Source organism: Ceratotherium simum, unplaced genomic scaffold (assembly GCF_057802395.1).
Source record: "Ceratotherium simum simum isolate JZ-2026a unplaced genomic scaffold, ASM5780239v1 HiC_scaffold_48, whole genome shotgun sequence".
Classification (NCBI taxonomy): Eukaryota; Metazoa; Chordata; class Mammalia; order Perissodactyla; family Rhinocerotidae; genus Ceratotherium; species Ceratotherium simum.
The window spans coordinates 100,761-172,849 of NW_028261264.1; the positions used below are offsets into that span (position 1 = coordinate 100,761).

Consider the following 72,089-nt stretch of genomic DNA (forward strand, 5'->3'; position numbering starts at 1 on the left):
ATAAATACGAAGACAGATTTGGGAGACCGCAGAGAGCTGCATTTGCCAGGAGGCCTTGCCAGGCCCACCTGTCTACCAATTCTTGCTTGACTGCATCTCCACGGACACCTGGAGCATGAGCCATCCTGCAGCATCATGGCTCCTTATCCACAACGGGGCTGTTGAAGTAGTTGTGCTACCACAGGCCAAACCAGCAGGTTGTGATGAAGCAGAGAGCAGAGCAGCAGATGTTGGGGTTATTCTCTGTGGGGTCCATGGGGCATGACGTCAGACCTGGTCTGTGTGGGCTGTTTTCTGAAGAGTGCCTCAGGAGGCAGCCCGTGGTCGGAGCCTACCGGGCCATGGTGGCCAGCTGCCCCATCTTTGTCCCCATATTTCTCGGCACATCTATACTTTGCATGCTGATTGCAAAGCTCTTTTTGTTCACCACTGTTCCCCTAGAAGAATGCCTGCTACAGAGTAGGTGCTTCGTAATATTTGTTGAATGAATGACTATAAACCGTCCAATATTTTATATTACCGTATCCATCTGTACCTCAACATAAAATCTTTACTTTGTCTTTGTATGTCTAAAAAACTGACTGACATTCATATCAGCGCTATTCACCATAGCCAAAAGTGGGAAACAACCCAAATGTCCATTGAAGGATGAATGGATTATCACATGTGCTATATCCATACAATGGAATATCATTCAGCCTTAAAAAGGAATGAAATTCTGACACAACCAGGATGAATCTTAAAGACATTATGCTTAGTGAAATAAGCCAGACACAAAAAGAAAGATATTGTATGATTCTACTTATACGAGATACTAAGAGTAGTCAAATTTATAGAGATAGAAAGCAGAATAGTGTTTACCAGGGGTTGGGGAGAGGGGGTAATGTGGAGTTATTGTTTGAAGGGTGCTGCGTTTCAATTTGGAATGATGAAAAAATAATTCTGGAGGTAGATGGTGGTGATGTTTGGGTGAATGTGAATGTACTTAATGTCACTAAGCTGTACACTCAAAAATAGCTAAACTGGTAAATTTTATGTTATGTTTACTTTACCATGATTTTTTTAAAAAGCTGACTGTCAGGATTTGTATAGAATAAGGGAATATGTTCCACTTCAAAGAAGTATCCAGGTCTGTATCTTAAAAAAAAAAAAAAAGAAGAGAACTTCAAAATGTTTTGAAAATGGCTTCTTATGACTTTCATCCTTGAAAGTAAAAGCAGATGGAATGATGAACTATTGACACAATAATTTCCCTCCAACGAACATTTAAGGCTAGTGACTTGTCACATTATGTCCTTTATAAAGCAATATTTTTCAGCTATTACCAATCTCAACCAAGTTTCTGTAAAATCATGAAAATATTATTTTTTTCCTCTTGTTAAGAAATCAAAATAAAATGTTATATACATGTGTAAAAGCACTACACAGGAAAGAAAGAATAAAAAAAAAAAGAAAGAAAAAAATAAATCACCTAACTTAGTAGCAGTTATGTTTGTGTGGTGAGACCACACACGACTTTAAAAAAATTTCTCTCTACATTTCTGTATTGTTCAGTTTTTCTATAACCAGTATACTTTTAAAAACATCTACTGAAAAAGGACCCTGGAATTCTCTTCAGAAAGTCCAAAATGTCTTTTTCAAGGATAGTAACTCTCCTCTTATTTATTTTTAATTGAGGCTGGGATTTTAGAACAAGCCTGTTTCAACCTATTTATTATTTATTACCAGTCAATAACACTGTTTTAAGCATTGCCTTGCCAGCGTATAGACATCAAATATTTAATTTACTGTTTGCTGGAATAAAAAATGCATTCACCACTCCTGTCCCCTATCTTCATTTGCCTGGTTTTAACCCTGAGGCTCTGTGCCACAGATTTTGTCCCTGATGAGGTGATTCTACAGGCTCTTAGGAGGTTCTGGGTCTGTGGACCCTCTGGTGGGGAAGACTATGTCAGGGAGGAGACAGAAGGAGCAGAATGGCAGAATCGAGAAGGGGGCTGAGGAAGTTAATGCTTATAATTTTTACTTAATTTTGTTTTGTAAAATTGAGATCCAACGAATACTCTGGCAAATACGTAAATAGCTACGTGGGAAGCCCAGGTGCATAAGGGCCATCGACAACATTGACAAAGGACCACTGATCTTGTCCACATAAAATTAAGAAAAAGTGGACTGGGAAGATCACTGGATATGAAGTCAAAGAGCAGAGTTTTATTTATTTATTTTTTTAGTTTTTATGATTATTATTTTTTTGTGAGGAAGATTAGCCCTGAGCTACCATACAATGCCAATTCCCCTCTTTTTGCTGAGGAAGACTGGCCCTGGGCTAACATCCGTGCCCATCTTCCTCTACGTTATATGGGACGCCCCCACAGCATGGCTTGACAAGCGGTGCGTAGGCCCGGTGCCGGGATCCGAACCTGTGAACCCCAGGCCGCTGCAGCGGAGTGTGTGACCTTAACTGCTATGCCACTGGGCCAGCCCCAGGAGCAGAGTTTTAGACTTAACTTTGTCACTAACTTTCTTTGTGATCTCCAGAAGCTACCTTGCTTCTAGGAAGGCCTTATTTACAAAATAGAAGTATAATCATTTGTGAGCAATGAAATAAGGGTTATTTATCAAAGTTAAAATAGTATACAAATTTGTTGGCATTTATTGCTATTACTCAAAATAACCAGAAAGATATGATCACTATCCTTAGGAAATTTCCAATCTAATAAAGCATAGCTAATGTAAAAATGACTAAAATGTATGACAGAATATAATAGCCATAAGAAGCAAAAACACGGTTTGGTGGAGACTCATAGGAAATAAGGAAAGAAGGAAAGAAAGAAAGAAGCTTCATATTGGATTAGGGCAGTGAATGGTTTCGTGGAGGAGGTGATCCTTGAGATTGGCAGTGAAGGTAGGACTTGGACATCTAGCAATGGTGAGAAGCATACCAGGTAGAGAGAATGGCACAGGAAGAGCATGACGATGTGACAAACAAGTGGTCTGATTTAGCTGGGATTACAGGAATTATGAAGTAAAGTGGTGGGAGATATGGATAGAAAAATCGATGGAGTCAGATTACGGCCTGTTTAGTTTGGGGAGTTGGGGCATTATTCTTTCTGTAGGAAGAGGCCACCATTTATAACATGTAGGGCTACCCAGCTGGAGAGGTGGCTTCGTGTAGGATGGTCAGGGATGAAGAGCGACAAGAGGTGAGGGGACCTGGTAGGAGCTGGTGCAACAGCCTGGGTGAGAATGACAGTGATGACTAAACAATAATGACAATTAATATGTATTGAGTTCTTATTATGTTCCAGGCACATTATGTGCATTATCTCATTTAATTCCCCACTGCAGGTACTATTATTTAACATGCTGTTGCATTTGAAATAATTGAAACTAGAGTTTTAATAACTTGCTCAGGATTAAGAGCTGGTGTTCAAACCTAGAAATGTCTTTGTGCAAGACACACGTTCTTCAACAGAGCAAAGATTTGAATTACAGCCTTTCTTACAGCTTCCGATTTTTATAAATTAATTTAATCTCTTGGGTTTGCCAGTTTTTGCTGAATTGGAATACATTTTTGTTTTTTTTTTGTTTTGTTTTCTTTTGTAGGGCAAGGGATCAAACCCCAAGAAGACAGGATAGCATCCAATGAACAGATAATGCTAAAAAGTGGGCCTCCTGTCTTACATCAATGTACAAAGGCATTGTCCATCCCGAGGGTCAGTCCTTTGCTTCCTGACCTGGATCAGGCCCTAGGAGCTAACTTTCAGAGCTGAACACTAATTATCACCCAGGAAGTTTTGTTATTTTAAATGGCCTTGATTAATTAGTGCCTCTGAAATTGTTTAGGAATGAGGCTAATAATTTCTTTCAAGTTTAGTAATTGCCCGTCTCTGTGCACTGAATCGATCTTAATGATGCTCAAGGTGTCTTGTTAGAAAGGGGATCAGTAACCATATTGGGCCTTGGAGCCTCAGTCTCACACTGGCAAGAATAGTTTGTCAGCATTTTGCTGCAATGGTTTCTCTGAAGAATTAACTACTCATTATTCAGGCTGCAAACTCCTATATAGTTTTTTGAGTCACAGAAATGTTAGAAGTGAAAACTACCTTACAGATAGCCTGGGCTGAGCCCTGTCTTTGTCTGGTGAGGGAGCTAATAATCGGAGTGAGGAACTGATCTGTTCAAGGTCATAGAGTTAGAAGCACAATCATATTAAGAACCTGATCCTCCTGATATTTAGGGTAATTACTCCTTCGAGGGCACCATGGTACCTGTTCATAAAAAAAGGAAGGAAAGAAAAGAGGGACGGAAATGAAGGAAGAAAGGAAATCTCAAATAGCTATCACACTAAAAGGGAAATTTAACATTTTATGATTAACTCATAACTATTCCCAAAGAAACTTCCATTAAAAAAAAATAAAGATGATTACGTTCTTGAGGGATTTTAGAAATTTGCGGTAGAGAAGTACAAGAGAATTTTTTTGCAAAGAGAGTCAGTGCTTCTTGGTACTTTCTGATGAAGACAACAAGGGGAAGGAAATAGTTTTGACCACTCAAATAATGATCAACATTGCACAGGGAAATAATTAAACTTGCTCCCCTTTTCCTTTACTCTGTTCTCTCTTCTACTCCCATTTTTTTTTAATTGGATCTTTCCTCTGAGAGATGTTTGATTGATATAATCTTCTGAATGTATATAGCTATGCTATACACACACACACACAAAATAGAGCAAATATATGACAGAGAAAACATTGCACTAGCTTGGGGGGAGGCCCTGAAATACTGAAAGGATAAGTTTAAAAAGTTAGATATTACAATGTTAAGATTTGAGATAAAAATAAGAGGATTGCAATAAAATGTCATGTGGAATTATGCAAAAGAGTGATAGGGGACCCCAGTCTTACAGCATACACAGTAATAAACTCAAAATGGGTTAAAGACTTAAATATAAGACCTGAAACCGTAAAAACTCCTAGAATAAAACACAGGGGACAAGATTCTTGACATTGATCTTGGCAACGATTTTTTGTATACGGCACCAAAAGCACAGAAAACAAAAACCAAGATAAACAAGCAGAACTACATCAAATTACAAAGTTTCTTCAGGGGGCTGGCCCAGTGGCGCAAGTGGCTAAGTGCGCGCACTCCCCTGCTGTGTGCCAGGGCCCAGGGTTCGCCAGTTCGCATCCCGGGCGCACATCGACACACCGCTTGTCAAGCCATGCTGTGGCGGCGTCCCATATAAAGAAGAGGAAGATGGGCACGGATGTTAGCCCGGGGCTGATCTTCCTCAGCAAAAAAAGAGGAGGATTGGCAGATGTTAGCTCAGGGCCAATCTTCTTCACAAAAATAAAAATAAAATAAAATAAAAAACTAAAAATCTTCTTCAGGGGTCGGCCCCATGGCGTAGTGGTTAAGTGCACGCACTCCACTGCTGGCAGCCCAGGTTTGGATCCCGGGCGTGCACCGATGCACCGCTTGTCAGGCCATGCTGTGGGGGCATCCCATATAAAGTGGAGGAAGATGGGCATGGATGTTAGCCCAGGGCCCGTCTTCCTTAGCAAAAAAAGAGGAGGATTAGCATGGATGTTAGCTCAGGGCTGAGCTTCCACACACACACACACAAAAAAGCTTCTTCACAGCAAAGGAAACAATCAACATAATGAAAAGGCAACCTACGTATTGGGAGAAAATATTTGCAAATCATAAATCTGATAAGGAGTTAGTATCCAAAATATATAAGGAACTCAAACAACTCAATAGCAAGAAAAAAAGACCTAATTAAAAAGTGGGCAGAGAACCTGAATGTTTTTCCAAAGAAGATATACAAATGGCTAATAGGTATATAAAAAGATGTTCAACATCACTAATCATCAGGGAAATGCAAATCAAACCACAGTGAGATATCACCTCACAACTGTCGAGATGACTATTATCAAAAAGACAAAAGGTAACAAGTGTTGTCAAGGATGTGGAGAAGAGGACTCATGCATTTTTGGTGGGAATATAAATCGTTACATGTATTATGGAAAACAATGTGGAGGTTCCTCTAAAAATAGAACTACCATATGACCCAGCTATGCCCACTTCTGAGTATATATCCAAAGAAAGTGTAATCAGTACCTTGAAGAGATATCTGAGCTCCCATGTTCATTGCAACATTATTCACAATAGCCAAGATATGGAAATAATCAATGTCCATCAATAGATGAATGGATAAAGAAATTGCGAGATGTATATCATATATATATATCACCAAATATATATATAACTTGCTTTAAAAATGAAGGAGACCCTGTATTTTATGACAACATGGATGAATCCGGAGGATATTATGATAAGTGAGATAAGCCAGACTGAGGAAGAAAAATACCGCGTGATCTAACCTACACGTAGAATCTAAAAAAGTCAAATTCATAGAAGTAGAGAGTAGATCAGTGGTTACCAGGGGCAGGGAGGTGGGGCAAATGGGGTGATGTTGGTCAACGGATAGAAAGTTTCAGTTATGTAAGATAAATAAGTTCTAAAAACTAATGTATAGCATGGTGACGATAGTTAATAGCATTTTATTTTATACTGGAAATTTGCTAAGAAAGTAGATCTTAAGTGCTCTCACCATACACACAAAAATGATAATGATGTGAGGAGATGCCTATGCTAATTAGCTTGACTGTAGTAATGATTTCACTATGTATATGTAAACCAAAACATGATATCGTGCACCTTAAATATATACAACTTTTTTGTGTGTGTGTGAGGAAGATCAGCCCTGAGCTAACATCCATGCCAATCCTCCTCTTTATGCTGAGGAAGACGCCCTGAACTAACATCCATACGGATCTTCCTCCACTTTATGTGGGACGCCGCCACAACATGGCCTGACAAGCGGTGCGTTGGTGCGCGCCCGGTTTCCCAACCCCGGCCACCAGCAGCGGAGCGCGAGCACTTAACCGCTAAGCCACGGGGCCGGCCCCTATATACAATTTTTATTAATAAAATAAAATTTAGAAAAGACGTGGAAGTCTATTTTCTCCCTTTTATATAATGAAAAATACAAGTAATTTGCTGTCTATATTGGGTAATAGTTATACTATTTATTTTTTGGTTTATGTATTTATATTGAAAAATAATATATGTTCATGGTAAACATTCCAATAAGATATGCAAATGAGTACACAATAAGAAGTGATCATCACAGCCCAGACCTCCAACTTCCTTCTCTAACATGGATCAGTATTAATAGTTCCTATCATTCCTTCCAGAAAGTTTTATCAATTTACAAGAATTTACATGAATATATCTTTGCACACACAGGCAAATGGGAAGATATTGTACACACTGTTCTGTCCATTGCTTTTTTTAATTTCAAAAATAACCCAAAGATGATTAAGTTTCAGCACATTAACTAATCAATTAACTAACTCAGCAAATATTTACCAAGTGCTTCTGTGCTAAGTGCTATGCAAGGGACTATGCTAGGGAGGGGATATAATACATTGGTGAGCAAAAACAGATATGGACCCAGCTTTCTTAGGGTTTACAGTTTAGGGAAGAGACAGGAAATATATGACCGCAAATACACATAAATTCTTCAGCATAATTAAGTGCTACAAAGTCGGAATTCTTACTCACAGATATTTTGAAGGGTATGGATTCTACAAAAGCATTTAGTGCAACAGAGCCTGGCTAGTAGAAGATGCCTCTTTGAGCAAATGTATGGATATATTAAATGTGTGATATTACTTTTACACACCACAAGGTGGCAAAAATTCTCCAAGAAAGATGTCTTTTCCCTGTTAAGCTAAAGTTGGAACGTATTTTTTGCCTCTTCATGTACGGATAAACAGTTACATAAAAAGGCAAAAGTTTTAAATATGTCATTTATAAGCAATGTCATTAATTATATTTAATATATTTATAAAGATAGGCAAACCATTTTTAATTCTTTTTTATTTCTATTATATAGGTTACATTAACACATGCCTGTTACTAAAAAAAAGTCAAAAACTGTAAAGAATATAGAGGAAAAATGAAAACCTCCTTCAATCTTCCCCTTCATCTTTGGACCCCTTCAAACTCAACACTCTTCTCATGAGATAACAACCACCTCCTCCCACCGTTTTTAATAAACTATGTTTTTTTAGAGAAGTTATAGTTTCACAGTAAAATTTATTGGAAAGTACAGACAATAATTGCTTTTTAACAATCTTTTTTCCCCTTTCAATTTGCCTCTAAACAATGTTGTAATATATATCTGCTAGCAATTACATTTTCCACAATTAAATTATCTTCCCTAAAGGTAGGGGTTACATTTTTGTTTGTTTTTGATTTTTAACAATTGCAATGCCTGTTTAGTTGCTGGGTTTTTAATATACATTTTTTTGATTTTTAAATGAGTGACCAATTTTAATTGGGATGGGCTAGACTATATTCCATTTCAAGTTCTGGGACGTGTCATCTTTCTGCTAATTGGTGACTTGGAGAGCCAGTTTTCTTCCTTCTTTCGGCATCACCGTCACCGAACATGGCCGCTGGGATTTGGCAGAAGGGGAAGAGAGGATGGATGATGTGGATGATTGTGTATGGGGTTTTATTGTGTATTTATATTTCCAGAAATAGAAATGGTGTACCTCATTTTTGTCAAATCCCATTGGCCAGAATGTAGTCACATGGTCCTTGCTTAAGTATAAAGTTGACAGGGGAATGTGATCTTCCTCTGTGTCTAGAAGAGTAGATGGGCTTGGTGAACATCTAGCCTGTCTATATTTAGTAAAAGGTAAGCTCCTTGAGAACAGGGGCACTTTTTTCCCTTTAAGATAAAATTAAATGGAAGGACAAACCATTACCCTACAAATGTTTGCTTACATTGATGCTGTTATTCACACTTAAGATTCGTAATCACTTTGCTTTGATTTGAAATTCTTTCATATGAAAACCAGTAATTGTTCATTTAGGATGTCTTCTCTCTCTCTCTCTTTTTTTTTTTTTTATCACAACAGCAATATAAAATATCAGTATACCCTTACTTACTTCCTCTTCTTGGCAGTGTTTTCATAAGATATACCTAGGTTTGTTCTTCTGGATATGTTCAAAATGATAAAATGAGACTTGACTTTAATGTTTGGCTGACAACTGTCTTCAGCAGTCAAATCTAGAAGGTTAGAGTTCTAAGGTACTCTAAAGGAAATTTCATCTAGTTTACTCTTTCTTGCCCAAATTCCTTTGGTAAAATCCATTTCAGGAAGTGTCTACATCACTCTAGAAGGCCTTCATTTTGAGGGATGCAAATCTGAAACCTGTAGCCCAATGGCTCTGAACCATGGACCCCACCGAAAATCTAACAGGCCCTCTTGAACACATAAGCATGCAAACAAGATTTCTCCTGAACATTTTCAGGGGCGAATCTTGTACCCTTTGAAGCCCATCTATGTTTTTCCTAGTGAACAATGGACCCAAATTTAGACCTCCTGCTCCAGAAGATGTAGAGAAAACCATTTGGGTGAAAAAAGGGGATAGAGGACTAAGTTTTGGAGCATCTAAGACATGCAAAGTGTGTTGCTAGGAGTTCCGATTATGCTGGCTCTGCCATGAACTCTCTTCATGGTCTTGGGCAAGTCTTGCAACTTCTCACAATCACACTAAGCAATTGCTTTGCTCTGTAGTCATGGCAACCTCAACTATGAGCAGCACAAGGACTCTTTCTACGTTGTTCAGTTGTTCCCTGTTAGATCTGTAGTGATTAGCACCTAATTGGATAAATTGTCCATAGTCACTGTTCAATAAATATTTGGGCTGTGGGCTAAACGGGGCCTGAAATATTTCTATTTCATTCTATTTCTGATTTTATCTAAAGTCAGCATCATGAAAATAAAAAAAGGAAAATTGGCCAAAAATAATTTCATTTATTCAGTCACTCATCTATGAACACTGAGCGAGTCTTCTTCTACTATCATTAGAATGGAGCTGAGGAAGGAGCTCCTGGAAAAGGGCATTATCAGGGCACAGGTATTTAGAAATGTGGCCTTGGTCACACATATCTGGTTCATGGTACACTGTGGGGTAAATGGACAAGAGAGATACAGACTCTCTATAAAGGATAGAAGGGGTTTTGTCACTTGTCACACTCTCTCTTCAGCTTCCTCCCCTGAGAAATAAAGCTATTTCATAAGTGCAAAGTGCAGAAGAGGAGTTAACCATTCACAAATACAGAAGGTCTTTATTATCTGAGGAAGACAGATATGAGGAAAATGTCTATTGATGTGAATACACTAACATGGGAAACAGAACCAACATTTTCTAGCATATTATAATAAAGCGTTTCACTGGAATAGATCTTGGAAAATAAAACAAAGATCTTGAAATGCTACACAGAATTTCAACTATGGACCAGTTCATACACCTAGATAGTAAGAAATTAAGTATTGAAAGGGACATAACATTTTCAACACCTCATTATGGTTATTCATGGCTCATTCACAAAGAGTGGTATTTTCACAAAATCCGTTGGAGAACTTCCTCAGTTTTCTCAAAGGTTTCTCTTAACTTGTGTATCTCAATTCCCTTTGAAGCTCTATTAAAATGTAATCCATATTGGTTTTTCTTCAACTGTTAAACAGCCACATGTCAGATCTTCAGAGCTCAACAGATATATCTGCAATTTGAACATTTTTCTAACATGACAGTTTCATTGTCATCAATTTTCATTATGTCTGTGTTGTATTTTCAGAAGATAACATTAAGAAGTGAACAAAATTCTGACCTTCAAATAAGTTGGCTTCTTTGTTGATTAGGTTATCTATTGTGAAGCCAAGAGGTATGTTTGAGTGTCCGGCATTTTCTAAGTTTTCATTTCTTTGAACACTTTTTGTGTTTTTATGTGTTTCTCAGCTTAACCACACAGTAATTAGGATTTGGATCATAAATACACATTACAGAATCTCTATTTTACTCCGTTTCCTCACTCCTCCAGGCTGGAGGTCTCTTGCATTTGGGAATATCAGAACAGAGCCCCCTTTTTTGGTGGGTGGCTGAATGTTATTGCCAATTTTTCTCTCCGCTCTCCCATCTCTCATACTCTATTGATAGTACCAATGGGTGGAGATTTGTGAATAATGAGAGAGTGATTTTGCTTACCATAAAAGCTGCAGTTCCTGAAATTTTAGTGCCCTGTCTCCCCAAAAAAGATACAAAAACACATCAGGGTTCAAAGTAGAGAAATTAAATGAAAGCATTCATATTAATTCTAAATTTATATATTGATTATTACATATTTTAAACAAGGTTCTAAACTTTACATGTATTAACTTATTTACCAAACTATTCAGAGAATGCTTAAACACAGTTGCTGTGCATTTTCTGTTTTTTAAAACAATTTCATTTTTGTGTGTGTGTGTGTGAGGAGATCAGCCCTGTGCTAACATCTGCCAATCGTCCTCTTTTTTTGCTGAGGAAGACTGGCCCTGGGGTAACATCCGTGCCCATCTTCCTCCACTTTATATGGGACGCCGCCACAGTGTGGCTTGAAAGCAGTGTGTCGGCGCACGCCCGGGATCCGAACCCGTGAAGCCCGGGCCGCCACAGCGGAGTGCGCGCACTTAACCGCTTGCACCACCGGGCTGGCCCCCCAATTTCATTTCTTAAAGAAGTATTATCTCATACATTTTTCATTTTTCTCAATTGTATTATGTTTAGGAAATTTCCCCACTGCTCTAGACAGGTTTTATCTCTTTGAACTGTTTGAAGTTTGAAGGAGATAACAGCCGTAACATGCTCAACCCTGTGCCGGGCATTTAGCAAGCACTTAGAATTGTAACTACTCCTTTGTTAGGATCTGAGAGTGGGGGACAAGTGTGGAGGGAACCCTGAATTCTTGGTGTTAACTGTGCTCTGTACAGAGTGTACTGCATTGGGGATCACCTGGTGCAAAGTGGGGGAAGTGACTAATTCTGTTTGTGCAGGGGTGCGGGGAATGTAAAATGTTTTAGGTTAACTCTTGACTTGAATTGTGTGGCATGAATAGAAGCAAGCCAGATGGAGTAGTGTGCAAGAGCACTGCAAGCACAAGGAACAGCATGTAGATATCTAAAGAGAGGTGGTCATGGTGGAGGCTTTTCTAGATGACAGCACAAAAGTTCTGAGGGTCTGTGCCATCAACAGCATGGTGGTGGGGAATACCAAAAGATGTGGCTGGAGAGGAAGGCTATAAATTATGAGACTTTTGTGTCTTGTAAAGGAGCTTGACCCATTGTCTTGTCAAGTTGCCATATTGGTCTTAGGTTGTTGAGAGGGGCAGGTGATTTATAACAGGGCCACAAACAACAACAATAACATTTTTACCTCTTTTAGTTTCTACTTGTAGAAATGAAAACAACAAAGCCTCAATCTGTCTAGTCATTTTGTTTTGAATCTCCCCTATTACGCAAGAGTCTCTAGTAAATTGAAGAACACAGTCAGTGAGTATGAATCTGTTTCCTCTTCCCATCCTTCCAAAAACTGGCCTCTGGCCCCTGGTGCCTGACACAGTTGACCCAGGTGCTGAGATCAAAAGATGTGAGAACTGCAGGTTTAGGAGATGGTTAAGTAGGTTGCACATGATTGATCTACACCAACATACGTGTCTCTCTAATTTTTTTGACTCCTTCCTTTGCAAAGAATGTAAGGGATGGTCTTGCATCTCATTTGTATTGAGTATAGGCCTCTGCTGATGTTATTTCTTGGTTTATCTTCCTTTATTCAATTTCCTGAGTACCCATTCCCCACAAGCTCCTCGGACCCTGACAATCAGCACAATCCCACATCAGATGTATACACATGTCCTCCAAGAGCTGTCCTTCCACTCCACATCTGAATTATGCTAGACTCTAATTCTCTCTTGGACCTGGAAGCAAAGAGGGATGTTGAGCGTAGGAACAGAGAAGATATTGACATTTCCTGCAAGACAACTGTCCCTACAATGTCATTAAAAGATTTTTTCCCCTGAGAGAGAGGAAAGTGGCTGTTTTCAAAGACAAGGAAATTTAAGAGATATTTGTGTGTTAAAGGTTTCATCACCAACTCCTATATGTATATTACTTCCCAATTATCTCTCAGATATGACTATTTTTCACAAAATTGTTTACTATCACCCAGTCCAAGTACTATCAGCTATTGCATGGGTTTCCAAAATAGTCATCTGAACCTCTCTGCCTTCACACTTCTATTTTTCATGTTGTAAAGAGAGTTTTATTTGAATTTTATTTGACCACAGCATGCATCTGATTAAACTCATCAGTGGCTTCCCAGTGCACTTAGAATATACTCTGAATCATTAACATGGATGCCCAGTCCCTATGCTGTCTGACCTTGCCCACCTCTCCTGCCTAGTTCAGTGCAGCTGTATTTATCTTTCCAAGGTCCAGCCACTATGAACTTCCTTCCCTTCCTAGAATCCATGGTGCTTTTTCTCAAGTGGGATCCTTGCATTTCCTGTGACCTCACAAGACTACTCTCCCTACCCTCCCTGCAGCTGCCACCCCTACCATCATCACTCACTATGACTGGTGACCTCCTATTATTGTCATTCAGTTCTCAGTTTAATATAACCTCCTCAGACAAATCTTCCCTAAAGTCCCACACTATGTCAGATACTGTAGTAAAATCTTATGACACCTTAATATTATGACTGCAATACTAGTCATAATTGATAATTATAAATGTATTTAATTATTTGATTAACTCCCCCATGATGCCATAACTTCCACAAGGGCAGGCACTGTATCTCCCTCTCTTTATTTTATTTTTATTTTTACTTTTGCTTGTTTTTTGATTTTTTTCACTGATATTTATTAAAACCTTTATATGTGTTATCTCATTCAATCTTCACAACAACTTTATGAGGAAGACACGTTATTTCCACTTTATAGATAGTAAAACTGAGGCTTGGTGAGTTTAAGTGCACTGCTCTTGGTCACACAACTAATGAGTTGTAGACCTGAGGTTCACTCTTAGACAGTCTCTGTCCTGAATTGTCTCTTGGCAATAACTAAGCCCACCTAAGACATTACCTTGCCTCCCAGATGTATCTCCCCCAGCTTCTCCCTCAGCGCTGTGTACCTAGGTGTTGCATAATAAATATGTTTTGAATCAATGAGTGTAATCATGTTCTGATGTAGAGATGAAGCTTCCTCTAACCGTATGACTTTGGATCTGTCTCTCAAATTCAATTTCTCAAGTCCTGTCACTCAATTCATTGATTGTAAAATGGGCTCTTTTTATTAAATGATCGTCAACATGTCTCAGCACTAAAATTCTGTGGCCTTTTCATTATCATTATTGTTATCACTGTGGATTGCAAATGATTCTTGAGTATCTACTGTGTGCTGACATTTCTGTTGGCTGTTCCATTTTGCAGGTTCCTCTTTCATCTAAAATGCGTGAATGAAACTCACAAAGCAAAGGGCTTTACAGACTAATTGGACCAATTATATTCATTTTGAATGATTTCTCCCTGCTGCATTCCAGAAAGATAGCTGAGCATTATAATTGGTCACTTAGTACTAGAATAGCACGTGAGGATCCTCTTTGCTTCTAGCAGCATATCCCAAAGGGGTGCTCAGGCTTGTATACTCTCCAGTGTTGTTACTATTGGAAATTGGATTCCTGTGACATGAATAGAAAGCACTTTTTATTTAAGATAATGTGAGAAATTCTAGACTTGAGTTGAAATTCAAATGACGTGTCTCCTTTTCTTCACGAAGTATTGCGTTAAAATAACCAGAGGAAAATGTTAGGAAATCACAACAGCGACGAAAGACAAAACAATTCTTAATGTAATCAAACCGTAACATAATTCTACATTGTGAGATAGAATAAAGTTTTCTTTCTTATAATTATATTTGATGAAGGAAGCAGAAATGTCTCCAAATATATTTTCCTCCAGGCTTATCTTCTCTTTCAATGAAACAAGCAATGAGATGTGTACTTGATGGATGTTTTCATTCTCATAAATCCTCTGTAGCTGTATGTGGCCCACTATTGCCTCTTCTGTTATCTTGCAGGAAATTTATTAGTCCTTAGATTAGGACAAGTATAGAAAAATTAAAATGGGTTCATATTATCATGAGTTTAAAATGTTTATTATTCTATGTTAGGCATTGCACGGTACACGAACTCCTTAAGAGATGGAGTGCAAATATAATATAAATCTTTGGGATTATACTGTAGACTTATAATTAATATGTAACTCAAGAAGCATCTGATTAACATATCAAACTGAATGACAGAAATGGCAAGTTCATTATGCCTGGAGAGGACTGAGAGATCCCTGAGAGTTCAGCTCCTTCTGAGTGACCACTCCCAGAGGCATCTATCTTTTAAAAATGCCTCTTGGTAAAGAAAGATGTGTGGCAGATGGGGAGGAGAAATATTTTGTGGGGAGAAGGGTCTGAGTGTCTCCTCCAATCTAAGAAAGCATGTAGCCAGGTTTAAGTCTGCAAATTACTGGCAAGTAAATGCAGCTCAAAAAAACTCTGTTGTGCGTCTACACATGTAATAGCATTCAATATATTATGCCTTATATTTCAAAACTCATTGTCTTTACAAGAAATCTTGGGAGAAATAATTTCAAATTAGTATCAATAATGATAATATATTGCCCAACCTTTTGGTTGGTTTGCTTGTCTTTTGGATGCTACTGATTGTATATATGGGCTGCTAGAAAGTTTTGATCGGATCTGTGGTCTGCACAGAGTAGTGGATTGGACTGGTTGCTGTGCAACAGGTTTATCCTTGCTTCCATTTTAGGTCCAGGGCTTGTTTTTCCTTTTCACATTTTCTTAATTTATATTATTACCTGCATCTTATGTCTTACACCAAGATAACTTCAACCCATGTTTTTTGTGAAAGCGTTGATATACATATTCACATACATAGACATTCACACTTAAGTTTACTTAATTTTTTAATAACTGTAGAGGACAAAAAGATATTAGGTAGGAAAATTCTCTTGAAATTTTCATTCCCTGTTGTAATTCTGCAAACAAGCCCAGCAATTGCTCAACTTGTGTAAAAGCCACATATTAAAGAAGAAGAAGTTTCTGCATAAGAACACATGAAACTCTATGGAGTCAATAGCATGGGTAATCGGAAATTCTTGGGAAATAAAATAAATATATCTGAAGGGTAGACTACAGAGATGAAGAAAACATAGAGAAGGCAATATATAGTTTTAACTTCTGGTTTTCACAGTGTTTAATCACATCTGTGATCTCATAATGTCTCACTGAACTAAGAAAACTAGGTGAGAAAATAGAGTTTGGGAGGTTATAATTTTATTTGAATTTGGCAGCAGTCAACTAAGGTCAAACCCAAATTTCTTGGTACTTAGTCTTAAGCTGCTTTGTTAAAAATGACTTAGCATCTGACAGCCTTGAAATTCTAAGGGAATTCAAAGGTAACCTATTCCAAGCCTCTTTTGGTTATTATGAAGAATTTCTGCTTTGACAATAAGTATAGCATTAATGTTTATTTTACAGTTAAAAATTATAGATTTTTACTATCAAACAGATACAGTTGTGAAAGAGCAATTCTTCATTTTTATAGCTCAGTTTTAAGTCCATAGCCAAGCATGTGACTAAGATTAAGGTTTTTATTTTTTTTTGTCCCCCAGCAGAAGAGATTCTAAAGCCTTGGATCTAATAGCAGAAATATCACACCCCCTGTCAATTCAGAACAATGACAATCATCATTCAGGCCTTTTTTGATTTTGGTGTGTTATAATAGGGGCCCCCTGGGTTGTAACATAATAAGCAAAAGGAGTGCTTCCTTTAATGCTGGCAATAATTCAGTCTCCTATCTTTAAGGAAAAGAAGATTGTTAGAGGTTGAGTTCCATAACTTCCTTCATTAACAAATTACCAAAAACGTGGCTGCTTAAAACAACAGAAATGTATTCCCTCATAGTTTTAGAGGTTAAAAGTCCAAACTCAATGTCACTGAACCAAAACCAAGGTGTTGGCAAGACCACACTCCAACCAGAGGCTGCAGTGGTGAATCTATTTCTTGCCTTCTCTGTCTTCTTGAGTTGTATCACTCCAATCTCTGCCTCTGAGTTTCCATTGCCTTGTTCTCTTGTGTCTGTAGTCAAATCTTCCTCTGCCTCCCTCATATAAGAATATTTGGGGTTGCATTTAGGGCTCATCCTGGCAATTTACCCATCTCAAGGTTCTTAATTTAATAACTCTTTTTCCATATAAAGTAACATTCTCAGGTTTCAGGAATTAGAACATAGATATCTATAGAGGCCATTATTCAGCCTACCATCCATCCCAAAATCATTCAGTTTGGACAGTTTAGTTTTTTGGTTCCTTTATTTTTCTAAAATCTTGGTTCTGTAGGAAATTCAATCACATTATGAACACAGTTATCCATTAATTAATATAATTACTTCTTTATAGGTTATATTGAGTGTCATACAGGTAGCTATTATCTCAAATTCCTATTATCTAAGTAAATCTATTCTTTTATTCAACTTACACATTTTCAACTTTATGCAAAGCTGTGTTCTTGGTTTTGTGGGTAAAAAGTTGAAGAAAATATAACTATTGCTTTTGAAGAAATTACAGTAAAATGCACTTCTAAAGATATTCCAATATATAGTTAAAATAATATAGGTGTGCTTCTATATGTAACTCTGTGGAAAAAGACAAAAGGATTAAAAGACCCAAAGAGAAGTCAATGCGTCTTTTCAAATTCAGTTCTTCATATCTTCCACATGGTTCCCAATCACCCTAAGTGCAAATGGAAGAGAAGATACACAAATTACTCCCTCCAAAAAGTAGGAAAAACTAGTTTAAAAATATAAGGTGACACACTATATTATGTACATAGTAACTGATCTCTCAAGGCAGCAAAGAAAGATTTCCCATTTATCCAACAACAATGATACCAGTTCAGCATAAACATGTCTCACAATTTACAAGGTCAATACATCAGTTGGGTTTTTCAATCATCTTAAATGGCAAATGATGGGGAAGCTGATATACTGATATCTTAAATCATGACATATTCATTAATCTTTTCACAGAAAGGGACCAGAGAAACCCCGAACCAATGGATGAGCAAAATGTCACCAGAGTGAAAGTGTTCATACTTTTGGGGTTCACAGCAGACATGCAGTTACAGAGAGTGCTCTTTTTCATCTTCCTCATCATTTATGTCTTCAGTCTCTCAGTGAACATCACCCTGATTTCTCTGATCTGTGCTGATTCTCGGCTATACACACCAATGTATTTCTTCATTGGAAACCTGTCATTCCTGGATCTCTGGTTTTCTTCTGCCAATGTGCCCAAAATCCTGATGACCTGCATCTCTGATGACAAAAGCATCTCCTTTGCTGGCTGCCTAGCTCAGTTCTTCTTCTCAGCTGGACTGGCTGAGAGTGAATCTTACCTGTTGGCTGCCATGGCTTATGATCGCTATGTGGCCGTCTCTAACCCGTTGCTTTATTCCCAGGCTATGTCTGCAAGGTTATGTTCCAGTCTTGTTGCAACCTCATACATTGCTGGCTTTCTTAATTCAACCATCATCACCAGCGAGACATTTACCCTGAGTTTTTGTGGCAACAACCTCATTGATGATTTTTTTCTGTGATCTGCCTCCCCTTGTAAAGTTGGCCTGTGATGTGAAGAAGGGCTACCAGGCTGTGCTCTATTTCATACTTGCCTCCAATGTCAGCACCCCTGCCATGCTTATTCTTGCCTCCGACCTCTTCATTATTGCTGCCATCTTGAAGATCCACTCCACCCAAGGCCACCTCAAGGCCTTCTCCACTTGTGCTCTCACTTGACAGCTGTCACCTTGTACTGTGGTTCAATTCTCTTCATTTACTCCCGACCAAGTACTAGCTATGCACTAGAAAGGGGTAAAGTTGTGTCAGTGTTCCATACTGTGGTGATTCCAATGTTGAATCCCTTCATCTATGGCTTGAGAAATAAAGATGTTAAAAATGCCCTGAAGAAAATGTTAGATAGACCAAAGTTTTATTAAGTGAAAATATTTGGTGAACAATGGCTATATTTTATTTCACAGATTATCTCCCTGTCATTGTTATCAGCCTGTCCTCTCAGAAATACATAAAATAAGAAAACAAAAAAATCTTTGGATATTGTTGAAACACTAGTCTGCATTTGTTTTTTCAAGTTGGCTCTAATGTACATGAATGTGTTTTGAAAGTAAATGAGGCTGGGGCATTTGGAAAAACTGCTCTGCCAGCTGGCTTGAAATAAAGTCTATAAAATTACTGGGATTCTAGAAGGATGAAAGAGAGCAGCTTTTTCTCCTTCTAATTTTCACTTGACAGTTTATAAGTTCCTTGTATGTATAATATTGTAATCTATAAACAAGAATAATAAAATTGGTGATGGAAACTTAGCCTCATTTAGATGGATTAAATGACTTCCTTCAAATCATGTAGTTCATAGGTGAGAAAATAGGAGTGCAGACCCAGAACTTCTGACACCAAAGGTTCTCACCCCAATTGTTGGCAGACAGAGTCAGTTAGGAGGTCATAAGTAAAATGTCTACTGTAAAATGCCATTGGAAATAAACTTATTTTTTCTTTCTGACTCTTATTTCTTGGCTTACTGTGATAACAAAGATTTCCCTGGCAATAGATAGAGGAAGGAACAAATATCTTTACTCGAGTCATTGTGAGCTTTTCAATAAAAGAGTATGTTTCCCCCAAAATTAAGGAATTAAGGGTAAAAGTATAGCAGCTGTATGAAACAGACAAAAATGGACCTATAGATAGACATAGACAGATAACTAGAGAAATCAAGAAAGAAATTTCAAAAAGCTTTGCATCCACAAAAAGATTCAAAGTGAAAATATCTCCTAGGTGAAGCAATGACTGATAACAATTAAGGGTCTATGAGCATTTATATTTCTTTGGTTGGTCAGTGTTGTGTATGTATTAATGAAAAATTGGAGAATATTTCATTATGACGCATCACATTTCCTAATTTAATAGTGTTTCTACCTGTAAAACACGGGATTGCACCAACATAAAAAAGCCCTAGTGTTGATAAGCAAGTACATTAGTTTGCTAGGGCTCCCACAAAAAAATACCATAGACTAGGTCATGTTAACAACAGAAATTTATTTTCTCACAGTTCTGGAGGCTAAAAGGCCAATAAGAAGATGCCATCAGAGTTGATTTCTTCTGAGGCCGTTTTCCTTGGTTTGCATATGGCCACCCTCTTGCCATGTCCTCAAATAGTCTTTTTTATGTTTACATCTATCCTTGGTGTCTTTTTGGGTGTTCAAATTTCCATTTCTTATTTTTTACAAAGACACCAGTCTGGTCGGTTTAGTGCTCACCTTAATCAACTCATTTTAACTTTAATCACCTCTATTAAGGCCCTATCTCCAAATATAGCCGCATTCTGAGTTACTGGGCATTAGGACTTCAACACATGAATGGTTGTGGGGTAAACTCAACCAGTAACACCAGGGATAGACAAGAGTTTCTTGATGAATGAGACAAGAAGGGGTAGCCTAGAAGAGAGAGAAGAGCATATGGCAAGAAAAAATTATCACCAATATGATACATTCTAGAAAACTTTAATTAGTACAATTTGGAGAGTTTCTATGATCAGACACATTTAATAATTGTATTGTGACTTAGATCCAATAAGAGAGTCAACATTTAATGAAACACCCTTTATTTCACCATATCCTAATAAAGATGTCATCCTCACACTCCAAATGAACTCTAATTTGTCTTTGGAGACCGAGGTACATATTTCTAGGCTTGTGAGGAAGGTATCCCAAAGGGCTGTTGAGAAAATAGATATATCAGGCCCCAAAAGAGCAAGACAAAGTGTGACAAGAGAGGGAAAAGTGTATCACTTCCAGGACTGTCCTTCCTGATCAAGGGTAAGCAACTGGAATCAGGGGCAGCTGGCTGGTTTGACCTCTCTATGATCTCAGCTACTGCAATTTGAAGGTGGATAGAGTCTGGCCTGGCTCTCATAAGATCATTGTTGTGCCAATCACACACACACACACACACACACACACACACACACACAGACACTATCCTAAATAAGATTTCAACCAAATATATGTAACTCTTATCTAGAGTTTGAAATTCAGTGTGATAGATATGCTGGGTCATCATACATTCACTTACAGAGTAGAGAGATCAAGAGGACAAAAAAAGGTGACATGCTTTTTGCCTCTAGTAGTTGTGGCACTCTGAGATATCCAAAATACTAACGTATGATATTTTTATTTCTTGGTACTCATTTTTAGGTGCTAGAGGGACACCTTCATCCACAGAATTTTAAGTCCTCCAGGGAAGGGAGCAGGGAACAGAGTTTCTACAGGGGAACACACCTCTTTAGAAGCCATTCTATATGGGATGCATTAGCATAACTGGCTCTGATATTTTGTCTTTTATTTCACAGTCACATTTTAATTGTAGTTTATTTCAAATTCAAGATGGATTTGAGATGTGGTTACGTGTCCTCTCTTTATTTACTCTTCCTTCTTATTAGTGATACAGTACACTAGGCAAAGAAAGTCCCTGTGAGGGCAGATAAGTCCTGAATAGTTTGAGTTAGGTTAGAAGTAGATGATACTTTGTGAAAAACAGCTTCAAGGTATAAAGGTGATTACCCATTTATTTGTTCTAGAAATATATATTAAGTGCCAGTTAGTTACTAGGAACTATTATGTATGCTGGGATACAGTAGTAAACTAAGTGGAGAAATCTTTCTGCCCCACAGTTAACGCATTATGGTGGGGAAAATGGACAATAAACTTAATAAACAGGAGTTAGAAGGTGACAGTAGGTCTGGGGGAAAATAGAGCAGAGTCTGAGCAGAATAAGAAGGATGGGGATTGCTGGTGGGAAGAGGGCGTGGAATTTAAAATAGTGATAAGGATGAGCCTTAGTCAGAAAATGATATTTGAATGGGACTTACAGGAGATGAGAGCGTCAGCCTGGCAAATATCTGAGGAATAGTGTTTCGAGCAGAGAAATAGACAGTTCAGAAATCTTTGGTGTTAGAGAAGGGCTGGTGTTTCTTTGTGAAACAGTGAGAAAGTTAGCAAAGCTGGAGCAGAATGAAGGCGGGGGTGAGTCTTAGGAGATATGGACCTGTAGGTAATGGAGGGTAGGCTCTTGGAAGACCTTTAAGCCATTGTATGGAATTTGACTTTAACTTAGAAAAAATTGGGAGTATTTTAGGGTCATTTTTCATTTTAGCTCATTTTTCAGGTCTCATTTAAATACCTCTTCTTCTGGGAAGACTCTGAATTTAGAGCAGAATATGTATTTTATGAGTTATTTGCGTCTTTAGAGGGTAATAGTAGAAGAGTAACAATTAGATCTGGCCAGAAATTTCCATTTTTCCCCAAATTATATTATATTAAAAATGTGCTCAATAACGCCCAGATATGTTGCCTTATATAGACACATGATATCATAGCAGGGAAAGTTCAAAGTAACTACTGAGATGGTGGCTATCCCCCACCACTTTTACATTACCAATATAACAAACATACATTCCCGTCAAGTATTTATACTCAAGCTTGAGTAAATTCTGAAAAAAAAATATAGCATACGCATGAATAATAGCATAGAAATATAACTGTGAAGCTCCCAGGATGTGTGAGATTATTCTGGGGACATGAATCATAGAGGAACTTAGTTTGGTTGACGTCCTAAATTGATGAAGAGAAGTGGTGAGAGAGGTTTATAAAGGTAAGTTAGAACTAGCTTATGGAACGTTGAGTGTAGGGCTGAAGCATCTGTGCTTTGTGTGCAAATAAGAAAAGATCTATTATGCAGTAGTAAAGAAACGAACGGTCTTCAGGACTTGGAGCTGCTGTCACCACAGCATCATCAATGCAGTTATGACCTATCATAACATCATCAGCTACGGTTGAGAGATTTGGCCACCATCCCTCTCTCCCTAGCGAGCAGAAGCCCCAGAACTCCAGGGAGAAGACTCGAGTTTGCGGTCTAGTTACAACACTGCCCCTGGCTTAGCCCATACGTAAATGTTTTCAACATCAGAATAAATTACAATTCTCTCTTGGTTTTAGCTTTCTTTCACCAACTTTATAGTTAGAGGGATATCAGCTCTAAAGCTATTGGGGCATCAGCCCTAATTATGTCATGTTTTAAATTCGATACCTCCTTGTAGCTTCTCTCTGCTAGCTTTGGAGCTTCAAGGTAGGAACTTTGAAGGATTCATGGTTTCTCAATGAATCTTGGACACCAAAAATTGGTTTCTTTCCAATGTTCAGAATCCACTATATATAAAAAAAATTTCTCACCTATGTATATAAATCTTACATCTAGTAGCGGAAAGTGGAAAAGAATGCATTCTTTTAAAAAAGTGATTTTTTAAAGGTCTTTTTAATAGGCGAAGATATTCAAGTTGTCATAGAATTACAAGGTTGCCTTAGCTAGAAAAACAAGGGAAAAAATAATTCATCTATAAAAGACATAAAAACTTAACAATTGAAAGCATATACCCTTGATAAAAGAAATTCTGTGTTCAAAAACCAGTTCTGCTATTGAATAATTCTGTGACCTTGGAAATGTTTCTTAAACTACATGAGCATCATAAAGACCTACCTTGTAAAGTTGTGGTAAGGATTAAGTGTGTTAAGATTAGGACTCAGAATACTAACTGGCACATAGTGAGTAACATATCTATTTATTTATTCATTTACTTATTCTATTTGTACTAAGAGTCGAAGGAATAGGACAATATATTGGTTTTTGTATAATTATCGGGATGATGCTTGACACATAAGTCTTAATAATATATGAAGTATACTAAAATTTTTTGAGTGCTCACTATGTACCAAGCATGAGGCCGGGTGTTTTGATGCATATCTTCTTTATTCAATCAGACAACCTGTCAGGGGTCATCATTTTGTTCATCTTTTTGGTGAGAATTAGGGACTGGCCTAGCATTAAACAATTACTAAGTGAGAGCCATAATTTCAAAATCAGATCCTACTCCAATTCCAGTTGTTCCTAAGTATCAGACTGAAATTACACCATTCTAGATAGTAAGGGATAAAAGTCCATAAGCCTCTAGTAATTACTGACTTAATTGATACCTTTGTTTCTTTCTTTCAGCAGTAAAATCACTGAATTTTTTTTTTCTTGTAATCTTTATTAGGCTTTCTTCTGTCTGGACATGGAAGTTGGAAATCGCACTATCCTGACTGAATTCATCTTGATGGGCTTATCAGCAGACCCCAGGTGGCAGCTGATTCTATTTGCAATATTTCTGATGCTCTACTTGATTACCATGTCAGGGAACATGACCATGGTCATCTTAATATGTATTGATTCCCGCCTGCACACACCTATGTACTTTTTCATTAGTAATCTGTCTTTTCTGGATTTCTGGTATCCTTCTGTGTATATTCCCAAAATTCTGGCCATATGTGTCTCAGAAAATAAACCTATTTCCTTGGCTGGATGTGGAGCACAGCTGTTCTTTTCTTGTCTTGCCACCTACACTGAGTGCTATCTGCTAGCAGCCATGGCCTATGACCGCCTAGTGGCCATCTGTAAGCCATTAGTTTATTCAAGTACAATGTCCAGTTCTCTCTGTACCGGACTCGTTGCAGGCTCCTACATCAGAGGGTTCTTGAATTCTATTGCTCATATTGCTAACACTTTCCGCCTGAGTTTCTGTGGTAAAAATATCATTGACCACTATTTCTGCGACGTAACACCACTGGTAAAAATGTCTTGTACAGACACCCAGGTCTATGAAAAAATCCTCCGGGGTCTGGTGGGCTTCACGGTCCTCTCCAACATTCTTGCCATCCTGATTTCTTATTTCAACATCCTTCTGTCTATCTTGAGGATCCGCTCAGCCTCAGGAAGGCACAAGGCCTTCTCCACCTGTGCGTCTCACCTTATCTCTGTCATGTTCTTCTATGGATCCTTACTCTTCATGTATTCAAGGCCAAGTTCCACCTACTCTGTGGGGAGAGACAAAGTGGCTTCTCTGTTCTACACCCTGTTCAACCCATTGCTTAATCCTCTCATCTACAGCCTGAGAAACAAAGACGTCAAAGCAGCCTTCCGGAAAGCAGTTCAGAGCATAAGGCCGCAGAGGTGAAGGTTATCTTTTTGCAGAATACCCTTATCGTATTTTCCAAATTATTGCCTTATAGACAATTTGTAACACTGTAATATTTCAAGTATATTCAATGAGTTATATGTAAAACAATGACACACTGATCAAACCATTTTTAACTCTTTATTATTATTTTATTGTGATTAATAATATTAACTTCTAATATTGAGTTATTTGATGGTTGGATGGTTTTCATGCACATAGTTTGAATTTGAAGCTTAGCGAGAAAACTTTATTTGTTGAGAATAAGATTTGGAATGGTGTAACTGTTGGAAATTTACAAGCATTTATTTTTAATAAGTAGTTCCCTCCGAATATTTTCATAAAGTTCTAATTGAGCATATAGAATACATCTCTGTAAACATTGTGTCTTCTACATCAATTTAATATTAGGCAAATTTTTGAGTTGTTTCTATTACAAGAAAATAAAAAAGAAAACACCCAAAACACCTTTCTGAATCCGTGGGGAAAGAAGTGTATTTAGGGTTGTATAACTCCATAAAAGAGTGATCTCTTCCACAGAGAATGAGTAGTCTGTCATACTCTCCCTCATTCCATACCACTATATACTTCCTATCGAGGAAAATAACGACATCCAGGGGAACACACTGAAACAACAAACCAACAAACAAAATCTACTGTATTCTAGATTCAATGCTTGTTTTTTTCCCCACTAGAATTTTTCAATTTTAAGAAACTTACAGCTCAATATTCAGTATGTGGCAGGTTTAGTTGACTTTTTCTCCATACTCTTTACAATAAAATTGCAGATTAAGGATTATTAGTCACATTTGACAAATGAGTAGCTTGAGCATAAAAAAGAATTTGTTATTGAAAGATTATAGTTATTGTTGTAATGAGCACATTTATAAACTGCATTTAAATTAAAATTTTAGAACAAATAGCCATAGCCACCTCACCATTTATATTAGCTCTGACTTTTGTGATCTTTCTTTTCATCTACGTGTATTATCTAACACATCACTGCCCTCTCTTTTTTAATCACAAAATTCTTAACATTCCTTATTCTTCCATTACCACGGAAGTTCTGTGTGTACTGGGCAATAAGGATTTGGGATATATTCCACAAATCAAGTATCCATATAACATTTTCTTCACATTTCCATAATGCCTGCTATAGGGAGAAAAAACAAGGGTCAATCTCAGGGTAAATAGTGAAATAAAGTGTAATCCTTTCATCCCAAAGTAACATATATTCTTCTATTTTGCATTAATCCCTAATGTTGCTTTTCAAAAACTGTACTAATATTAAATTGAATCCATATTCTATAGTATAAATTTTATTTTGATCACAAAAGAAAAACAAACACAAAGAAATAAGTCTTTTTCACTGGATTTCTTTGAATAGAAAAAATGTTTATTTATTTATTTTTTAATTGACTTCTCCAAGCTTACCCTGAAGAACTTCATTTTGCACTTAGCACTCATTTAAGAAATTTATGTCAATTTAGACTCCTGATTGTGTCAAGCTGAAAAATTTTTTCAGAGCTTCTTTCACATCTTCATTTCTCAAACTGTAGATCATGGGGTTCAACATGGGGAATACCACAGTATAAAATGTGGAAACCATTTTGTCCCTCTCAAGGGAATAGCTGGAACTTGGGCGAGAGTAGATGTAGAGAATGGAGCCACCGTACAAAGTGACAGAGATCAGGTGGGAGCAGCATGTGGAGAAGGCTTTGAGGCGGCCCTGGGTGGAGCGGATCCTCAAGATGGCGGCGATGATGAAGAGGTAGGAGGCCAGTATGAGCACAGCGGGCGTAATGACATTGGAGGCCAGGAGGAAGTACAGCATGGCCTGGTAGCTGTCTTTCACATCACATGCCAACTTCACTAGGGGCGGGACATCACAGAAAAAGTCATCAATGACATTGTCGCCACAAAAATCCATTGTGAATGTGTTGCTGGTGAGTATTATTGCATTGACAAAACCTGCAGTATAGGAATATATAACTAAACAGATGCACAATTTCCTTGACATGGCCTGAATGTAAAGCAGGGGTTTGGAAATGGCCACATAGCGATCATAAGCCATGACAGCCAACAGGTAGCACTCACTGTATGCCAGCCCAGCAGAGAAGAACTGAGATGCACAGCCAGCAAAAGAGATGCTTTTGTCTTCAGAGATGCAGGTCACCAAGATCTTTGGGATGTAGACAGAGGAATACCAGAGATCCAGAAAAGACAGATTCCCAATGAAAAAATACATGGGCGTGTGCAGCCGGGAGTCATTACAGATCAACACTACGAGGGTGGTATTTCCTACCACAGTCACGGAGTACACACAAAGGAACACCATAAACAGGACCAGCTGCATCACGGGGTCTGTTGTGAAGCCTAACAGGACGAACTCTGTCACTGTGTGATTGCTCCTCTTCATGGCTTAAAGAGATCTCACCTACAAATGGAAGAGTGACGAGTTTAATTCCCCCAACCAATACCAAAGGAGGGCTTTCTCTGTTCCAGTCTATAGATTTTAGAGTAAGTGAGATCTGAGTAGGAATCTTGCCTGACTTGGACAGGTAATAGGAGTTTTCTGAGCCTCAATAGATTCCTTTCAGTAAAATTATTTTAATAATAATAAAGCCTTAGTGCTGCTGGTGGTTTATTCATTTTTTCAGAATATATTTCTTTGCTCTAGGTGTTATCTAGGCATTGGGATACAGCAGTGAGGGTGATATGGCTGACACTTATTCTGTGTAGCTTTTATTTAGAAGGAAGAAACATACAATAAATAAATAAGTATAGAAATACTTTCACTTAATTTTAGATGATATTAAGAAAATAATACTGGATGATGGGTGCAAACTGACAGAAGAGGTAATTAAATTTTGACACTGAGAGAAGAACCCCCTTTCTAATTTCTCATCCAGAAATGGACGAGATATTCAAACCCATGATAATTGAGAAAGTTCTTGTGGTGTGGAAGGTGGTGACATCTGAAAGGTGATAGAATACATCACTCCAAAATATGCTGCTTTGGCATAAGTATTATTTTGAGCTAATGGCATTTGAAATATCTGCAGATACAAAAGGGACACTCTGATCTCCCCCTTTCCTTCTGAAAACAGGAGATGAAACTCTCGTGTGAGAGCTGTCTTACTTTTACCAGCAGCAATAAGAAACATCCTTATTATCAAGGACAGAAGTTGAGACCAAAAGAATTCTGCACAGACTTTGTTAAAATGATTCCTTTTTTTTTCTTTTTCATCTATGTTTTAGCATATATAATTACTTTATTCCTTTTATTGTGAGTAATAGTCTTTTAAATGGTTGGACCGTAGTGGGTTACCTATTCACCAGTTGATGGACACAGTGTTGCTTCTACTTCTTGGCAGCTGCTATGAACATTCTTGTATAAGTTCTGTATGGACATATGTTTTCATTTACATGTGTAGATATGTAAGATAGAATTGCTGAGTCACATATTGAATCTATATTTAACATCTTGAGGAACAGCCAAACTGTCTTCCAAATTAGCTGTAACATTTTTCAATTCCAACAGCAAGGTACGAGGGTTCAAATTTTTCCTTATCCTCACCAAAACAAGTTATTTTCTGTCTTCTTGATTGTAACAATCCTATTGGGTATGAAGAGGCATAATATTGTGGTTTTGATTTACATTTTCCTAATGACTAATGATGTTGAGCGTCTTTTCATGTACTTATTGGCTATTTGTTTATCTTCATTAGAGAAATATCTAGTCAAATTTTTGAATCACCTTTTAATTAGGTTTTTTGTCTTCTTATTGTTGAAGTGTAAGGATTCTTATATATTATGTATACAAGCCTTTATTAGATATCACTTGAAATATTTTCTCCCATCATCTGGGTGATCTTTTTCCTTTCTTCATAGTCTTTACTGATGTATGAAAGCTTTTAATTTTGATAAAGTCCAATGTGTCTATTTTTTCTTTTCTTGCTTGCTCTTGTGTCTCATCTAAGAAACCATTGCCTAACACAAGGTCACAAAGATTTGCTCTGTTTACTTCTAAGATTTTTATAGTTTTAACTTTTACAGTTAGGTCTATGATCCATTTTCAGTTAATTTTTGTATATGGTGTGAGGTAGGGGTCCAGCTTTATTCTTTTGTATATGAATATCCAGTTGTCCCAACACCACTTGTTGAAAAGGCTATTCTTTCCCCATTCAATTATCTTGGCATCCTTGACAAAAACTAGTTGAGCATTGTTTTAGTTTCCTGTTGCCCCTATTACAAATTACCTCATGCTTAGCGGCTTAAAACAACACAAATATATTGTCTTACAGTTCTGTAGATTAGAAGTCCAACATGGGTCCTCCTGGGCTGAAATTATGATGTTGGCCTCGCTATTTTCCTTTCTCAGGGCTGTAAAGAAGAATATATTTCCTTGCTTCCAGAGGTTGCCCACATTCCTTAGTTCATGGTCCCTCTTTTTCATCCTCAAAGTCAGCACCATTGTATCTCTATGACAATTCTTCCATAATCATGTCTCCCTCTGACTCTGAACTCTTCTGCCTCTATTTTAAATTTTAAGGATTCTTGTGATTACATTGGGTGTAAGAGATAATCCGGGATAATCTATTTTAAAGTCAGCTGAATAGCAACCATAACATCCACTTTCCATGTAACCTAACGTAATCACAGTTTCCAGGGATTAGAACATAGACATTTCGGGGAGGCATTATCCCTACCTACCAAATCCATAAATGTAAGGGTTTATTTCTGGACTCTCCATTCTATTCCATTGGTCTTTATGTCTATCCATAGGCCAATGTCATAATTGTTTCAATTACTATAGTTTTGTAGTATGTTTTACAATTGGGAAGCGTGAGTCCTTCAACTTTGCTCTTCTCTTTAAAATAATTCTCATCTTCCTTTAGCCTCTCCATATATTTTAGTTACTTTTCTACTATTGCTTCTCTTTCTTCAACCTATTATAAAAACATTTATGTTTTGCCACATCTTTGAGGCTCTGTTTCCTTATGAGGGCTCCCAGGTCACGTAATACTTATGCTAAATCAATTTGTATGCTTTACTCCTATTAATCTGTTTTATGTAAATTTACTTTTCAGGCCCAGTAGAAAACTCTAAGGTAAAATATTATCTCTCCTACACAGTTTTATTCCATAGTCACAGAGAAAGTTTTCCTCTCAGTACTGTGCAGGGGCTTTTGGCATATTTGTCATAAATCTCAGGGAGAAAAGCAAATTGAGAATCAGGGTGAAATTTCAGAATGGAGACAAAAGAAATTAGTCCATCTGATTATGCTAAGTAGAAATAAAATGGAATGTCATTGTAGGTCTTTTGGGGTCTAAAAACGTGAAAAAGCATTTTTTCCAGTTTTTATAACTAGCCATGTACACTTCTTAAAAAGACACTTAGCCCAATTTGATATCATTTGTAGTAATAGTACTCAATTTTATCACATTCAAAAATTTCCACTTCATAACAAACACTTTTAATGCTTCCTTCATAGTCCTAAGATGAAATGTGTTGTTAATATAATGTACCTACAAACATACGTATGCATAGGTAAATAAAATATTCTAAGTCTAATGTAAAAGTGATAAAAAAAGAAAAGTAGTCGATAATACAATTATTATATAGTAATAATTATAGGATCTATTATAAAATAATGTGATTTTCAATATGTCAATGCTGGAACACAGTGTAATGAATACATATCTATGTAGAATCATCACGAATCTATTGGTGACTCAAATACCCAGAGTGACACTTACACTCCGTGATAAGATTTTTTGACAAGGTGAATAATTCTTGATAAAGTTCCAAACAAAACAAATCACAACCTTTGCTCAATTTTCAGTTCCTAGGCAAGTTGATGTATAGCAAACACTTGTAAAATATACTTTGCGTTTTTTCATAAAGTGGAGTAAATTTCAAACTCACATAATTATGATTTTTTTCAATGCACCATTGTCCATCAAGACATTGGATGTAGAGGGTGGGACATTTTTCTTTGGATGGGACTTGCTCATGGTTGCAAACGATTTTCATCCTTGTCTGCTACATACTAAATGGCCAGGAGTGTCCCTGATCTTTGTGACAGTCGAAAATCCACCACACATTTCAAAAATGTTTTTTAAAGGATGTTATGACTCTATTAAGAAACTCTACTCCACAGCTTTGTATTTTACTCAGTGACTCTTTATAGGATTCTTCTAGGCATTATATGAAGGGATAGAAAATTAGTAGAGAGTATCATTGAGTGGGAAAATTACCTGTGGTTATATAGCACTCTGTCTAGATCTTCATGAGTCTACTGGGTGAGTGAGGTCAAGCAGAGATAGAAGGCCACTAGAATGTAAACTCCATGACTGCAGGATTTTTTGTCTATTTCATTATTTTTATATGCCCAGTGCTTAGAATAGTACCTAGCATATAATACACATACAATAAATATTTAATGAATAAATGAGTGAATGAATGAATGGTTAGCCTTGAATTGCAAGAGAACCAAGTCAATAGAATCAATTTTCTGGGAGGTATCTAATGATGTCATTTACTCTTAAAACGTCAGCAGAACTGTCTGATATCTCACATGCATTTCCTGTCACCAGTAATCCCTCGACCATTCCTGCAGACAGGAATAGGAAGAAACAAATCTGCCTATGAAATAACTTTACCCAATACTTGTTTGCCCAAATAGAGTGGGTCTTTGAAGAAGGTGTTTTTTATGTCAGCAACAGATTTTCTGTCATTGTATATGATGGATATATGATGGATAGGAAGCATGGCTTAGAAATCAGAGCTGACTGCTCAAACCAGAGAGAGCCTGGGCATCATACAAAAAGCATTTGACTTTCAGGCAGTTAACAGGTGTTCAAATTCTCCATCATTAGTCAACATTGTAAAGCCTCAATTTCTTCATGTGTAAGACGGGGATAACTTGTATCTCCTTAGGGTTGTTGTAAAGCAGAAAATTCAAATAAGGACTAAGCACAGTGCCTGGCACATCATACACACTCCAGTAACCAGTGGTTCTGGAATTCAGCACACACAAGGATTTAGCAGTCTGTGTGTGGGGCCCAGGAACCTGCTTTCATTTAAGTAGCCCAAGTCTCGTAAAACAGGTTGCTTGTAATCACATCTTTGAAATGTTGATATAAATATCAGTTGTATTCTTACTCTTATTCTTTATTCCAGGAGTCCTGCCTGCATTACAATGTGGGGAAGACTCAAAGAGTTAACAAAAGTAAAGATGTGTTGCTTAATGTTATACAATTAAAAAGATGAGCTATAAACAGATCTACTTGGAATCCTAATGCCAACACAAAAACAAGATAAGGCACACAATTCCTTGGGTAGAGACTGGTTGAAGAATTGAGTTCTGTAGCTGGTAATCAGAACAAGATGACTATGGTAATCTAGCTTTGTTTGCTAAGAAACTAACACATTATTCTCCATAACAAAAGTGTTTTTGTATAAACTAAACAATGCATTTTCCATCAAAATTATTAAAATATAAATTTTTGTGTCTAGAGATAAGCATCTCTTGTCTGGAATTCTCCTCAAAAATATTATATGCCTTTGTGCTTTCTTAAAGAATATCAAACTGAAATAAATTTAAACTTTTCTTGATATCTTTTAGCCTTCAGACTAGTAATCTTTAGTAATCTTTGCTACTTCATTCGGTTGCCTCAGTTGCTCTTGAGATATTGACAATCATGTTTCTTTTGTAAGTGGTTCCTGATGATTGCTTGTTTGTTTGTGTATTTAGTTTCTTTTTCTCCCTTGTCCTTTTATGTAATGTTAATTTTTTTTGTCTGTAATAATGAGAAATGCTACTTCTCCTTGTGAACTCTCAGCAGTCTCAGAAACTGCAATAGGAAGATGGTGAAGATATTTCAAAAGGCCCTTTTTTTAGCACTTATTGTATCTTAAGATGTAAGTGACCTTTGGACTGGTTGTGAGGAACAAGTAAAATTTTCCATCTATCTGTAACATCTGAATTAGGGAACTTACCTAAAATTCCCAGCCACACCATCACCTCAACAGAATTCAAATCTGCCTGTTCCAGAATTGTTTTTATCAGTTTCTGGTTCCCCAGGGTGGTAGATTCCTGCAACCCCTCAGGATTTCATAGCTTGGGAAATAACTAACAAGACAATTAAACAAGACTGTATGTTGACGAATTGGGTATTATTTTATGAGGCAGAAACATTTTTTGTGACTACAATTTCCTGGTGAAAATGTAATAAGTCTGAATTTTCATCCTCATTCTCTCTTGAATTACGTAGAAGCTAAACTGAACATATGTGTGCACATATATTACATATACTATATATATTCACATGCATACGTCACACATTAAAGCACATATGTTCAATGATACTGATATTTTTGTTATATGTTGAAACTTTTCTTTTGTCCTTCCAAATTCATTCTCCACATTTTGAACCTCCCCTTTGCTCCAGGATGCTCAGCTGTGTTAACTCCATCAGTGGGCTTCTTTGATCTCTATCTACTTAATGGATTTAGCCAGTGGTTGTCACTGGCAGGGAAGAGAGTGAGGTCAGAGTAATTTTCCCCAGGCTCCTTGCTTGCCCACATGTCACAGCTGGCTGCATCCCTGGGCCTAGACCACAGCTCCTTCCAGGTGACCCTCCTTCAAAGCTCTCGCTCCAGCGCTCACCATGTCTCTCTCTTCTTGCACCTTCAGGGATAGAGGAAGAACAGCTCTCAGAAGTTAGTGGTCCTAGGATTATTACCCTTTTCCTTGGGAATTCTCCACACCACACACATTCCTTTGTAATAATCCCTTTATTAATCCCTTCCCAAATTAACCAGTTTAACTAGCAATCTGCTACCTGCCAGGTTCATAATTGATACTCATCCTAGAAGTAGTCTCGGAAGATAAACATTCAAATGGTATTGGATTATTCACATATTTAAAGATTAGATTTATAAACCCATTGAAGTGGGAAATGGGACCCTGGAAATCTATGGTATTTAGTGACATCCAACTTAACTGATCACCAATGGCATCATGGAATGAAGGAGGGGTGAAGGGAAGACATTGAGAGATCAGCTTTCTGTGGCACAGAGGCATGAGCAAACAGAGCTTATAAATAGCATGTGGTGAGTTGGCTTCTGCTGAAATTTAAACCTGTGTAAAAACAAACAGGCAGCCAAAAAGCCGATTGCACTGCATATGTCAGAGATGAGATGCAAACAATTACCCATATACACCACAAACTCTAGACGCTAACCAAGTATTTTGTTGTCCAGACATTTGTGGCAACATCTCTTGGATTAGGTGGTTCCTAATGATGAAGTAGATGGGAAACCAACCAACGTGCTATTTTTCTTATAAACAAAAACCATTTTTACTTGGACAAAACTAGCTCAAGATGTTCTAGTAGGGAAATACAGCCTCTTACATAATTCTCTGACCTAAGTTAGTTTACAGCCACTGAAGCCATAGACTGATGGGGAGGCATGGTCCCTTTAAGGAAGAATCCTGAAACTAGGCCAATGTGTACACTGTGTATCTTCCTCCAAGCCCTCTTGTGGATGGCTTGTAGCCATTTATGAGGGTAATCCTACACTGGGAAAGGAGAAGTACTCAAGTCTTCTGAGGGTTATTAGATACTGGCTCTGAAGTGACACTAATCTCCAGACATGGAAAAACACCAGAGGTACACACTCACCAGTGGATCTCATGGAAACAATGTGAAAGATAATTTTGGCCTGAGTGCATCTCGTGGTATAGGCAATGGGACCAGATATATAGCTGATGGTTATTTACCCAGATCCAGAAATCACATAGGGCATAGACATACAGAATAAAACAGAATCCTCATTCTAGTTCCTCCTCCTTGACCCTTGGAATGAGCATTATTACTGTTGGAAGGCTCAAGTAGAAGTCCCTGAGATTGCTCCCCTTAGACATCCTCTGCTAAGATAGTAAACAAAATGCAATATCACATCCCTGGGGGAAGTGCAGAGATTAGTGTTTTCATCAAAGACTTGAAAGATGCAAGGGTGAGGATCCCAATCGATCACCTTTAACTCATCTCTTTCTCTGAGAGCAAAGGAATTGAGGATCTGCAAGGTGGAGGTCATGAGTGAACGAGTTTTACAGGTAGACAAGTTGGAGAAAGGATGCGGGAATAGTAACTTTTGTCTTGGGAAAAAAAATGGACGGAATCAGTTTGGAGTAAACACAAATGTCTAGCCTCAAAAACTGTATAGTTGCACAGGCTCACATTAGCCCTAAGCACTTGTAGGCTTTGAGGGATAAACGATGCATTTTGAGGTCACTGGGTTTGTGGAGGAGGCTGAGAGACTGTCATATTTTATTGAACCTTCAAAGTCATAGAATTTCTTTAGAAGATGTCCTAAACCCTTTATGTTCACACATATGTACACAATTATATCCAAACATGCATATATTGGGAGGCTCTCACTAGTCAGGTGGGTGAGGTGACACAGTCTGTGAATGTTAGTCAGCCTCCCTCCCCACACACGACAGTTCGTGTTCAATGGGCCCTCATATCAAGTGGCCACAGCGTACAGCAGGGGCTCAACAACATGGTCTTCTTCTCATTAGAGTTTTTTTTTATTAAAACATGTAAGTTCAAGAGATTTTCTGCATGGAGGAGAACACCCGTAAACTATTTGTACTTTTAAAAAATGTTTATTAAAACTTATATATCTAAAAGCCACAACTTAGAAACTACTTTTCTGTAAGACTTCAAACTTCATTTGTGATTTGAGTAATAAAATTCCCTTAGGAATTTATATTGTAATTTCAAATTAATATGGAAGATTTTTTTGAACGTTTCACAACTATAAACTGGAGATGAAACCTTCCCAACAGTGAGTAAAACATTTACTGTCAAACTTGCACGTAAACGTATTCTAAAACATTTTCTAAAGCATCAATGCCACTTGTTTAATTACATTTTTATTAGGTTCTTATTTATGTTTATGTCTCCCTAAGATTATTATTAGCTGTACTTTATCTTCTTATTAGGGTCTTGGTAATGTTATTTAGACTTGATTCTGGAGTTAAGATTACTTATCAATACACACAAAAATATAACCATACACTCAGGCCAGTGAAAGTTACAGTATCTGAGTATATATTGATAATGATTTGAAGGATAAGACTTGGCTGCTTCTCCTAAAACACTTAACATAAGAATTCTTGACTAGTAGTTTGAGCATCTTTTTTGTAGTTAAATATCAGGACTTATGATACTAGGATGTTTTAAGAAAAAGTTTATTACACTAATTTTATTTTTTATAACTGATATTTCCCTCTGGAATGATATATTTTCTAGTTTCATGTAAACAGCATTAAGTAACTGATTTTATGCCACTGTAATACACCAATTAGATCTGTTAATGTTTCTTAAAAAGAACATATGTTATAGGAATTCTATTATTAGTGGGAAATATAGAGATCTCTCTTTTAGATAATAAGAATCTGAGTTGGCATAAGTAGCTTTCTATTTTAGAAAATTGTCTAAATCAAGCTTCTTGGACTTACACTGTTGGGCCCTGTGTCTATTGGATTACTGTGTGTTACAGCTAGTACTGATTATATACCTTGGATTTACTCTTCAGGTTAATGTGTGTCACTGCCAGTGCAGATCAATCTCTCCTGCTCTTCATGGAGCTCCTACATTTTTAGGGAATTACTTGATTAAATTTCACTTTCTTGCATTTTTTTTTTTTTAGTTACTGCTTATACAGATAGAAACAAGGACATAGTCATGTTTTATCAACACAAATTATAGCAACATTGCCACACTTTTAAAAATTAAAATTAAAAGCAACTCATCATATCTGCCGTTTTGCTTTATCACTACCTGTATATATTCTCTATATAATTTTTTCTCTTTTGAGTAATGTGTACTCACAGACTTTTATTTCTCAAATTGTTTACCTTACTACAGTTATTATTATTTTTATTATAATAATTGTGTTTTGATTGTCATAATTTGGATGTAGAAGCCCTTGTAGGTTCACTCCTATAAAATAAAAGAAGAGCCCTGGGAGTTATACAGTGATTCATAAAAATTATATCTAAGAGGACTTTTCCTTAATTGAGGAACTTATATAAGAGACATATAGATGGGAGAGATCATGCTTGCTGAGTCTAGTTGTACTAAGTTATTTCAAGGGTGCCTCTGGGTATTTGTGCTAATGCTTCTGGGGGAAAAGTGTACATATAAAAACGCCTGAGAAATTCTGTTAAGGGAATGGAATGTGGTGATTACAACTAGTTAATAGCAATAGGAAAATATTAAAAATTAATTCAGCGTATCTGTTCCTATTTCTTAGAAATAATTATATAGATGCTATTCGATGTATATCAGTCAGCTAGACATATTCTTATGCTAAAGGAGTGGGCTGTTCTGTTACTTTACGAAGGCAGAGGACAGTTTCCGGTTGTAAGTTTTTGTTTATAATCTAGAGTAATATGAAATTCAATACAAATACTTATATTTTACACTTAAATTTTATATAGTAAATTGCCCTCATTTTGTCATCTTAAGTCTCGTGAATTGTCATATATCAAGACTGAAAACTCTTTAACTTGCATTGTAAGAATTCTTAATCATGTTGGAACACAATGACAGCTTTTCTTGAAACATAGTAACCTGATCAAATACTGTCTTTGCATTTCCTTGGAAGGAGAGAATCCTGATTTATTTGGAGAGTTTATTCAGAGCCTCTTTTACATCCTTATTCCTCAAGCTATAAATCATGGGATTTCAACATGGAGAATACCACAGTGTAAAATGTAGAAACTATTTTGTCCCTATCAAAAGAATAGCTAGTTTGGAGATGAGAGTAGATGTAGAGAAAGGAGCCATAGGGCAAAGTGACAGAGATCAGGTGGGAGGAGCATGTGGAGAAGGCTTTGAGGCGGCCTTGGGTGGAGCGGATCCTCAAGATGGTGGCAATGATAAAGAGGTAGGAGGCAAATATGAGTACAGCGGGCGTAATGATGTTGGTGGCCAGGAGGAAATACAGCACAACCTGGTAGCCACCTTTGCCGCCACAAGCCAACCTTGCCAGGGGAAGCAAATCACATAAAAAGTCATCAATGGCATTATTACTACAGGATTCCACAGCAAAAGTTCTTTTAGTGTTGATGGAACAGTTAATAAAGCCACCAAGGTATGAGGCTGCTACCAAAAATGCACATAGCTTTATGGATATGGACTGAGAATAAAGCAGTGTCTTTCAGATGGCCATATAGAGGTCATAAGCCAACAGATAACACTCACTGCAGGCCAGCCCACCAGAGAAAAAGAACTGAGCTACACAGCAGGCAAAGGAGATGCTTTTGTCTTCAGAGATGCAGGTCATTAGGATCTTTGGGGTGTAGACAGAGGAATACCAGAGATCAGAAAAGACAGATTTCCAATGAAAAAATATACGGGCGTGTGCAGCTGGGAGTCATTACAGATCAACATTATGAGGGTGGTATTTCCTACCACAGTCACAGAATTTACGCTGAGGAATACCACAAACAGGATCAGCTGCATCATGGGGTCTGTTGAAGCCCACCAGGATGAATTCTGTCACTGTGTGATTTCCCGTGTTCATGGCTATAGGGAATCTCACCTAGGAGAAGAGAAAAGAGAGTTCAGCTTGAATCATTGTGCTGAATAAATAGAAAATATGGTAAATAAATAACATTACATCACTGGTAAACCTAGAAATCTAGGATCCAACAAAGTAAGTGCTCATTTTATGAAGAATTTTCATTTTGCAACAGACCACTTAGACTTTATGACTATATATTGTTAAAAGATAAACATAGGCACATTAAAATTTCTTACAGTTTACTTGAGCTTACATCGATTTGAATCCAGCAAATGTCAAACCAAAAGTGGTCAGGAGCTCGCCCCCATCAGGAGGTAGGGGACAGGTTTTTATAGAGAAGACACAAAAGGAAAGCAAGGAAATTATTTGATTGACTACAGGTTAAATGATTGCTCTATTTCAGAAAACCTAGCTGGCAGTTTGTGATTGGTCTGAAGTTTCATTTTCTCAGATTCAAGTGCATTGACTCTGTCTTAGACATTGGTTTGCTTACATAGGCTACCAGGTATAAGAGCCCCCTCACTGTAATGGCCTCCTTGTTCAGCGACTTTAACAATATTCAATTCCAAATTTCTGAAGCTGGTTATTTATTTTTTCCCTTAGGAATGATTGTTCAAGTAAAGGAAGCATGGCCTTCTAATTTCCATTTTCCTATACTTTGGTCTACTTCATAATGTCAATTTGCTTTTTTGCTAAATATGTGACTTCTTAGCTTAAAGTGTTACTTATTTGTATCTAAAATACTGAACTTCACCTATTTTTAATATATTTTTTAAAGAATCAACTATTTTTATTTCAGTACTTCCATATATTGAGACACTCTACAACCATTGTAAATTCATATTTCATAATAATATCTATATGCATAAGAAAATACTCAGGAGATTATAAGGAAAAAAGAGGATATATACAAAGCTTTGGAAAAAAGTGTACAGAAGAATGGTATACTATGATGGCATTATAAAGTATACAGTATTTACTGTATTTTATATATATTATAACAATAAAATATATACCAATAATCTAAATTGCCAATTTTAAGTAATTCCTGTGTACTACATAAGTAACGTAGTACTAGAAAGTTACACATGATATTACATTTTTACTTCTTTTATAATTTTTTATTATTAAGGATTTTTTCCTTAATAATAATAACAGTTAGGAAGAAAACATATGTCTTAGAATATGATGATGAGACTTGGTATTCCATCTGATGACAAAGAAATCTGCTCACCTTCTTCAAGATTCTCTGCACATAGAACTATAAATATTCCACTGAAATGGATATGGGGAATATATCTAGCAACAGTACATCTATATTACACTTCATGGGCAATTGCAGTCACACTAACTTCCCACCAACCTAAGTGGTTTTGTAGCCAAATAAAACTCCCAGTGAACATGAGTATGTATGCCCCTCCTCTTGGAATCCACAAAAACCCTTGGTTCCTATTAGACTGTCAAATTAATGTTAATAAATATCAAAGTTACTAAATTGACTTATTTCTGAGTAAAATACAGAACAACAGATGACTGTTGCACCTAAGCTTTTGCTAATATTCCTCCACTAAAGGTGCCCTCGTCTAGGTTCAGGGACCACACGTAACTCAATCCAATGACCGCGTTTCAGTCCTCCTCTGATTTGATTTATCTGCAGCATTTGACGTGGTTGATCAGTCCTTCCTGCTGGAAATACTCTCTTCCCTTGGTTTCCAGGTCATCAGAGTTGCCTGAGTTTCCTTCTGCTTCCACGGCTGTGTGTTCTCAGCAGCATTATTGCCTCCAGCTTTGAATTTTGGAGTGCCCAGAATCAAGTTGTGGATCTCTTCTCTTTTCCATCCACAGTCACTCCATGTTGAGTTATCCAGTCTAATGACTTTAAGTGATTTCCATATGTGAATCTTATTATTTTTTTAATCTCCTGACCATTTCTCCTCCCTGAACTCCAGCCTCCTGGATACAAATATCTACTTAATATCTCTAACAGGATGTCCATTGGGCATTTCAAGAAAAACAGAGTTCCTAACAATGCTTCTTAAGCCTTCTTTTCTCTCAGATTTCTCCACTGCAGTAAATGGCATTATCTCAGTTCAGGGAAAACCATTGAATATTTTTGGTTCCTCTTTGTCTTTTACATTGTAGCTGACTAATCAGAAACATCTTGATTCTACCTTCAAAACAGATTCAGAATCTGACCAACTTTTCCCAGCTCCCGTGGTTCTAGAATAACCCACTATTACCTCACATTTGCATCATTATAGAGCTCCCTAAAGGTCTCCCTGCTTCCTCTCTGCTTCTGTGCTAACCGTACTTGAGTCTCTCAACAAGGCAGCTAGAGTGACCCTGTTAATATACCAGTTTGATCATTTTACTTTTCTTCTTCAAACACTCCAATGACTTCTCAATGTATTCATAGTAAAAGCCAAAATCCTTACAAAGTAGACAATCTTATTACTTTTCTGCGCCTGACTCTCCTGTTCTCTCCTCCACTGTTAACTCCACTCCCGCCACGCTGCCCTCCTTTCCACTCATGGGATAAACAGCACATGGTCAGAGCCTTGGCCGCTGCTCCCCCCTGTGACTAGAATGCTCTTCTTCAGATATCTTGATAGCGAGTTCCCTCACATTCTTCAAGACTTAATTGCCACTAATATTACCCCTTTTCAGATGTTCCCTGATCAACATATTGCAATCTACTTCTCTGATATTTCTTATATCTCTTTTCCACTTTGTCAATCTCCCTAGCACTGCTCATTATCTAATATTACACACATTCCATTAATTTAACTTATTTTCTTTTCCCTTCACTAGAATATACTCTTTCCCATCTACTTTTGATGGAAAAATAGATCAGTTCAATATTTACCTCATTTTACTTAGTAGGCTTATTATGAGATTTTGTAGGCTGTTTATTTTAAATGAATCACTCGTTATAAACTGAGAACAATTTTGTGGCTGAACAAAATCTTTGAAAACACGAATCCACGGGATGAAAGGGGTTTCCTGTGGGAAAAAGTTGAGAACTCCTGGACTCAATCTTAAACTTAATGTCTCTTGATTCTCTTGTTCTCTGATTCTCATAACTATCCTAGGATTTGATCATTTATAAAAATAATAGGTAACAATTTTGAATACTTTACTCTGAGTTAAGCACTGTGCTTAGTGTTTCACGTGCATTATTTTATACTCCCACAGCATCCATCATAGGTATGTTTAAAGATTAATAGCAATAATTTTACAGATAACCAAACTGAGTTTTAATATGTAGCTAGTAATTACACAGTTAAGAGTGGTGTTGTCTTACTCCAGAGACCTGGTATTTAACCACTAAGCCACATCCTTTTATATCTGATATTAGGTTAACCGTTGCTTGGGGGTTCCATGGGTTCCTCTCTTCTAGTTATAACACCTTACCGAAAACTGATAGGATAATGGTGAGAGATTCAGATGCTGTCCCAGGTGAGTACCTCATACATGTGGGGTCAGATAAATGTTTGCAAGTGGTGCCCAAATCATCTTCTGGAAGAGTCCTGTGTCTCTTACATTTACAGCCAACTCTGATTATGAGTGCAGAAACATTCTGCTCACCTCACCAAGGACCAGGACACTTACCCGCAATTCTCACAGTCCCAACCAATAAAGGACCACACCATGGATCCAGATAATTTATACCTGCTCAGACTCCTCAGTGTATTTGATTCCTTAAGGACCTCAAGTCTTCATAGCTTTGAAAGTCTCTGAAAAGGCAATTAACCAAAAAGTGTGCTAACTTTATTTAGGCAAATCTTTCTCAATGCAAAAGAAGAGAATGTCTTAAGAAGTATTAATAATAATCACTATATTTTGAGAAATCCATCTTTGTAAAACCCCTCCCCAGGAAGTTTATTTAATTATGCTGTCTGGATATCTGCTACACATCCACCAATGTCCCACAAACGCTGTCCAACATGGTGGGAAAAAAGACCATCCCATTCTCCAGCTGTTCTGCTCAGATGTACTTCTCCCTCTCTGTTGGAATGATTGAATGTGTTCTCCTTGGTGTCATGGCTTATGACAGATATGTAGCCATTTGTCATCCTCTTCATTGTACTGTCTTATGAACCAAAGCCCCTGTGTCCAACTGGCAGCCATTTCTTGGTCCAGTAGCTCCCTGAGCTCCTTGATTATCAATGTCCTCACTTGAGTTTGCCCTACTGTGGGCCCAATGTCCTGAATCCCTTTTGTTGTGAGGTGCTTTCCGTCCTGAGCTTGGCTGGCGCTGACACCTCATTTCCTGAGCTGGTTGTTTTCATCTTCAGTGTCATCATTGTCTTCATTCCTTTTCTCCTCATTGCTGTTTCCTGTGCCCGAATCCTTCTATCAGTTCTCAGGATGCGGTCAGCCTCTGGGGGGCACAAGGCACTGTCCACCTGTGCCTCTCATCTGACAGTTGTGACCTTATTCTATGGAACTGCCATCTTCATGGACATGAGACCCCAGTCGAAGTCCTCCAGGGCCAGGGACAATGTCATTGCGGTGTTCTACACTGTGATCACACCTATGCTCAACCCTTTGATCTATAGCCTAAGGAATCAAGATGTGAAAGGAGTTTTAAGCAGAGCTATTGCAAGAGGACATGAGAGCTCTTCATGTGACACTAAGGTTAACTGTTAATCTAAGATAACTGACTTCTGAATATGAAGTGAGAGAGTGAAAAATAGCCTAGACTGTCAACATCTGCCCTGTCATTCATAAAAGATACATAAATCCAACTGCAAATACAATAAGAAATGTCTCCCCCAAGAACAAACCACAGCTTTCATGTATCAAAACAACTCCCCTCGTTGAGTGAGTACTATTTCCCTACTCTTTGAGAAATCTTAGTTCTCTAAAATTATAGACTATACGGAATTAATTGCTTGAGATTATATCAGTAAGATGAAACTTCTTACTCCTGCCTGGAGGATCTAAATCACCTTGACGTGGAGAAGCATTCTTAATTTTCAATTCAGGAGCAGGACTTCAGATAAGGGTTTTTGGATGCAACATTTCACATCTGTCTTAATTTTGTAGTTTCCAAGAAAACAAGACCCTACACCTACTTTGTGGTTTAGACCTGATTTTGACCCCTTTACGTACAGCCCTGCTTTGCAATGAATCTGTCAAAATACCGCCTCATTTAAATTTCATCTTATCTCCACCCTTACCTCCAAATCCTAGTATGTGATATTCCTCTTTGCAATGGATCAATAAATCTGATTTTACCTGTCTGTAGGTTTGTTCCTGGCGGTCTTAGGCTGATTGTGTGGACAGGAGGATAACAATGATCAGAAACAGAAGATTTAGTCAAATGTTAATTAATGGATTCATTCATTCATTCACTACATATTATTGAATGACTATATAACATAATGTTAAATAAAATAGAAACACTTTCCTTCCTCATATATACATAAATATGTATACTATACATATATTATACATACATATAATATACATATATATAATATACATAATATATACACACTTATACTGAAAAATTTTGAAAAATGCCAAAAAGGAAATAATCATCAAGGGGCACTGACAGACAGTAATAGGCAGGGTGACCTTCTCTGAGGAGGCTGCATGCAAAGATCAGAAGGAGAGATAGCAGTGAGATTGAGGAGACAAACTTTCTAGGTAGAGGGTAGTTGTGAATAAAGACTGTGGAGGTGTGAGAGAGTTTGCTCTGTTTGAGGGAATAAAGGAAACTAGCGAGAAGCAGGGCAGAGGGAGGTGTGGCTGGGAGGGAGGCAGCAGCCAGATGATGCAGGGCTCAATTGACTGAGGTAAGAAGTAGGGATTTATTCTTGGTAAAATGGAAGTATTATGAAGAAGGGTGATATCACACAACTTATGTTTTTAAAGGACTCTCTGGATGCTGTGTGGAACACAGGCAGATATATACATAATCACAAATTTGTGGAAACATATTTTCTGGTTTTGAAGGTTTTCAATCAATGGTATCTTTAAAAATAATTATTCTTTGAATTAAGACAATAGCAAAATATAATTTAGCATTAATATACTTAATAAATTTAAATATGGCCTTTGATTAACATGTTATTACATTAGAGATAAATTGTTTCTAAAATTTTCTCACTTTATTTCACAATTTAGAATAAAATAAAAAGAATGTAATTTTCCTTTCATAGATATACAACAACTAAAAAGCAACCATTTCTTCTACTTAAATATATAAGTCATGTACAATCAGTAAATGAAGCATCTCTGATGGGATAGGGAAAGTAGACATCACTGATTTAAAATTGATTTAAAAAGTAAAAAGCAAAATCACTAACCAAATAGCCATATTCATTAAACAGTAGTGGTTTTCTTGTGTGTACTTGCCTTGATATACAAATGACTGCATATATTGTATATTGACTCAATATGTGAACGAGGATTAGAAAGATATACTTTTAACCAACTTTCTTCTGAACTATTTATTTAAGTAAAAAGTAACATTTAAAATTCCTCCAAATACTGGCAAATAAGAAATACATGCTTAGTTGGCTATTTATAAATTGGAAACATAATATTAAATTATGTGTGGAAAGAAACATGAAATGACTAAAGGTATATAAAATGGAAAGTTTTTTTGTTTCACAAAAATTACCAACCCTTCTTACCTCTCAAACTCTGTAAATGGATTAATTAGTTAAAAATGCAGAGGGCCGGCCCCGTGGCTTAGCGGTTGGGTGCACTCGCTCCACTACTGGCGGCGGGATTTCGGATCCCGGGCGCGCACTGACACACCGCTTCTCTGGCCATGCTGAGGCCGTGTCCCACATACAGCAACTAGAAGGATGTGCAACTATGACATACAACTATCTGCTGGGGCTTTGGGGGAAAAAAAGGAGGAGGATTGGCAACAGATGTTAGCTCAGAGCAAGTCTTCCTCAGCAAAAAGAGGAGGATTAGCATGGATATTAGCTCAGGGCTGATCTTCCTCAAAAAAAAAAAAAATGCAGAAAAAAATTACAAAATTCTCATAGGGGCTACACATAGCCAAAACATGTAAACAAGTGTGAATAAATATTTTTGTGTTGTTTTTCTAAAAAGTCATTATTTAGACCAATTGCTTGACATAATCAATTCATTTTGACTAGTTTGTTTTGATCAGTAAGTTAGAGTTAGATAAATTAAGAAAAATAATGCCATCCAAATAGCCCATGTCCTATCCTAGTTCTGTCTATCCTGTTGAAGCCAAATTTTCTTCCTTTTCTATATTTGCTTCTTTTGACATAAAAGGAAAACATAGCACTTAAAGATATTTAACTAATATTTCTATGTACTATATGCTACAATCATTGCTAGAACAGCAATAATAAAATTTTAGACTAACACAAATAATGGTGCACTCAATAATTATTGGTCCTTTACAAGATCAAATGTTCTCTTGAGTTATTTACTCTCTACGTTTGTTTGGGATTATGGCAACATAAAGACAACATAGCTAGGAAATATACTAACAAATACTTTGTTCATTTTTAAATAAAAGTAAAGCCTAGAGGAAACAAAATAATTAGAGAATGGACTACTGTCATGAACTACATTTTTTCAGTGCTTGACTAATCAGTCTTATTGTGTATTATGAGAATACTTTTCTATGAACCTCATTCCTTTTTACAAAATGGAACCGTTGTTGGATTAGATAATCTTTAGGTATCTATCAATCAATTAATCAATCTCTCTATTTATCTATATCTAGCTATCTCTATCCTCTCTAGAATAGATTTATTCTGTATTTATTATAAAATTTGTATATTATAAACCTGTCAAAATTTGTTCTGAAATGGCTTTATATTTTCGCTTTTTGGATTTGGTTGGTTAATTTTAAGGACAATAATGCAATGTTGAAAGGTTTAATGTCATCACTGTAGGTGCAGAGGATATAATAACCACTACCATCATACATCACGTTGCCAACTTTCCTAATGGATATGTTCGCTCTTAAAGTAAAAAAAAAAAAAAAAATATGAATTTAGTATTACAGGTAGTAAGTATGAGAATTGGTAAAATACTAAATAATTATTCCTCATCGATACCACTCTTTCGGCATAATCTGAAAGCCGAACTGCTTCTTTGATATCATCTCCTATTTTGTGTCTTTTCCTCACGTATTCACGTTATGGTGACTTCTCTAGCCCATTGGATCTTGCAAAGATTCAGCTCGCCATAGTCATAGGCAAATGTGAGTCTTTCAGCAAGTGCTTTACAATACAATCCTGTCTAAATTCTGACTAATCAATCTGATCAAATCATCAGACTGAATATAGCCATAAACTAGACCTTTACAGAGGTTTTCCAAACCTCTTCCTCAGTTCTGATTATGCCTTTCACTTTCTATAATGCTGTACATTTCCCTATTCTATAGAACCCTGGACTAGGAATCAGTAGTAATTAGTTCTAATCCCAGTGGTACTACTTATAAACTAAGAGCACATTAGCATGCTATTTAAACTTCTAAAAATCCAGTTTCATCATCTTAAAATATGATGCCAATAATGCCCTATGAATTTTGGTATCTTATGCATATTTTCAATAGGTTTCCTGAGACCCAGAATTGGGACTAGGTTTTGGTAGTTCTCTAGTTCAGCAGGTGGTGGTCATTCATTTGTTCAATGAACATTTGTGGCTCACTTATCCCAGGACTTGAGGATAAAAAATGAGACTGCCTTAAAGTCTCACAGGCTACCAAGGAAGCCTTCATGTTAAGGAGTACAGTCATGAGCCTCATAATGACATTGCAGTCAACTCAACTTAATGTATCCCTGTTGTTAAGTGATGCATGACTGTATAAAAGTTTTAATGTTATAGCAGAATTCTGTTTACAGTAATTCTCTAACACAGAGGAAAGCTGCCATCTAATTAAACCCCAAAGTGCTTAAATATACTACTTAGCTTTTTCATATATTTTAATATCTAAACTTGGGCACTGTTGAGAGTAAAAGGTAGCACTATTGATGCTTACTCCAGGACAATAGGTGAAAAACAAAACTGCCTTGAGTAAGAGGGACAACTGGCCATGGTAACAATATCTTCCTTCGTTCTCACTGCAACCATATGTTTAGGTATTATTGGTACCATTTGACAGGTGAGAAAACCCCAGAAGGTGAGACCAGAAATGATTTATAGATGAGGTGATGATTTATTTGTGACTTAAAACAGAAGTATGAGTTTTCTAGGTGAGTTAGTGGTGTCTGAAGCATAGGACTAGGATAAGCAATAGTATACAAAGTGAGACATTTCATGGTGTACTTGAGTTCAATGGGACTTGAACTTCTGAGAGGTGGGATATGGAAGGAAATGTCTGGGATAAAGCTGACAATGTAGAATTCCAGATGTCATCTGTGGATGCCATTCATAATGTTGATTTCATTGTGGGCTCCTATTCCAGTCTTCTAGAACCAGGCCTGGTGAAGGGACTTGTTAGTTTCGTTAACACTTATTCTAACAGTGTTAAGCACACAGACACAAGCACAGCTGCTTCCAGAGTCCCTCATGTGGCTGCACATTTTTGTAGTGCATGTAGCTGTTTGAAACATTCTAGCCACAAAACATTTTGTCTGACTCTTTTCTTTTCATAAGCATTCTTTAGGCGTCCATGATGATCTCGCTATTGCAATGGGAGAAACCCAGAGACATCTTAAGCAGTGTCTGCCTTTTAGGAATTTACACATGTATGTGCATCACTGTAATATCCACACACAACCATAAGAAAGCTATAAATTAAAGGACGTTGCTGTTCAGAGGAGAGTTTTTTTAACCAGTCCAGTAGCTCAGAGAGGGCTTTTCAAGGAGTGGTATTTAAGCTGGTCTTTGAAGGAAGAGAAGAATTTGGACATTCTGAGAGACGGAGTTAGGACTACCAAGGAAGGAGGGAGTAGAGAGAGGAGAGAATTGGGAAGGATATGGAGGTAGAAAAATGTGAAGGTCATTCAAGAAATAGTTTTACAAAAGAATCTGTTGCACAATGAGAGCAGGGAGGAATAAGCTCAGCAAGGTGGTTTAAAGAAGAGGAGGGACTAGAATGCTAAGAAAAGGATTTGGCAATTTTATAGCTCTTGAGTTATGGAAGAAGGGTAGCTATGGGATAGATAAGAAATCTTAGACCCTAATTCCAGCTATCTTCTCTAAGGCAGAGATTTAAGGCAGGGACTTAAGTTTAAATTTTCCCCTGGGAGAAGACCAGAAGTAAGGTTGAATGTATGAGTTTTATCCAAGCCCAATTAAGAAAAACACACCATCTAAAACCTGCTTGAAGTATCCAGAATCTACTCAGATTTACCAGCCTACAGGCTATGATGGCACAGTGGTTTCTCCAAAGGTTGCTCTGCTAATGGATAAGTGACAGGATTTCAGGGAGCAAAGAGGAATCTTCTCTAGAATTCACCAGTGATAAACTTCCTGCTCCCCAAGCAATAAAATCATGTGCCCCTAAATTGGTGCCAGATCTCCAGCTACATTCCAGCTTTACTATCAAACCCTTCCATTGGACACCCAGTCAAAATGGCCCATGGACACGGCCCATGGTTCCAGCCTTTTTGCCTTTGTTCACTATATTTTCTCCTTCTGGAATTCCCTGTCTCATTTGCCTCTTTAATTTCTGAGCCATGCTTCAAAAACAACTCAATTGCCCCCTCCTTCATAAAGATTATCTTGATCTCCCAGGACAAAGTGCTATTTTTCTATTGCGAGCTTCCACAGCACTTTGACTGCAATACTCTTTTGGCATTTACTCATTTTTTTTTCCTGTGAATCAAGGTATTTGCATTTATCTTATCTCCTTATGGATATAAATTGCATGAGGTCAAGAAATGCATCTATATCAATATCTATCTATCTATCTATCTATCTATCTATCTATCTATCTATATTTCTATCTTCCTTTAAAATCATATTGTCCACCAAGTCTTAAGCATGCATTGTTCAAAAAAATCTCACCTGAGGTTATATAGGTTATGCTTATCCAAGGAGGAATCATAATTGAATTTCAGCTTTATCTCACTCTGATATTTCCCTTCTTAGCCACTTCCGCATCAATTTTTGCCTTTCTAAGCCTGTAGTACAGTGAATACCAACTCTTTGTTGATTAAAGAAAACACCAGCTCATGTGATTTTTGCAGTCTACTATAGAGAACATGATTGACATATTTACCTTTGTTATGATTTTATTACTGGACAAAGTTTTTAATGTATGAAAGACAATTCAGGTCTTTTCAAACATAACGGGTTTATCACTTAAACTAATAGGATAGATAAGGTATAAATAATCGTCCTTGGGCTGGCCCAGTGGCATAGTGGTTAAGTTCGGCACACTCTGCTTTGGCAACCTGGGTTTGCAGGTTCAGATCCTGGAAGTGGACCTATACTACTCATCAAGCCATGCTACGGTGGTGACCCACTTACAAAATAGAGGCACAGATGTTAGGTCAGGGCCAATCTTCCTCACCAAACAGAATAAAAAAAAAATAGTCCTTGTTTTATTGATGAAAAGACTGAAGTACAGAGATATTAAGGCATTTATCTGATATAATTATTGGTGAGAGTGAGACTAAGACCAAGGTGATCCAACTTCTATGCATTTTTCTGCTGCCATTATAAGTTGATATGCATGCTCTACCACAAACTACACGGAAAAAATTAATTTCCTCTCTTTATTGCATCATATTGGCAGCATAATTATGGACAGTTAAAATAGAAATGAATGAAAAATAAAAGCAAATAATGTTTCTTAAGTATTTTTATTTGACAGATTCTTTACAGAGATTACAGCGTATCCTTTGAAAAATACTGAGATAAACATTGTTACTCCCATTTAGTAGATGAAGAAACTGAGGCTTACAGAGATCAAGTCGCCCAAGATCACATAGCTAGAAAATAGCAGAGCCTAGATGAGGGCTTCTTTCTAAATAGTCCAAAGCCTGAATGTTTGTCATTAATCAAAATGGAAAGTGTAAACCTTGGATCAGTTTTTTGATTCTATCACTTAACTTTGACAAATTTGTTTAACTGTCTGAACTTTATTTTTATCATGTTTAAAATGAGGATAATGGCTATCTCTAATAATTGTTGTAAGAACTTAATGAGATTTAAAGTGCTTTGTTTAGTAGTCCTCTAGCAACAAGGTCACTGATTAGAGATGTGATAATGAGATTCAAAGATCTTCCTGATTCTAAAGCAACTGCTCTTTCAATTATAACTTATAATGTATACTTGCTCAGCATGTCTTTCAAAACATTAATTTTTATTTCCTTCAGATCATAGGGTTAAGAGTTACCAAAAACTCTTTAGGAATTAAGATTCACTCAGCAAATAGATGATAATTTGGGTGGTGTTCATTGGAAAGTTATTTGCATTTCCTATCTCCTTCCACCATCCTTCTACTACTACCATTTACCTGTGGTGATAACATATTTTCATTTTTTGTTATTATTGAGGTTTTCTTCCAATTAGTTTTTTGAAAGCAGCTTTTACATCCTTGTTCTGTAAACCAATCAAGGAGATTCAACATGGGGATGATAATCATGTAGAACACAGAGGCCCACTTGTCTTGGTCCAGGGAGTAGCTGGATGTTGGCTGCAGATACATAAACATGACTGTGCCATAGAAAAGTGTGACGTCAGTGAGGTGAGACCCATAGGTGGAGAAAGCCTTAAGGCAGCCATCAGCTGAGCTCATTCTGATGATTGCAATGAGGATGAAGGAATAGGAGATGAAGATGATGAGGATGGTGCTGAATTCAATGAAACCACATAGACAAAATAGCAAGATCTTGCTGATGTAGGTGTCTGAGCAAGAGAGGGCCAAGAGTGGTGGGATTTCACAGAAGAAGTGGTTGATGATATTGGAACCACAGTAACTCAAACTGAAGGTGAGGGAAGTGTGGGCAACTAAACTCACCAGACCATCCAGGTAAGAGCCCAGCATGAGAGCCAAGCAGACTCACTTGGACATGAGAGTGCTGTAGTGGAGGGGTCAACAGATGGCCACAAAATGGTCATAGGCCATGGCAGCCGGGACATAGCACTAAGCATCCACAAAACCCACTAAGAAAGCAAACTGGGTGGCACAACTGGCGAATGAGATAACTTTGTGTTTTGTTAGGAAGTCAGCCAGCATCCTGGGGGCAATGGCCGAGGAGTAGCCCAAGTCCACAAAGGAGAGGTTGTGAAGGAAAAAATACATGGATGTGTTAAGCTGAGTGTCTGTCATGATCAGGATAATCATACCAGCATTCCCCACTACATTGATCAGGTAGACCAAGAGGAAGACCACGAAGAAGATGACCTGCATCTGAGGGTCCTGAGTGATGCCAATAAAGATAAACTCAGTCACCATTGAGTGGTTTTCTTCATAGATCTCTTCAATTTTTTGTGTGCCTGGACTCAGTGCATTATTTGGGGTGATTCTTAAAAATCTTCCCAATAATTAGATTTTATGACCCTTAGGATAATTCAAATGACTTTGGTGAAGGTGATGATCGTGTGTCCTCTCCAGGTGCCCAGTAAAAATAGGAGAAAGTGTTAGCGTCTTAGGGATGGTATATTCTGCTTCTCCAAAGACCTTGATGCTCTGAGGTCATTTATCATGTGGTACCAAATGTTTGACCTGATCTGTGTAATTATCTGTCTTATCAATTAGTAAAGAAGAGCAGTTTTGAGTGTCCCTTCCTTGTTTCTAAAACAAAGCAAATATAAATGCAGATAATGAATAAACATCAACTCTCAGTGCAGGTCGGTGCAAAAAGAAAGATGAAAGACTCAGGGATCTCAAAGTATAATATACCATACCCACATATATACAGAAAGTGAAATACTTGGGACATAGGGTGAGAAATATTTAAAAAGGCAATGGATAATAGTAATTTTTAAAAAGCTAAGAGTGACTGAGTTAAATCTATGCCAGAACACTGAGTGCTTTACACACATTTCATAATTTCATCCCCACAACACTCTATGAGGTAGATACCACCATTATCTCAATTTCATATCTGAAAAGAACAAGACTAAATATTAAGTAACTTCAACACAGTCAACACCCAGTAAGTAGCAGAGCTGGGTCTGTCTGACTCTAGAGTCCGTTTCCCTTTATTGTCTTCTGTGTATATGATTTGGTGGAGGTTAAATCTCTTTATTTTTGTGTCTGCCTTTCTTCTTCCTGTTTTGCCTATCATACATGGACACAGAATTAGTCTTTTGGTTTCCCTGATCTTTAGAAACACCCAGAGGTTTGGCATGGGACGTGATCAGGGTGAAGCCACAGCTGTGTCTTTAGATAATTCTATTGTCTAGCAAACAGGTTGCTGTACAGCTCAGTTCAGAGTTAATATTCAAGCATCCCTCACTCAAGGGGAATAGAGAGAGCATTATCCAACGCCGTGGTCACACAGGAGCATGCATTTGTTCAACTTTTTTCTCTTTGCTTGGATAAATATCTGGTCCATTGAAGAATTCTAAGAAGGAAGTAGGCAAAACTAAACCAAAACAAAACACAAACTAATTTAGAAATAAGTAGCATCCTCTACCTAAACCTGAAGTGAGAACTCAGGCTGTATCGACTTTAACTGGTTTCCTCTTTAAGAAAGATAGAAAGCAGAGTAGTATAATGTGTCTTTCATGGGGGTGTGGACATTCACAATAAGTTGTCTTAAATCCTGGGGTGGTTGACAATAGTGCCTCCATCTCTCAATTTCTGCACAGAATATAATCAACTGCAGCAAAGAAGGGGATCTAATAATGAATAATCAACACTATCTATCTGCCCAAGAATTTATAGTTTATAAAGTACTTATATCTACTCTTATTCAATTCATTCTTAATATGTAGTGAATGTGTTCATCATTTCATACATTAGGTCAATTAGGAAACAGAATGAAAAGACAAACCTTGGAGAAATTATTTTAAAAATATATTTTTTGTAAAGAACTTGTATCCATAATATATAAAGAACTTTAAAACTCAATAAGAAAACAATCCAAGAAGAATGGGCCAAAGATTTGAACACACACTTCAGCAAAGAAAATATATGAATAGCAACAAATGCTTGAAAAATACTCGGATCAGTTGTAGTAAGGACATACAAATTAAAATAAAATGGGATGTCACTACCCATCTGTTAGAATGATTAAAATTTAAAAAGACAGACCATACTAAGTGTTGTAAAGGAAACGCAGGAACTGGAACTTTCATGGCTGTTGGTGGGAATGTCAAATGATACAACTGCTTTGGAAAACACTTCGGCAGTATAAAATTAAACCTACACATATCTATCCTATGATCCAACTGTTCTAAAACACCTGGGAACAATCCAAAGCCCATTCATAGGTGACAAGATAAACAAATTATAGTGTGTCGATAAAATGGAATACCACTCTGCAATTAAAAGGAATAAACTATTGACACATGCAACACGATGAATGAATCTCAAAATAATTAGGCTGAGAGAAAACAGCCAGATAAAAAAGAGTATATCTTATTTGATTCCATTTATAAAAATCTAGAAAATGTAAGCTAATCAATAGTGAAAGTAGATCAATGATCGCCTGGGTAGAGGTGTGTGTGAGGAGGAGCAGGAGAGAAAGAGTACCAAGGAGCATGAGAAAACTTTTGGCGGTAATGGGTTGATTGGGAGCATGGTTTCATACATATATCAAATCATATCAAATGTTATACTTTAAATTTATTCAATTTATTGTATGTCAGTTATACCTCAATAAAGCTGTTAAAAAATAACAAACTATTTTCACCTCCCCCACTTCAGCTCATTCTCACTACACATGAATGAATGTATCACTTTATAGGTTATATTAATGAGGAAACAGAAGCTTTGGGTGAGGGGTTTTGCAAAGTCACACAGTTTGTTAGTTATTTTGTTAGTTGCAGAATCAGCAATTGAATCTGGGACTGGCAATTTCATATATAGTGCTGTGTTTTTTTTCCCCACTTCTTCACATAGAAGTTTGAAAATAATTCACCAGGAACAAAGAAAAAGCAAAAGATCTACCACAGTCCTTGCATTCCTCCTCTGTTCTTCCACTTTAGTGAGAGAGTAAATAATCCTATTGTTGACACGGGAGGGAGTCGTTTAGTCCAATCTCATAGTTTTATAGATGAGGAAATAGACCCAGACACCAAGTTTGAAAATGCAGAGGTGATACTTAGAGGAAAATGAGACGCCTGGTAAGAACACGGCACAGGGCGTCAGGACGAATCCACAGCTGAGTATGTGCTGATCAATTCATTGTGCTCAGTTAGAATATGTGATTAGAAAATCATTCTCTCCTCCCTGACAGAATCAAGGTTCCAGCTAAATGAGGAAGGATATGAGAAGTATTTCACCAATTATAAAGCACCCTGCCTGTTCTCTCTTGTAGTGTACAGACAAATCCAGGCTTTGCCACCTACTACTATTGATTTCTAGCACACTACTTATCTTCTTGGAATCAGTTTTTTATTTGTTGAATGAGATTGATGCCTACCTTAATAACTTTCAACAAAAAATTGGTTAGAATATACATACACACACACACATAGTGCAGTCATTCAGTGACTGTGATGTCCTAAGTGCCCAATGCATTTGGCCATTGTATGTGAGTGTAGATAATTTAATTCGGTAGATGTGTGCACACTCATAACTCCCAGAAAAAACGATGTTCAATGCTTATTCCGTGGGGTGATGCATCACGGACTGCCTTAACCTTTAGGAAAAACGTGGTTTTAATTCTACAGCGCTTCTATTAAACAATAAAACAAGTAGAGATGTACCTATAAAATTCAAAATCAAGGCTGATTAAGACAAAAGAAAAGAAAACTTTTATATTTTTCTTTTTAGTCTCATGTAGCTAAAAGTCAGCAGATCTGACTCTTGAAGAAATGGTACAATAGTGAGTAGATAAGCATATTCCACAGTTACTAAACTTGGATATTTCTAAAAGATCAGCAAAAGTATTGCCTTACAGAAGCAGATACTGGCCAAATATATTTTAGATTTCTAAGTATTACCAGCTTTTGCACGTCTATAGGAAAGGAATACTGGAGTAAGAGTCTGGAATCCTGGCTGTAGTTTTGTTTTTTGCACTAATTAACTGATGAATTGCTGTATTAGTTGCAGTTTCCTTACCTGTGAAATGAATGGTTTGGAGGATAAAAACTCTTTGGAACATTCCAATTCTAGTATTTTCTGAATTCAGACTTCTTATGAGATACCTAAAATCCAAACCCATAGTCCATTTCTCCTTTTGAAACTTTAAAATGGCATGGATCTGGTGTCAAGCAAATGCATGCTCAAAGGAGCACTGAGCAGTGTAATGCTCCACTCCCAGTAGGTCACATCTCTTTCTCTTTCTTTGCCAAATATTGACCTGTGACTTGAACGGTTTTCTACCTGTTGGTGGGGTTGACTGTCTCCTGTTCTCTCAATGAGCTCTACTGAACGTTATTCTGAGAAGAATCCAGTGACGGTGAACCACTCTGATAGTGGTCTCTGAGCTGCTTGCTCATCCCACCTTTGCTCCCTTGTGCAGGAGGTATTTCAGTCTCAGAGTCACAAATAATCCTCAGAAGAAATATGATGAAATGCTTTCTGCACTCATAGGAGACCCAAAGATTTGATGAACTGTCATCCCCTGAGGAATTTCACTTTCTCCTCCTTAAGCCTTAATGATAAAAGAAGGAAGCACAGGGGGATTTCCAGTCACTCTGGTGGTGATGATTGAATCAACCATAAGTGCTGCAGGGATATTTTTACCAGCCCAAAGCTGCCTTGTTGTTGTTGTTAGTGCCTGGAGTCGATCCTGACTCCTAGGGACCATGTGCACCTCAGAGCACAGAACCCTGCCTGGTCTTTTTGCACCACTATAGCAGACGATGCTCTGCTGCTATTCATAGGATTTTCCCAATTTTTTTGGAAGTGGGTGGCCAGGTCCTTCTTCCTAGTCTGTCTAGTCTGGAAGCTCCGCTGAAACCTGCCCACCATGGGTGACCCTGCTGATTTTTGAAATACCAGTGGCGTGGCTTTCAGCATCATAGCAACATGCAGCCACCACAGCATGACAACCAACAGATGGGTGGTCTGGTTCCCAGACCTGGAAACGAACCCAGGCTGTGGTGGTGAGAGCACTGAATCTTAACCACTAGACCACCAGGGCTGTCTCAAAGCTGCCTCTATGGTGTGATTTTGGCAGTAATTTAGAAAGATCTATTTTCTGATGCCTGAAACTCCTTTCCAAGAGGCTGATTCTTTCCATGTTACATCTATATACATTTATATGATTATATTTATTTAACTTCCATGTTGCATATACCTATTTAAACTATCTTAATACAGTGTAAGGGACATGTGTCTGAAATTTAACATCACAAAACAAATTAATGAGATTTAATCTTTTTTGAGACCATAGTTTGGTGAACAGGGAAAGGAAACCAACAATTTTTGAGAAGATTTATTTGCTAGAGACACTGCAGGGACTTTCACATGTGTGATCAATTGAATCTTCTGCTGATAATATTATTGCCTCTGGTTTCAGATGAAGTGAATGACTCACTGATTTAGAGATGAAGTGAGTGCGAGTTATTTAATTTTTCCAGGACCACACAACTTAGAAATGGTAGGGATCGGCCCGGTGGCTTAGCAGTTGGGTGCGCACGCTCCACTACTGGCGGTCCATGTTCGGATCCCGGGCCCGCACCGACGCACCGCTTCTCCCGCCATGCTGAGGCCATGTCCCACACACAGCAACTAGAAGGATATGCAACTATGAGGTGCAGCTATCTACTGGGGCTTTGGGGAAAAAAAGAGGAGGATTGGCAATACATGTTAGCTCAGAGCTGGTCTTCCTCAGCAAAAAGAGGAGGATTAACATGGATGTTAGCTCAGGGCTGATCTTCCCCACAAAAAAAAAAAAAAGTGGTAGATTGAGAATGGAAACACTCATCTGTCTGAGTGTGGTGTTCATGCTTTTTCTCCTTTGATAAGAATCGTGAGAAGACTGCCATTCATAAGGCAAAGATTCTTATTCCAGGAAGATATCTAGGGTAGCTTACCAAAAAATTTTATTTTCTTATCTCATGTACATATTTGTAAGAAAAATAGGATGAAGGAAAGATAAAATTCAAACATTAAAAATGGGATTAAGTTAGTAAAAAATATGTGTGCTTTACCTTTATTTAATTTCAAGAGATGGCATGCAACTTTGTTTCAGCTTCCTGTTGTATAAAGAAAAACAAAAATGGGCAGTTGTAAAATCTCCCTACCTATACAATTTTTTTTAAAAAAGCCACTTAATTTGGAAATGCTATATTATTTGAGAGAAATTTTCCTTCTAAAAAAAAAGAGATGCAAAAATAAAATCATAGAAGTTAATAAAAAGAATCTTTGTGATACCTTTCTCCGTTCCTTCACTTTCAGCCTCTGTATGTCCGTAAACATAAAGTGGGCTCCTGTAGACAGCATGTAGCTGGATCTTGTTTTTTTTCAATCCAGCTACTTTAATTTTATTCTTAAATCTCATTTTATGATGAAAAGTTAATTCCTAATAACACTGACATGTTCTTTTACCTATAATACTTGTTTTCTTTTTTCGTGTTTTTTTTTTGTGTGTGTGAGGAAGATCAGCCCTGAGCTAACATCCATGCTAATCCTCCTCTTTTTGCTGAGGAAGACCAGCTCTGAGCTAACATCTATTGCCAATCCTCCTCCTTTTTTTCCCCCAAAGCCCCAGTAGATAGTTGTATGTCATAGTTGCACATCCTTCTAGTTGCTGTATGTGGGACGCGGCCTCAGCATGGCTGGAGAAGCGGTGCGTCGGTGCACGCCCAGGATCTGAACCCAGGCCACCAGTAGTGGAGCACACACACTTAACCGCTAAGCCACGGGCCGGCCTATAATATTTGTTTTCAAGTCAAACTTTGGTTTGAAATAAATATTTGTCTCTCATTTGTCTAGCTGCATAATAATCCATTGTGTGGATGTACCGTTGTTTATTTACAACGTTTCCTGTTAGACATTTGAGTTGGTTCTGATCTTTCGCTATTAGAAGAAAAAAATACAATAATAAATAGCCTAATGCGTATGCTTTTTCCTTCTTTGACCAGTACATCACCTGAGTGTGTTCCTAGAAGTTGGATTGTTGGGTCAAAGGGAAATTTAATATGCAACTTGCTAAATATTCCAGTTTCCTTCCAGCTATGTACAAGAGTGCTTATTTCCCCACAGTCTTTTCAATAAAATTGGTTGTCAACTATTTGTATTTCTCATCTAAATTTACCTACCTATTCTCTCTCTCTCTCTCTCTCTCTCTCTCTCTATATATATATATATATATATATATATATATATACACACACACACATATAGGACCATCTAAAATTTGGAAAATATTCTCTGAAGGTAGTCATAATTTGCATTTTTTCTCATTGAGAATAATATACTAGTTGTAAATTTTTTGTCTCTCAGCTCCAAATCCATCCACATTTGCCTTGCTTTAGTGATATTGGACCTGGACACTATAAACACTTCCCCTTTTGCAGCTGGACAATATTAAGCTAATCAGTGGAGAACACTGGAGGGACACTGTGGAAGGAAAAGGCTCTCTTTCTAATACTGATGTCTTCTTTCCCTGTTACTCGATGGCATGTAGTAGCCAGTAGCATGTGGGATACCCAATGGTGCTCACCCTTCATAAAGGTTGACCAGCACTCCCACAAGTAGCTTCCCATCAAGTTTCGTCAGCACACCAGAGGTGACTTTCTAGCAAGTCTTGCTGGCACCCCAGGGGGTGGCTACCCAGTGAGTTTCAGTGGAACCCTACTGAGTGGTTTCTTGTTTGGCAGTCCTGGCCAGGGAATGTCTCTGCCATATAGCAAGCTACAGCCACACCCAGTACAACCACCTCTAAAAGAGCCTTGGAGATGGTGTCCTCTTCCAAGTGTGTTCTCCCTTGGTGCTCTGCCTCAGCCCCAGAGGTAGTAGCTGCTCCCTGTATCTGTTCTTTCTGTATACTTTGGACTTTTCCTGATCACTTGATAGTTAATCCCCTGTTGCCAGGTAGTAAGTCTTTATATTAAATTTTATCTGATAGAATTACTGTGTGGTTTTCCGTCTGCTAACTGGACTCTGACTGATATAAATGTTGAATATATTTTCAAATATTTAAGGGCCATTTGCATTTCTATTTTTGTGAAATGTTTATTCATATTTTGTGTCCATTTTTCCAGTGCATGTTTCTTACATATTTTGAATTTCTTCACAGATATTTTTCTTATTAACTTTTATATTTTTTCTATATTGGAGACATCATCTGTTGGTCTAGTATATAAGGTGCAAATTTTCTCCAATTTATCATTTGTCTTTTGATTTTCCTAAGAAATTTATCATGCAATACGTTTCCTTTTCTTCTCTTTCTCTTTTTTTCTTTCTTCTTTCCTTTTCTTCCTTTATTTTTTTCTTTATGTTGTCAAATTTATCAATTTTCAATTTTATTATTTCTCAATTTTGAGTTCTATTTATATTCAAAATTCAGCTGCAATTAAATTTAAAATTGGTGTATTTGATAAGATTAAAAATAACTGTTGTATATATTTTAAATAATGCTTCCAGTTACAAAAGACTTCACTGTGTTTTCTTCTAGTACTTGTATGGTTTATTTTTTTTATATTTACAATTATGAGTCATTGAAATGTTGACAGTGTCTAGTAAGACTAAAACAGCACTGTATTCACTCTGAATTCTCAGAATACTGCATGGAGATCAAATTGCATCCTAAGTTCTGATGATCCCCATCCTGGTGGCAGAGAGATATAGCATCATCTGGTATCTCTTTGAATGACACTCAAGCTGGGATTAAAAATGAGTTCTCTTCTCATTCCAAAGCTCTTTGAGAGTTCCTTCTTTATAGCTGGGGTTGACTAGGACATACCACCTATACTGCCCATGGTTAGTTACTCCTTTGTTGCCCAGTGGTCTCATTCCACCACTCTGTTATCACCTAGGGTCCTTATGTCCTGGGTCCCTTACCACTGACCTCTTAGTGCCACATGACCTTTCTTCCAACCTACATCCCTATTCCAATTCCACACAATTTAATCTCATTTAGTTTATAACAGTTTGTTCCTATATAGTAACTAATTCACACTTAATTGAGGAAGAATTGTTTACTTATTAAATAAATCTTCATTGTTTGCCAATTATGTTTCAGACTCTGTGTTGATAGGAGCTTTCTGTATTTTCCCCCCAAGGTACCAATTAAAAGTAGGATATTTAAGACTTAACCAAAATAATAAAAATATTGTCTGAATTGCTAGAGATAAAGCAAGACATCTTTTAAGTCTCTGTCCCCCAGCATTTAGCGCAAATTGCATTGATTAAATGATACTGAGAGAAAAATTAATGAGAAAGTCTTCTCAAAGTGGCATAGATAATGCAAATGATCATCAGATATCCATTAGTTTGTTTCAGAATCTGTGTTTTCTACATTGAAGATCTATTTGGGCAAATGGGGAACCCGGTAAGTCTCAATGTAGGCTGCATAGGCTGATAACTATTTCTTACTCTGGACAGTAGGGAATAGTGTCAAAGTGGGGAAACTCTTATTTATTAATCATGTATCTATTTTCATTCAATGCAGCAATCCACAGTCATTCATTTATTTTATCTATAGGCTCACCCTATGAGGTAGGCATTAGTATTCTCACTTAAAAACAAAAAAGCCGAGGCGCAAAGAGATTTAGTGCAATATCTAAAGTCCCCAATCAGTGAGACACACAGCCGGGATCGAAAACCAAGACAGCCCTGTTCTCCCTGCACCTCCTCCCATCAGCCCTTCCCCATGATCCAGGGAGCATAACTTCCTATATGGACACAAAGTCCTTAGAGCAGGCAGGACCAGAGGCAGAGCTGCTATCTCTCTAATAGCTAACCTGCTATTTTGTGGATTTTTTCAATAGTCCCAAGGGGACCAGACCACCAAATATCAGAGGAGACGGAAGAATGGTGCTTAGCGGGGATTAGGAATATGGAACTGAAAATTCATTCATCACTGGGCCCAGGTGTCCCGAGGGTAAAGAAGAGAAATATGAAAGGGACATGTGATTTCCTTAGTTTCAGAGGGAAAAAACAGTAGATTAAAATGAGGTGACAAGAGGGATGCTGTCCCCGGAGACTAAGGAACAAGAAATATATCCTGTTTAAAATAAGTCAGGATGCTTACTCCAGAGTCTGGTCTAGAGACTCTACAATTGGAAATAACTGCAAAAACCATCACAACTGCACTGCAGGGATATATGGTTTATTTTGAAATGTATTTTACTCTGATGTAACAAATTGGGATACTTATCTTTAAGGAAAAGCAAAAGAAAGTTACTCTGCTGAATGCAGAGTAACTCTCCTACCACAGGGAAGGTGTAAAGGGTTTCAGTTTTCCCATCTCTGTTAACGGATGGTGTCTAAAGTCCATTCCAACTGTGCCTCCTGCTTAACCTGGGAGAATTAGAGTGAGTGCCTTCTCTAAGAAGAAGGCTTTATTTACTTTGTTTCTTTTTTGCTGATTTTAGGCACTGGACAGGAACAAGCAAAGGGATCAAATAGAAGTCAAGCAGTTAAGAAAGGTAAGAAAAAGCTATAAAGGGTTTTGCCCATGTAACTTACTGACCTAAAAAATAATTCACAATCTTGTTAATTTCTCCAATCACCCATAGGCCCAAAGTTCTGAGAACACTGCATGGCTAGAAAGTATGATAAATAAATACTCTGTTGTTTTTTATTATTATAAGATTTGTAAATCATTAGGAGAAATAAAGGCAGCAATAAATAATGTGATTTTCAGGCCTTTTTAAACACCAGATTTTTCAGGAAATCTCATTATTATTTTCACAAACTCCTAGAAATTAAAAACCCAGATCAAGAGTCTCTGGACTAGAGGATTGACTGCAAAATCTCACCAGGGGTAAGGGTATTCCTGCAGAGAAGCAGAGAAATATATTTGACAAAGTAGAGGGGAGGAGAAAACATGCAATTCACAGCACCAGATGTAAAACAAATGGTATTTTGCTAATAGTGCAAATTAATGAACATGAATTCTACAAAAGAAATTTTTAGTAATTGTAATTATATTTTCTCTTAAGGAGATTTTTTAATGTAACTAAATGTATTCTAGCACATTAATGAAGCTCTGAGAATTACAGTATCAACTGCTCTGTGTATTAGTGCTCACATCTGTTACTGAGAAAGTCATTCTAAATTACCTCAAGTGTTAAGAGACTAAGAGTTGCATTGGCTGGGTATAAATTAGACTCCATTAGGCTAACTCTGTGATTCTGAGAAAGAGTCACAAATCTTTTGTACCTTTTATGTGCAAAAAGAGGATTAAAATGTTGTCTATCTCATAGGATTTAAATAAAACACTGCAGGAAAAAATACTTAGCACAGTGCTTGTAGAGCATAGGAAATGCTTACCATATTTTAGTACTTGTTACTTTTACTCATCATTACCTTTCTTTGTGTGTCTAGCACACACACAAAAAAATGTCTGTGGCATTTTATTTTTTTCACTATTTCTGATAAAATAATACTCTTAGGGAAACTTTGTGGTTGAGGATGGGAGAAAAAGATCCATTCCTTATTTTTACTTCCTTTCTGGAGATGCTGTTCTTTTGAAGTTCAAACAGCAAGATTATTCCAAGGAAGAGGACCTAGGCTGTATATTTGTCCAGTGAAACAGGGAGAGAGTTTATGTAGTGTTGAGGAACAACAAATAATTTTGCATCAAGAGACCTATGTTCCTGCTCAAGATTCACCACCAATTATCTGAGAAAGCCCTATACTTCAGGGACTTCGTTTAACAAAAGATGATCTTATTAATACTCTTGGGATAATATCTGCTTATCTCCTTCACTGATTTGTGGTGAGGCTCAGATAAGATAATAGGTGCAATAACACTTTGAAGCATTATAATACTGTATAAAAAACCCAGGTTTTATTATTGGTTGGGATGTTGAGCCCCTATTCCAATGGAAACTAGATGGAGCAGAGCATGGATAGGCACTTCTGTGTACGGCAGTGTCTGTGAGAACGGAACCAGTTCCTGCCCGCTCTTCTCCCCAGTTGTGCTCAGTAGATCTATTCTCTCCAATGTTAGCACAGCCATTGTGTTACTTTGGTCCTATGTTTTAATTTTATACAGTATCAAATAAATTTCTCCGGTGAGTGATAAAGGATTTAACACTTTGTCTGAGCTATGATTTGACAGGTAGCCTAGTAGAGTTTTATCTATTGCTCGATAATCTGAAGTCAAGGAAGGGATAGGGGATTGGAGTGAAAGGGGAGAATTCCACTGGAGCTGTTGCTTAAACTTTTATTTGGAAGACGTAGGCTGGGCATCTATTTTGAATTTTCTTTTTCCTTTTCTTTTTTTTTTTTTTGGCCCTGTATTCAGCTTCATTACACATTGCAAGGGGTGACTCTTATTCCCACTTAGATGACCTGGTGGTAAATTATTCCCCCAATTCAGTATGGTGGCTGGAACGTTCCATGTGCTGCTGCTGGTGTTTTCTGGTTCTGTTGTGATCCTGTGAATCAGAGTGTTAAGTAGGGGTTTCCACGGCCATGGCTTGTTCTATTACTTTCATCTGGTATGTCTACTTATTCTTACAATCTGATCCTCTAAATATTGGAGGGAGTTATTCAAAATGCTCGATACTTATCTGACACTTTTTTTTTCCTGTAGATGCAGATGCTGGGAATTAGGGCAAGGTTGGAGCCATGCTAGCTGCATGGGACCATCCTCTGTCTCTCTCCTTGGTCGTCAGTTTTTCAAGTTCTCCTCTCCCCCAGGAAATTCAATTATTTTCTTCTTCTTGGACACTGTTGATTAATTTTGCTAACTTTCAATAGTTTTTATACATTCCATTAGTACTGTGGAGGAATAGTCAGTGGTCTGAATTCACTTCACCTTCTTGCTCCAGAAGTTGTGTCTAGAAGGCATGTTAATAAATCAATTAATTTATTTATCACCAATAAGGAAGAGAAATACATCATAGAAATAAGATCCTGTAATTATTCGACAAATGGCTAACGTGAGCTTGGTCTTAGTTAATGGCTATGAAGCACTTATTTCAAGGTCATTAGTTGGTAAATAGCACACCTAGATCTCAGGCACAGTCTTTTGATTTGACAAGTCCAATTCACATTTTACTATGTTTTTCACGTTGCACTCTTCTGTTAGAATTTGTATGCATTTATGTCAGTAAAAAGATGTTTATAGCTCTGTCATGTATTCATGTGACCAAACGCCATGTTCTGTCTTCTCTCTTATTGCAGCTCAAATGATCGGATATATGAAAGAAGTCCAAGGCAGGAATCAAACAGAAGTGAGAGAATTTTTCCTCTTAGGACTCTCAGACAATTCAGATCTCCAAGTTGTCCTCTTTGGATTGTTTCTGTTAATCTATGTGGCAACCATGGTGGGTAATTTGGGGATGATTGTGTTAATTAAGATTGATGCCTGTCTCCACACTCCCATGTTCTTCTTTCTCAGGAGCCTCTCCTTTGCTGATGGCTCTTGCTCTTCTCCCGTCACTCCTAAGATGCTGGTGAACCTTGTGGCTGAGAATAAGGCCATTTCTTCCAGGGGATGTGCTGCCCACTTCTACTTCTTTGGCTCCTTCCTGGGGACTGAATGCTTCCTGTTGGCCACGATGGCATATGACCGCAATGCAGCCATTTGCAACCCTCTGCTATACCCAGTGCTCATGTCTGGAGGAATCTGCTCCTTGCTAGTCACTACTTAATTCCTAGCAGGCTTTAGAAATGCAGCCATACAAACAGGAATGACTTTCAGATTATCATTTTGTGGCTCTGATAGGATCAACCATTTTTACTGTGACACCCCACCTCTGCTCAAACTCTCTTGCTCTGACACCCACATCAATGGCATCGTGATCATGTCTTTCTCTAGTTTTATAGTGATCAGCTGTGTTATGATTGTCCTCATTTCCTATCTGTGTATCCTCATTGCCATCTTGAGGCTGCCTTCGTTAGAGGGCAGGCACAAAGCCTTCTCCACCTGTGCCTCTCACCTCATGGCTATCACTATATTCTTTGGGACAATTCTCTTCATGTACTTGCGCCCTACGTCTAGCTACTCAATGGAGCAGGACAAGATTGTCTTTTATACGGTAGTGATCCCTTTGCTAAATCTTCTCATCTACAGTTTGAAAAATAAGGATGTGAAAGGGGCCCTAAAGAAGATCTTACAGAAACACATACTGTAAAGGCGTGTTACACATCATCCTGTTATGTAGAAGAAAATATATTTTCATATTAATTTTATTGTCTGATTGCTTAAGCTTTTTTTCTGTGTTAAAGTAGATTGTTTAAAATGAGGTCTGCTTCTTAATCTCCTGGTGTCTTAAATTTGTGTCAATAGGCCTATATGATGAATCAACACAGTGGGGGAGGGTAGTATCTGGTAAAGTAACAAAATAGTTGAAATTGGCTGATCTGGGTTTAAGTTTTACTTTTAGTATTTAGCTTTTCTTAATCTTAGTTTTATTACAATATGTTGGTGTCTTTGATTGGGATCTGGGCAAACAGACTCTGAGACTGATATTTGTATGCAGGAGGTTTATTGGAGAGTGTTTCCAGAACCATACCTGTAAGGGAGTGAGGGAATTGGGTAGAAAATGTTGAATTGTGATGAAATTGCAACACAGTACTCAACAGATTCCACTTGGAGCTCTGGACCTGAGATGAGCCTTCGGAGATATCCTAACGTGTGAAAAAAGGGCCAGGTATTTGTGCCTCCATGATGAGCAGTTTGGGTTATGGATCACCCACCGGGAAGGGGTGTAATCTTGGGCATGGCAATATCTTTCAGCAGGGGCATTCCGAGAACAGAACTCAGCTGTGAAGTGTCAGTTGCCAATTCACTTGGAAGCCGAGTAAATACTTCAACCCTGAAAGGCAAATATGGGTAGTACACCACAGCATCCGTTATAAATAATAACACTATTTCACTCACATGGATGTCAAGGGTACCAAATAAGATACAAGAAAGAGTCTTATCAGGTGTTATAATAATATGTGTACCACAGCAATTAACAGAGCAATAGTTTACTGACTTTTTGAATTAATTGGAATATTTTGAGGGTAGTAATCATGTACTTTAACGTTTTAATCTCTACCTCTCATAATCTTTCAGGTAGTTTTCAATAAACATTTATCAAATTAAATTATCTATTTATTGCTCATTGTAGTGGAGTAGGGGGCTGTCAATGTTGGAGCAGAGGGGAAACAAACTTTTTTGATGAGATGGGATGTTGAAGGAAGCCTAATGTTTTGGAATCAGGTAAATGTTTACTCCCTATTTCTTTCCATTCCACTATCCACTGCAGACCATGAGGGAGAGCACCAGTGTCCTTCATGCTGCAAGTGAGACCTCCTCACCCTTGAAAAACTTGTTAGAGACCACAAAGGAGGGGTTAGCTCATCCTGTCCACTCTGAACTGTCCTCCCATCTCCTTATAACTTCCACTTTTATCTGTTAACCACAGTTTGTCTCAAAGACATTCAAGACTGTATCATGGCTGGCATCCTCCTTTATGTTCTCTTTCATTTTGACTCATCTACTGTAGTATCCATGCCTTACCTGCTTCTTGTTTCACCAATCTAAGAAAAATGGCCCTTTATCATTATTCATCACTACTCTCACATCCACATTTCACTCAGTGCCCAACTGAGATTCCATGGCCCATCATATGATGAGTCATTCTCCATCACTCTCAATTCCGTGGTTCTACTTTCTCTCCATTCTACTCATTTAATTAAATCCCAATTTAGTTCAACTTAATTGTTTATTTTCTCTGTCCTCCACTTAGGCTGCTTAGTGCAATTGGAGAACATCCCCCAGTACTTCACTCTGTTGCTGATCTTTTCTCATACTTCATCCTCCAAAATATAAACAATTAGATAACACCATCCCCGTCTTATCACCTCTAAATCTTTATATATATACTTTTCATCCCACCTGTCATAATGGATAATATATCCCTGCTTCTACCTAAGACCAGTTCTTTCACAACTTTGGGGCTTTCCGTGAACTTTACTTCAGAAATTATATCTCTACTCTCCCTAAGCATCAGTTTCTCAAACTCTAGCGGAATAGTCTCATCTGTTTACAAACAGCATCTGGTATCACTCTTCTTAACAATTTCCTTGGCTGAAAGTGCCATCCAGTCACCAACTTGTTTCTCTGCTCCCTTTACAATTAATTTTTTCAGAAGAACTATCTCTAGTCATTGTCTCTACTTCCTCATGCCCCATAACTGTTCTGATTGTATTTCTGTACCACCCCTCCTTGAACCAAGGACACATGAGACTTTAACACTACTGCACGCAAAGATAGCTCTTCTACGTTACTTTTACTTGCTATTTCAGGAGGATTACCATGGTTAATTCCTTCAGCTACCCAAAATAAAACCCCTTTGTAGGTTTCTATCTCACGTCAATCTTCCGATTTTCCTTCTCGCTCCACTGCCACATCTTCACAGATAACTTTGCTGGCTCTTCATCCTCATCCTGGTCTCCAAATCTTGGAGCCATAGAATTAATCCTTTACATTGGTTCATTGGTGCACTGCTTCTCCATCTGCACCCCCCTCTTAGGTGATCTAAGAATAGTGCAACGATTCCAAAATCCTTAGCTCCAGCCCTGACCTCTCCCCTGAATTCCAGATTAGTATATTGAATTGACAACCTGATGTCTAGGGATTTTTGGACACATAAACAGATTAAGAATTTAGGTTTCTTTACTTAGTTATTGTACTCATACACCTATAAAATAATGACAACTTTTGTACTCGTAGCAGGGTCTGTATCTTAGCATCATATCTATATGTCATTGGGCTTAAAAATGCCCTTTTCCATGTTAAGGTTTAAATGGTATTTTGTGTTATACTTCCTTAATTTGTGTAATACTTCCAAGAAAATGGACACCATTTATATCTTTATTTACTCATAATTCATTCAAAAACTCTTCATTGATATACAAAATCTGCACTTATTTAATGGATATAATTTGATGAATTTGGGCATATGCATACTTCAATAAAGCTGTTAAAAATACTATTAATGTTCACCACCCAAATACTAATTACAACCCATCACCACACACATGTGCCGATTATCCCTTTCGCCCTCCTCCCTCCTCCCTTCCCCTCTGGTAACCACCAATCCAATCTCTGTCTCTATGTGTTTGTTTGTTATTCTCTACTACTTAATGGCGGAGATCATACGGTATTTGACCTTCTCCCTCTGACTTATTTCACTTTGCATAACACCCTCAATGTCCATCCATGTTGTCACAAATGTCTGGATTTCTGTAACATGTACTGGAGATATAACAGGTAAGAACACTGACAGTGATCTCACGTAACTTATATTTGAGTGAGGAAGAATTTATTCTTTACACCAAATGTGCCTACATATATGCATAGATGTGTGTGAGTGTGCGTGTTGGACATGGATATGAGTGGTGCTTTGAAGAAAAATAAATCAGGCAATAAAATAGGGAGTGGTGACCTCAGAGAAGAGCTCTCTGTGGAAATAGCATTTGGGCAAAGTCTGAGTAGGGACAATATCATATGAGTGTCTATGGAAGAGCGTTCCAGCTGTACTTACAGTACATACAACATCCTTGAGGCAGGATTCTTCTTGGTTTGTTAAAGGAATAGTAAGGAGACAAGTCTTGTGGACCAGAGTGAGCAAATGAAAGGAGGGAAAAACTGTATTCAGGAAGGTATTTGGAAAAAGTGGCAGATCAAACAGTTCATAAATAGGCTTTAGACTTGACTTTATCTATCACTTTGTAAGAGCTGTTTCTCCCCAACTCCAGACTGTAAGCTGCATGAAGGAATGGACAAGACTGATTTTGTTGTCTACTCTGCCAGTACCAAGGATACTGTCTGCTCCCTAAAACAAATTCACTAAATATTTGTTGAATGAATTAACTAGTGAATGCAATGAGAGCTGTATTCTAGTAGAAACGAGTAGGGATTATATTTTAAGTGGAATTCTGAAATTTGGAGGCAGGATCTGACCAATCCTGTACCATTTAATTCAAGGTTATGCTCGATGGAGTCTCAGGACCTTGAAATAGTTTCTGCACTTCTCTAAATGCCTAATTTACTCTCCAGGGTATAAGTGGTTCACTGGAGAGAATGTAGTGCAATTATCAGTGAAAAATAAATGCATGTTTTAATTTTGGATTAGCTCATTTCAAGCTTTAGACTTTTTCTCAAGAGAATGATCACAGCCTTAATAAGGCTGACTCTCTGCCTCAGATTCAGAAGCAGTGTTTTCTACTCTTTGTGGAATTAATTAACCATGCCTTAATTCTGTCATAGCTGAATCCTTTATGACACTTCCATTTTCATCAAAGCTATAAATTGCACATTGTAAGATAGAAAACTTGTATTTCTCCAAAACCAATAAATAAAACAAAATTAAACTAATAAACACCTCTACTTCCAGTGTATTTTTTAAGGACAAAAGGTAAGATGATTTAATTTATCTCAAAGTGTTCAGATATAGAAAGTTTCCCAGAGAAACTCAAAAAACATTCAAGTACTTAAGACTAAACATCTCAATTGGAATATGTCTGAAACACTGAATTTCATGTTACCAACTAAATGAACATGGATTTTTTTTTAGAAGACAGGGATTTAGGATCACTAATAACAGACAAGAATTTTATAGAATATTCAACATACTCATATACATACACACAGAAATGTATGTATATATGTATATCTATAGGTATATATACATATGCATGTGTGTGTGTGCAAAACAGGCAAATTTAAGTAATTTTAGAAAGAGTGCCAAAACACTTGGCATATTTAAGGCCCTCTAAAGGTCATTAGATAAAATAATTTTATGCTCTCATATGCACAAATTGAGAAAATGACCACAATTTTCAGCCTTCATCGTGTGTGTGTTTATGTTTGTATATATATATATACATATGTACACACGTACATTTCTGTACATACATACATATCCATAAATATATATATACATAAATACGTACACACATATATAAGATCATATGTATCACATAGAGTATAATTTCATTTATGTCAATTTATATGTTTATTACATATATAATGCAAGTATTTGTATATATATACGCATAAAGTAGAGCTCGATAAAATGGCTGCAAATTTTTAAAAGTGGTTATTTTGCAGGGTAGGATTTTAGCTGATTTTTGAGATAGAAAGATCAGTTGAAAGACTTTTGCAGTCATCTAGGTGAGAGATGTTGTTGACTCTGGGGCCTTGGTGGTAGGAATGAAGGTTGTAGGAGGTAGTTGGATTATTGATATAGATGTTTTGAAGGTAAAAGCCAACATAATTATTTAATCAACTGGTTACGGAGTGTGTGAAAAAGAGAATATATTAATTTCTCCAATATTTACTTATCTGTTCATTTAATTTAATCTAAGCAAATGGAAGCATAGATTTGACACTGACTTGAGACAGGGAATACTTGTTTGCAGTAAATCAAAAGAGGGCACGAGGAATTTAGTTTGGGGTTATGTTGAGTTGCTATTTAACATTCCTGTGGAGATATGAGTAACCAGTTTAATTATAAGTCTGGGGTTTGGAAGACAGGTGAGGGCTGGAGATCTTAATTCAAGAGTTATAGGTATATAGATGGTATTTAAAGCCATGTGACTGAATAAGATCACCAAAGTAGAGTGTAGGTAGAAAAGAGAAGAAGATCAAGGACTGAACTCTCATCTACTCCAACCTTAAATGTCAGAGAGAGAGGAGGAAAAAGCAAAGAAGTCTGAGGGGGAGCAACCCATATGGTAGGAGGAAAACTCAGAGTCTAGTGTCTTGGAAGATAAGAGAAGAAAGTCTTTCAAGGAATAGTAAGCAATCAACTCTGTCAAATGTTATTGATAGATCAAAAAGATAAGCACAGAGAATTGACCACTGGATTTGCCAAAATATAAAGACCCTGATGACTTTGGTGAGAGCAGTTTCCATGGAGTAATGGGGTGAAAACCTGATTAGAGATGGCTTAAGAGAAAACAGGAAAAACAGAATTGGATACAGCAAATATATTCAACTGTATCAGATTTTTAATTACCATGGCAAATGCAAGGAAATTGGATGATAAGTGGTGAAGGCAGTAGGATCAAGGGAGGAGAGGAGAAAAGTTGGGAGTTACGGTAGGATATGGACAAACAGGGGTTGATCATCAAAGACCTCACAAACACACACACACACACACACACACACATTCA

General features: G+C 37.4%; 3 protein-coding genes and 3 pseudogenes across 3 annotated transcripts; 3 read left to right on the forward strand and 3 right to left on the reverse strand.

Annotated features, from left to right (window-relative positions):
• Window positions 1–18,089: 18,089 nt before the first annotated feature.
• Window positions 18,090–19,129, forward strand: LOC147911184 (olfactory receptor 9G19-like; annotated as a pseudogene).
• Window positions 19,130–24,193: 5,064 nt separating this feature from the next.
• LOC147911185 (olfactory receptor 9G4-like) lies at window positions 24,194–25,271 on the forward strand. Its single transcript, XM_087428454.1, has one exon. It carries the CDS (start codon window positions 24,206–24,208, stop codon window positions 25,142–25,144), a length of 939 nt encoding a protein of 312 aa, XP_087284580.1. The 5' UTR covers window positions 24,194–24,205; the 3' UTR covers window positions 25,145–25,271.
• Window positions 25,272–26,481: 1,210 nt separating this feature from the next.
• LOC147911186 (olfactory receptor 9G19-like) lies at window positions 26,482–30,425 on the reverse strand. The gene has a single exon (XM_087428446.1). It carries the CDS (start codon window positions 27,561–27,563, stop codon window positions 26,631–26,633), a length of 933 nt encoding a protein of 310 aa, XP_087284572.1. The 5' UTR covers window positions 27,564–30,425; the 3' UTR covers window positions 26,482–26,630.
• Window positions 30,426–37,658: 7,233 nt separating this feature from the next.
• LOC147911187 (olfactory receptor 9G1-like) lies at window positions 37,659–38,891 on the reverse strand (annotated as a pseudogene).
• Window positions 38,892–50,472: 11,581 nt separating this feature from the next.
• On the reverse strand, window positions 50,473–60,715 carry LOC147911188 (olfactory receptor 5AR1-like; annotated as a pseudogene).
• Window positions 60,716–65,101: 4,386 nt separating this feature from the next.
• Window positions 65,102–66,057, forward strand: LOC101397140 (olfactory receptor 5AP2-like). The gene is given in 1 exon segment (XM_087428452.1): window positions 65,102–66,057. A coding segment is annotated over 1 exon segment (948 nt). The 3' UTR covers window positions 66,050–66,057.
• Window positions 66,058–72,089: the final 6,032 nt, after the last annotated feature.

Coding starts and splice junctions, on each gene's coding strand:
- LOC147911185 (XM_087428454.1), top strand. CDS start 24,206: ATGGAAGTTGGAAATCGCACTATCCTGACTGAATTCATCTTGATGGGC.
- LOC147911186 (XM_087428446.1), bottom strand. CDS start 27,563: ATGAAGAGGAGCAATCACACAGTGACAGAGTTCGTCCTGTTAGGCTTC.